Here is a 72,089-nt window from a genome sequence, read left to right on the forward strand (position 1 = left end):
ATAATAAAGCTACAAAGACGGTGAAAAATCTATGTTATAAGTGCTGTTTCGGTATAAGCGGTGACGACCTGATGGAGTGAAAACTCGGTTGAGAGCACGGATAATTTAGAATCAGCTATTTTATTTTACCAAACATGTGCTGTGCGGTGTAGATGAAGGCGTGACGCTTGGAATTTTGTTCCCAGCTTAAATCTTTGATTCGTGGGTGACAGGACACCATCGCCTTTTCGACGTTTCCAGAAAAGCAAGTAGATGCTAGGGCAGATTTCTCATCTCAGTTTTTAGGCTGTCTTATATACCATAAGCGAGCACCCGTTTTGAAGAAGATTCCGGCAGATGTCATGAAACAACGACGGGAAAAAAGCAATATTGCCTCGGCCGCAGTCACGTAATAATTTTGAGAATTCTCAAACGAGGCAGCATGCACACAAGGCCAGGGTGGGCTTTTCAAACAGGTCACGCGGCCGTAAAAATTAATCATAGCCACGCCACTCCCCCCCCCCCCCCTCTGCGCCCCTCCTGAAAAAAAAAAAAAAAAAAAACCTTACATGAGTGCCGCAGCTTTTTTATTTGGACATCTCCCTCACATCCGAAGTAGCAGAAACATGGTATTGGGCAATGCATATTAATGCCCATACCTGAAATATATAGCTGCGCTAAACTGCTCACGTTTTTCCCACCGTACAATATTTTGTTTAGTGTTTTTAAATTCAGTACATTTTTTTACTTCTAGATTCTCGAGGCTCTCCCGCCTTTAATATAAATTGGCCTCTGAACGAACAATGTTTTGTCCAATCCCGTATGGAGATGGCTGGGGAAGCAGCCAGACAGGAAACGACCGGCGGGCTGCGTGGCGTACCTGGTCGGTCCGGATGCACGGAGAAGCGCAGGTAAATGCAGGTTGCGTAAAGCGGCGTCCACTGGTTGTGTAACGGCCCTGGACCGCCCGCCGGGCGTCTCCACCTTCTCCTTTCCGCACCAGAAGAAGGCGCATATTGTGTTTGCGTTGCGCAACAAAACCCTCCGGCGCCGGGAGAATTCCGACTTGTGCGCGCTGCATGTTGCACAAGCACGGCCATTTTCATCTATCATTAAGCTGCGGTGGTTGCTTTTTGCGCGGAATTATATGACACTTCCCGCGGCTCCATATTCCCTTTCCCTCCCTGGGTTTAATTTTCCTGCGAGGCTCTCTTGCTTCTCCGTGTGGAGAGTGCGTAGACCCACGTCGTCTCACGTGCCGAAGCAGGCTACTGTGTCGGTCCTGGGCGAATGCTCAGGACCGACACAATACGTGCCACAAACGTGCCACACATACAGGGAATTGTTTGTTTCCGACGGGGTACCCATTGCACGTGATCAGCAGACCACGCGTCATAAGGAACGTTGAAACGCCGCGTGGATATAGTTGGATGCGGGAGGCTGCGACCAGCTAGGTGCACGTAAATCAGCCGGAAACGGTGAAGACAAGCGTGGGCGCAGAACGCGTCCTTGGAGGGTGCCACACATTGGGTATGTTCATTAGGGCGTTAGAAGCGAACAGTAACTTGACAGTTCGACGGCGCCGCGGGCACAATTCGGAAGGGCGCAGCGGTCACGAGCCATGTGCCGAGAACATTCGCCTAGTTCAGGTCAAGAGAGGCAACGAACTTTCGTCTAATTTATTCCTACTTTAGGTCAGTTATGATGATAGAGATGGATGTGCTTCCGCGATTTTTCACTTCACTCCATCACTTGCAACCGCGCACACGCGCAGCACACACACGCGCGCACACGCACACACGTGCCTGCACACACGTACGCACAAACACGCACACACAACGAGCGCGCGCACGCACGATCACTCACTCACTCACTCACTCACTCACTCACTCACTCACTCACTCACTCACTCACTCACTCACTCACTCACTCACTCACTCACTCACTCACTCACTCACTCACTCACTCCTTAAAAATAGACTGCATAATCCTAGTCCTTTCAGGCTGACTTGTAGTGAACGACCCAAACGTCACAAAAACGGCATTATAGTTTTCTCTTCCGTCTCAAAAGTAGTGAGCGATCGAACTAGTAAGCCATGTGATTAAGGTGGCACAAATCAGTGGCTTTATGAAAAAAGTATGACTGGTATCACAGGACGCCAATAACCTCATCGTGCTCAGTGCTTGTCCTCACTGCAAAATAACACGGTCAGGAGCATTAGTGAAGAATTTGCTTTAGGAGAATGGACATGACTGCAAAGACGAAGCAAAAAGTATCATTTGTCTCGTGACACAGCGCGAACATGCGCGTTTGTCCGTGCGTCGTGTTTGAGCTGTTTTACGAGGTGAACTCACACCAACTCGCTCAGTTCGCTACGTTCCTCAAATATCATTGGCCTAACCCACGACCGACGCTGTGTTGCAGCCTGACGTTTTTGCATTGGGCTCCGGCCCCGCAGTGCCGTGTTATCACAGTAAGCAGAAACACTCAAAGTGTCTTCGACTCCAGCGGGCAAAAGTTAGAAACAGGCGTTGACACGGAGCAAGCTGTCTCAGTCGGCGGATTGCGAACCGTAATCGGCGCCTACAGCTGTAATACCCCTGAACGTTGAGGAAGCGATACTTCTACGAATCTCGTAGCGTAGGGGAAACGGGGAGTATAGCAGAGACGGGAGAAGGAGGAGTGGGGTGGCGACGCAGCCTGGCGCCATTGCAATATCCGAACCATGGCTCCTTACAGACGGGGTCGCTTAACACGCGCAGCAGATGGGTTAAGAGGCACTTCCGCTAATCCCCGGCCTCGTTAATCCACACCGCTGAGATTAGCGAGCGCGGGACGCTGCCTGGTCCGGACAGGTTGGCGCGGATTTGGACTGCGAGTTTAGCCCTGGTCGACCGATTCCGGAGCAGCTTGGTGACCAACCCCTGTTCTGGACATCAAATGCAGCCCGCCGCCTCCTTTCGAGTCGATGGGGGACGCTAGCTGTAAGAGCGCATGGCTGCGAGTGCGGTTGCATTAGCCCAGCGAAATGAAGTAACTGTTTGCGCTTCCCGTAGCAGATAAGAAAGCACTGCGTGCGGCTCAGAAGCTTGTGGTGTTTGGCGCGTCGGGCATACCACTGTTTTGTGTTCGCATTTGAACGGTCATTTTACAGGGACGTTGCTGTGACGCTATTTCGTGGGCTGATGCAAGGCTACCTCCACATCTTCCGGCGCATACGCGCACACGCCCGCACCCGCACAAACGCGCACGGACACGCACACGCACGCATGCACACGCATAAAACTCACACATATATATACACACGCACGCGAACACGCACGCATGCACACGCATACACTCTGACACACACACATATATACATACACGCACGCGCACACACGCACGCACACACTTACTCTCTCTCACACACACATATATATATATATATATACGCGCATGCGCTCATCCGCACGCACGCACGCGCACACACACACGCACACACACACACACACACACACACACACACACGCACACACACACGCAGACAGGCTCTCTCACACACACACACACGCACGCACACACACGCAAACGCGCTTGAATGCACGGTTGCACGCACGAACACACACGCACACACACACACACACACACACGCACGCAAACACGCTTGCACGCGCGCTTGCACGCACACTTGCACGCACGCTTGCACGAACGCTTGTACAGATATACCCTCACACGGCCTTCACAGAAAAAGAAAAATGCAGAAATTCTTGATTGATTGATTGTGGGGTTTAACGCGCCGACAAAAATGCAGAAATGCAGAAATTCTAATTTTTTTCTCTGTACCGAAGTAAAATTTGTTTCGAATCCATAGGCAACTGCAGTGTGTATTCAGTAAAACGTTTTCGCATCGCACAAATGGGGGGTTGTGCCCAATGCATATTGAAAATTAATTTTTTACACACAATCGCGCTGCACAGTGCAGAAACTTCGTCACAAACAAGCTCGAAGAAATATTTAAGCAATATATAAAGGTGTAGTTAAGTGACAGTGCGAATATGTAATGCGCCGTCCTACGCTGCGCCCTGAAGCCAAACGCTCACGCTAACCGCATCAGGGACACACAAATACACCCGTATTTTAAAGGGAAACGTTCGCAGGAACGAGTGAACGCATGAAGCAATGAATGAGCAGCGGAAATACGGGGCGCGGAAGTTGAGAAGACGGAGAGAAATAACATCCGGGCGGTAAGGGTCGTTTCTGCGGTTCCCCACTTGCCGACGTACAGAAGCCCGCTAACCAAGCAGCGATAACGCGAAGGAACGGAAGCCATATCAAGTAGTGTGCTCCAGTTACCGTTTCTCTCTTCCGACTCTATGCAAAGCACCGCTGAAGGAAAGTAGTTTTTACTTTTGCCAGTGCTGCCGCGCCTTTTTGGTCCATTGATACCTCATCTCAGTCTTCGCTTCTGAGCAAGACCTCGTTGCTGAAATCACGAGTGTTCTAGAACAGACATAGTCCCACATAAATATATGCCTCGAGTGAGCTATTACCTGTGATGAGCGTTTGTGCGGCATTTTTGGCATTTTAGTGCATAATAGCTAGGCTGCGTCTAATCTCACTGCAGTCGTGACAATAACCTCCCGGAAATTCTCTAGGCACTTTCCATAAAAGCAGGCTGGCCAAACATATCCTAACCTAACTTAACCTAACTTAACATGGCCGAAGCTAACCTAACCTAACCTAACCTAACCTAACCTAACCTAACCAAACCAAACGTATCATAACCTACCCAAATCCAGCCGAACTGCAACAAACGTAATTTAATTCAGCCCAACAATACAGAACACAATCTGTATGAGAGCGAATACAATCAATTCTAGAAGTCCTGTGCGTCGATCTCTTGATATAGTAGTAACCATAATGAAAAGAAGCATTAACAAAGTCACTATGAGCGAAAACTTCGAAAATTTTGAGAATTCAAAAACTTATTCCTTGCGGGATTCGATCCCGAGCCCTCTCGTTTCAAAGTAAGTGCTATACCACAGCTACACTGGGTAGAGTGTAGATGGGTGGGGTGGAGTTTGGAACGTCCAGCACACATCGTGCACTTAGCACGGACAAGCACCGCCATCCCGCGGAGCCCGACGTAACTAGTGACGGCGCACTCGCATGGTTGCCTGCATGCGTGCCTCGCCAGTGAATACAGCCTATACTACCCGGGGCCAGGAGAGTACCCAGGAGGAGAGGAAGGTGGTGAAGTGCTTTGAGGGCTCCAGCTTCCCCAAACAAGTGGACACTAAATTTTCAGGTGGCTGGTTTAGGAAAAAAAAAACGCTGTGCACTCCTGTTTCGATATTTCGACGACAGTGTGCGAGTGCGGGTGGCGCAGGGGAGAGCAGTAGCGAAGGAAAACTCGCCCTTGGATATACATATGCAACGGCGAGTTTGTCGCCGGACCCCCGCCATCAAGCCCGCCACTACTTCTCTCTACTTCTTTCTACTCTCTACTCTAGTTGCTCTACTTCTGAGCTCCAATCATAGGGCTCCAGGGCAACAACGGAAGGGTCCCTCTTTTTCCGCCGCAACATTTCGCATTGCACCCCTGACCGTGCACAAAGGCGCCTAAATTCGTCAGGCACAAGAAATCTCCCTCCTCTGAGATCTCATTTCCCGCCACATTGTGACCCTAACCTGCACAAGCTACTGCAGGTGTGTGGCGCCTATCCTGACGCGAAGCATACCCACTGAACGTGCCCTCACGCCAGGCGATCACCCACTATAGTCTACATCACCACCGTTTACCACCGCACATTCCACACACCTTGGAGGGCTGGGCCGCTCCTCCACCGATTCTTTGCAATAATTCTCTGGTATTGCCTTGCCTACCCTGTACATCGCCCACGTGCGGGACCCCAATCCCGCGGGAAACTTGTTTAGGCGCGTTCTTGGACCACCAGAACACCGCCTTCTGTGATCCGGACATGGGTCGCTTCAAATGAAGTTATCTCTCTCCCTGAACTACCTCTTGTAAGGACAGAAATGGCTGCTTGTCCTTACTTGCCACTTGAGCTCACTTTCTGTGACTATTTACATGCTGACACGTAGTGTGCTCCCACATCTGTGCTCAAGACTTGCCACCGTTTCCGGCTGCAGTACTACTGGCACGGAATGTAAAATTTCGCGCGGGAGTTCGTCCTCTCTTGTGCCCACTGGCGGCGCTGAAAGATGCGAATTAATAAGTGCGTTGTCCCGACGTTCTGGCCGTGTTGGTATGCACCTGTAGGGAACACTTCCGCTTACGGTTGCTGGTAACAGCTGGGTTTCCATGTCCGCATTCACTATGGCGAAACCGCTTCGTTACCAGCCGGCATGGCACGTGAAGTCGCTTTGTCTCTCCTATTCGTTTGGTTCTCCGCCATGGTGGTGCTCCTCTAGAATAGCGTAACATCAGAGGCAGTGTTTTTCCCTCGGGAATCATTGAAGCTCTCCTCGCTTTATGCAGGCGTTATTCACAGAGCCTCTACAGTTACCGCTCACAGGAAGTTGCCTCTCCGAGTACTTCAACGTGGCCTCGGCGATATGCTGGCCACGTATGTATATTCGGACCGTACAAATTGGGACCATGCCCTCCCATTCAAAGCGCATGCGTATAACATTGTTGAACGAACCACTACTGGCTTCCCGAACCCGGGGTTGAGCCGGGCGGAGGCAGTGCTGCTAAGTCAGCTTCAAACCGAGTCCCTACCCACCCCGGCTCTGATACACCGAATGTATCCGGAGGCATACCCGACTAACAAGTGCCAGCTCTGCTGCAGGGAGACTGTAGACCAGAAGCACATCTTATGGAACTGTGTAACGAACCCAATGGAAGCGACGTCAAGAACCACCCCGCCACGTCAAGAACCACCCCGCCACGTCTTGTAGAAGCTGCAAGGAGCTACACCTATCAACACTGGGCCGTCCAGCAGGTCCTGCGGGCGCTCGCAAGGCATGAGAATGGCGAGTCGGCGACGACGAGCTCACGTCTCGGATGAGTAGCCACCAGGACGACACCGAGGCCCGTGTCGCGGCGAGTAAAAATGTCGTTCAATCCAATACAATCCAATACAAGTTTATTCAATACAATCCAATCCCGCCTTCTTTCTACAGTGGGGTTCAGAACTGTCATGCCACCTCGACACTATAATTTCGTATAGGCTTGCCGGGTAAGTGTACGCGCTGGTTGGCGGGGCAATATACCTCTTACGCCGAGGAGTGCCGACGTTGCCTGCATGTTCACTTTGAGAAATCAGTTGCAACAAAAGCGCCATCTCGATGACTGTGAAGCCTTTGCTGAATTTTCCTAGGCTTCCTCTTTCTTTGTGCTTCACGTCTCACCAACTATTTCCGCCATTGCAGCGAGCTTCTTTTGAAGAGGTACCACGTCTTATAACGCTTACTGGAACGTACTTCTCATGTCGACTATGTCGTCCTTCTCCTTCTAATCATGTCGACTATGTTCAAATCGACAGGACGACGACAACGAGGCGGTTACTCTGGCAACCACCATCAAAGATAATGTTACCCTCGCAATGTATTTGAGCGGAGAGGAAAGAACTGGAAGTGGAGCAGATTACCTTCTGTCGATTGCCCTCGCCGCCATTTAACAGCGGAGGCGTTGTTACTGGCCGGAAGCTCGCCATTGCAAAAAGAAAAATACCAAGAAAATTCCGAAAGTTGTGAGCACGTGCCTCGCGGCGACCGCTTGTCTCCTGCTCGCGCAGTGGCTTTAGAAAAAAAAAACTCCAGCGCTGTTGTCAAGTGCTACCGCGCATGAAAAAAACTCCAGCGGTAATGCCAGATGTGAAGAGACACCCTGCTGGGGAGATGTCACCGCGGCCGTAGCATTCTCTAGAAGCCATTATGGATATTTGGAGACATGGCTACGAGTGTGTCAGTCCTTCCCGAGACGACTTACAGATCCCGCCAACGCTGCCTTGAGTCGATGACGAAGGGCTGGTGGAGGTCTACGATGCTGAGGATGACTTTTCATCCACCTCTCGCCAAGAAGAAGACGACTTCCTCTTTGAGGCATCTGACGACGATACAGGCGCCAACTTCAAACTGTGTATTCATGAAAACCACGCTTACTTATGCACAGGCCAATAGTACACATTCAAGATTACTGCAGGAATTAAGATTTGCTGACGGCACACAGATAAAATAGTAACAGCATTTGACATGTCGGCACACGCGCGCACTACTGATACTACAGACATATAACCATGATGACTTAACCATGATAAAGATGACGACATAACCCCCCCCCCTTTTATTCTTTCCAATGAGCATAAACCAACTAGCTCAACAAGTTTTGTTAAGGTAGGAGTTGATCTGTAGTCGCCGGAAGGTAGTAGCTTCATCACGAGAGAGGTGCGGGTGGGGGAATGGGTATTTGCGACGCTTGTTCCTGTCTCGGGCGAGTATTTCGGCGTATGTTTGCAGTAGGGTGGGCCCAAATGTTGCTTCAGGTGGGGTTAGTAGCCCTCGTGGGAAATGACCCGGTGTGAATGAGCGTGGGAAGCGGCGTATGCCGCCTCGTTACCCCCGAAGGATTCGTGACCTGGAGTCCAAATTATTTGCAGTTCTGGGAGGTGTTTCGCTTGTTGTGGAATTGTCAAGGCGCGTTGTGATATGCGTCCTTTTAGGTAGTTCCTGCAAACGGCTTGGCAGTCAGTAATAATGCTTATAAATTATGCTTAAAATAATGGGTAAAAAAGAAGTCTATAAAAAGGAAAAAAAAACGGGTTGCCTCGCAACCGAATGCTCGAAAAGTGTGGTGGAAGCCCATAGGTAGATTTTAGCTGGTTTTCCATATGCATGTCAGTAACTAGATGAACGGTAGTAATTCAGTATGATATCTCACTATAAAGACGAAATATTGGGCAGATTAGCCTATAAATATTAGATTGGCGACATGAAATATTCCCGGCTTACATAGGTCCAAAGAAACGGGAGAGTCATAGATTAAACAAATAGAAAACACGCCTGAAGAAACACAGGAGCAATCTGGAATAAAAAAATTAATCTGGGTGCAATAGGGCTTACTTACGAGTTTCAAAGGTTGCAGGAAGGTAAATAAAATACTAAGCAGCGCCACGCTGTTCCGCGGGCCGCCTGGAATCATCCCTACCCCAGCAGCGAAGCTCTTCGCGGTTCACCGCCCTATACAAAGGCCCGCGCGGGATTCTGAAAACGAGTCCCGACCACATATATAGCCCGGCCACTCCAGGCAATGCCTCTCAAATTTCCAGTCGTCTCGACCCCACCCCCGGCTTCTCTTTTCATTCGGGCGTATGTTTTACTTCCTCAATCTTCCGCGCTCCCGGGTACGATGCGCGTATACGTTGCGCTCCCGCCCGCCTTTTTGTGTATTGTTAGAATTTTATCTTTTGGCCTTTTGTGAAAAAAAAATTCTAACTCGCTACGGGAGATAGAGGCACGTTTGTTTTACTGCCGGTAACGCTCCTCGTAGCTGCAGAAAAAACAATAAAAAAACAAAAAAAAACACGGGGAGAGCGTTATTGAAATAAACATGCGAAGAAGAGAAACTGTAGATGTTTCGTGCAGAGATGCTCTAGTTTCGGGTTTGACGAAAGGAACTTTTGACGGAGGAGCAGACCATGAGACGCGCGTCTGCTATTTCAAAACTGATCAAGTAGCCTTTTTTAGGCTGTACTTTCATCCATACAACGGAAGTGGGTGTAATTCGACTGTTTTCTGCGTTTTCAAAAATAAGGGCTACAGTGGTGTCCGACACTTGTCGCTGCATGTGCGTGTGCGTGTTCGTGTTCGTGTGATGGTGCATGTGCGCACGTGCGGGAGTGTGCGTGTGTGTGCGTGCGTATGTGTGTGAATGTGTGGTGTGTTTGCATGCGTGTTTGTGTGCGTGCGTGTGTGCGTGTCCGTGTGTGTGGTGTGTATGTGTGTTTGTATGTGTGTTTATGTGCGTATGTGTGTGTGGTGTGTTTGCATGCGTGTTTGTGTGCGTGCGTGCATGCGTGCGTGTGTGTGCATGTGTGCGGTGTTTTTGTATGCGTGTTTCTATGTGTGTTTGTATGTGTGCGCGTGCGTGTGCGTGGGCGCACGTGCGTGGGTGTGCGTGCGTCTGTGCGCTTGTGTTTGTGTATGTGCATGCGTGCGTGTGCGTGTGTGTATGCGTAAAATGAAGGAGGCATAAATAAATAATACATTTTCTTTATTCCCCCAAGAGAGCCAAATACCTTCCTTCACCCTTTGTATTTACGCATTTTGGGTTTCCTTTCGATCGTCATTCAACGAGTCCTTCATTGCGACTTATAGTTAAACGAGCGCCAAAGATCAATATTGACCGCTGTTACCAGGAAGCACGAGGGAATTGTGTGCATGATGTTTCAAGAGCAGCTTATCTCCTTAATACTGACTCCTTCACGTTTACTCCCAGTGACAACAATCCTAGAGAGCATAGGTCCTAGCCTTATGTTATCGCTTCTGGTTCTTGTGCTGCGCAGCCTAATTGCTCAGCAACATGCAAAAGCCTACCAGCTTCACTAGGCAATCTTTTAAATCTCACCAAAAATTGTTTCAAATGAAGTAACAAAGAAAGGTGGGCGAGTTGGTAAGGGTTCATGGTGAAATGAAACGCGAAGAATCAGGAGGAACAAATACAACTGGACGGAGCGCTACTATCAACTAAACTTCTTTAGAAAATTGTGGTTGATTCCTCTGTCATAGGATTCGCTAAAACACGAAAGTGAAATGTGCAGCGAAATCTGAAGCTGAGCATGATTTGCGGGTTGGCGGCTGTGTTGTGGGTGGGCTTGGTGAGCTTGGTGGCGTCATTTCCGGGACGCACATGACGTCAGTGAAATCTTGGTGTAACCCCGGCATAAAACACGTGCGTGTTAAAATATAAAACCAGAAAACGAACAACCCCAAGTATACGTACTCTTTGGTTCTAAAGGTTGTTTCTCCACAAGAAGACCCTGTGTGCAGGGGTGCACCCTTTACAGGCCACTTGCTAAGTTGCCTAGTCGTCACTTCATTCAAATGTTTGTGCATCCGCGAATAAAACACTTTTGTGTTTAAACACGAAAATATATCCACGATGAAAAGAGATAACGCATAAAATAACATTCTGCATAACTTGGGCCAGTCACAAGCAACCCTTCCTTTAAGCAACATCCAGATAGTCAACTTTAATGTTAGACAGATTTTTTTTCAAATGACCTAGGCTCAGTGGTGATTCACGCGACAAGGGCACATATTAGATACGGCATCCTTATCGCTTAAGAGCAACCATCCTAATATAGCCAGAACCAAGTCTTCGACAGCCTCAGACAGCCGACCTCTCGAACTGCACTCAAAATTAGTAAGAAAAAAAAGCTAAGAAAATCACTAAGGGCCCCAAATCGCCAACAAGCTTCCAGAAGAGCCAAGACTCGGGACAAAATTAGGCTCAGACTGCAAAGTACAACAAAAGCGCGTCCGGCGCGCTCGGCGGACGCGATATATCCGAACCAGACGCCAGCCTGGCTATCACGCCTCGTCGACCACACGAATGGGAAATGGGGAGGAGACCGCTACGGCCAACGCCCCCTAGGCAAAAAGGCCTCGATATGGGGTCATCATTCACTTGGCCGCTCTATCTACGCGGGTAGCTAAGTTAAAAACACTTATAAAACAACACTACGGCGGGGACAGAGAAGCCCAGGTAAATTATTTCATCGACAGGTGTGAGGCGCCTGGAACCACTTCCTGGCCAATTCCCCTTCTCTCGGTGGTGTTGCTTCGGCCATGACAAGAGGGAAGGAATGAGCCAGTGGCGAAGGCCGAGGCAATAGAAACAAGTTCACGGATGCGCGTTCCAAATAATCTGGTTAGGCCAAGCCCCTAATTACGGTCATTTCGGACAGGGGCCACGCACGGGATGGGGGCGTTCGTGGCGCTTGAGTGTGTGCACCATTTATCCGACGCGCGGATGGACATTTATATTCGTAACGTATGGAGAGCCAGAAAATAGAGAGGAAAAACGAGTTTTCTAGTCCGTTGCGGCTACTTACCACACGCACCCACGATAGAAGCGTTCAACTGGAATGCAGTCATTTTTTATAGTGGAATATGACGTAGCAGAACTTTGTCCGTACGTACGTACCACTTTACAACTCATCGTCACGACCCGCTCCTCGCGGTAACAAAAAGCGGGTCCTTCTCGGGTGAGCGCTAACGATGATGATGGAGATAACAATCCCCTTGATGACGGAAGGGGGTCGTCGCAATTTCGGGATCGGGAGATCTCTGCACTCATGACAGAGTGCGGAGAATAAGCAGGCGCATAGTATACTGGAACTAACGGAAAATCCATTGATGGGTCTTTAAGATAGAGTGAGCATCTCATCCTTTTCGATCCCGAACCGGAGGCTCGCCCGATGCCGACGACTTTAGAACCCCACCCGACGGCGTTCTCGCGTGTTCCTCGCACACTATGCCAGCCTTGCCTTGCTCGCTTTAGCAGCAGCGTTGCATGGCTGTCGCTCCATTTTTTTGTAGCGAAAGCTGCACTACGCTAGCTCGGGAGCTCTTCGCGGAATGGCCAGTTATGACCTTGAGAGTTAAAGGTCAAACCACACCCGCTTGCACAAGCACCCAGCAAGGAGCAGCGACTCGATGGCGGGGTGGGATAGGTGGCTGGGCAGAGAGAGTCTCATTCTTGGATTAAACCAACGCGAAGACAAAGGAAGTGGAACGCAAGGACAGTCGGTGGTTTGAAAACCAAAGTTTAATATTAAGAAGGGTGAATATAAACACTCACCCAAAACAACAAAAAAAAGGGTCCATCTCCCCGCGAGGGGGACTCGAGTAAATGCGTCGCATAGGGGGTGGGTGTATTGCGTTAACGTTTAGTGTTTGGGGAGTTGGTGGTAGTGAATGCGTTGTATCAGCAGCTTCTTGACGTAGTTTGAATGAGTCAAGGATATAAGGCGCGTTCGTAGCCTTTCATTCTGTGTCGGTTTTGTGGCGCAGTGGGAAAAGCACCATGTACCTCGGGTTCCGCCCACAGGTAGTGAATGCGTTGTATCAGCAGCTTCTTGACGTAGTTTGAATGAGTCAAGGATATAAGGCGCGTTCGTAGCCTTTGAATCTGTGTCGGTTTTGTGGCGCAGTGGGTAGAGCACCATGTACCTTGCGTTCCGCCCGCAGGGTCGTGGGATCGAAACCAGGCGCCGGTAAGTATTATTTTTTTATATAGTGTAGGGGGAGAAGTGCGGACCTGTTGTTGAGAACGAGGAGGGTAGCGTAATGCGGGAGAGGAGGAGTGGGGGAGATGGCGCACCTGGAACGGCTGTTGCGGACGCCGAGGCACGCCAACGCCGACAGCGCCGGGTGACATCGTGAGTTAAAGAAATGCTCTGCATTTAAAAACACCGCGCATGTGCAAAACAAGTTTACAAAAGCCACGGTGAGAAGACAACTAGATATACACTGGCTACCTTCAAGCCCCACGCAGATATGCAATCTCTTTGGGATGAACGCTTGCTTGGCTGACATACTTGTCACTCTTCCTGCTATGTGGAACGATTCCATAATATCGCGCGGTGTTTGTTCACGGTGCCTAAATAAAATGTGAGTGGCAGGAAAATTAGGTTTACATCCGCGGCGTTTAGTGCAATGTGAAGAAAGATAGAATGATGGTGGGCCCTTTAATCACAATTTAGACTTTCTCAAACACACGTTGATATAACTTCTGTTCCACTTCCTTTGTCTTTGTTTATGTTCGCGCTGGTTTCCTCCAAGGGTATGTTTTTTGAATTAGCCCAGCTTGCAACCCGTCTTGCGAGAGGTAGGCGAGGAGGAAACAGAGACGTGCGTGGGGCCTGTGTCGCCACCTGGCGGAGCGCCCGGCGCGGAGCAGCGGCATGATGGCGGGGAGAGATATTTGCATTATTAGATATCTAACAATCTATTATATCTGTTTTTTTTGTTTATATCTGTTTGAGATAGGTGGTGAGGCAGTGGAAGTGGTGAGCGAATATATCTACTTAGGCCAAGTTGTGACCCCGGATCCCAACCACGAGTCAGAGATAATCAGAAGGATAAGAATTGGGTGGAGTGCATACGGCAGACATTCTCGGATAATGAATGGCAGCCATTGTCCCTGAAGAAGAAAGTGTATGACAGCTGCATCTTACCGGTACTCACCTACAGGGCAGAAACTTGGAGGCTCACTAAGAGGGTTCAACTTAAATTGAGAACGACTCAGCGAGCAATGGAGCGGAAGATGATAGGTGTAACATTAAGGGACAAGAAGAGAGCGGAGTGGGTCAGGGAACAAACGCCTGTTAAGGACATATTAGTAGAAATTAAGAAGAAGAAATGGACGTAGGCAGGGCATGTAATTCGAAGGCAAGATAACCGTTGGTCATTAAGGGCAACAGACTGGATCCCTAGAGAAGGCAAGCGTGGCAGGGGGAGGCAGAAAGTTAGATGGGGAGATGATATCAAGAAGTTTGTCGGGATAAATTGGCCGCAGTTCGCACAGGACCGGGGTAATTGGAGAAAAATGTGAGAGGCCTTTGCCCTGCAGTGGGCGTAGATAGGCTGGTGATGATGATGATGATGAATCTATTATATTTGGATATTATATTAAGGGAGATATAGGCAAGGATGGAACGGAGACGTGCGCGGAATCCGTGCCGCCACCTGGCGGAGGAATGCGAGGATGCCGCCGCCGCAGCTACAAGCGCACGCCACAAAGAAAGGCCAGGAGGCCACATGTGGCGCACAGCTGTGTGCGATGGAGGAAGACGAACATCCAGCTGTGTTCTCTCGGGCCGCGGCGAAGCTTAAAAAACGCCGTGAACCGAAAAACGATGACTAGTAAGCAGTGAATTCACAGCAGACATGTCTGTATATCATTGCGAAAACACACCTTGACCACACCTCGACAATGGGCCTAGCCAGGGCAGTGAAACTTTCGTTATCAACTAGGATTAACCAAAGCTGAACCACCGCAATTCTTTGTTTGTTGGTCCATTGCAGTATGGGTATTTTGTATCGGTATTTCGGTACCGGTTTTGGCGAACAGGCATATGTGTAGCAACCACGCTTGCGTTTACGAAGGCTTTAAGGGGGACGCACTTGTTAGCATTCTATGAGACTCCCCATTCCCACGTGTTTGAAAACCATCGCTCACGAATACGAAAAGTTTTACAAATACATACGAATGTTTAGAACGGCCTAGTTTGCTTATTTTAGCAATACGTGACTTCTTTACTGAAAAAAATACAAAAACCTCGCACTCGCTAGATAGCTAGAGCCATCTAGCGAGTGCGAGGTTTTTGTATTTTTTTAGCTAGATAGCTAGAGCCATCTAGCGAGAAGTAGATAAACCAAAATGCGTTTATTGCTTATTCGTTGCTTCATTGTAGAAGTGGTGTATTTCGAGACAAAGAAAACAGACAAATAGGAACAATTCTATGTATTTTTAAACCTTTTCGAATTAGTCCACGATGCTTTTTAAGCCCGTGGGTTATGGATTAGTAAGTGTCATAGGAATGTTCTCCGATGAGTTTCCCTGAATCGACCAAAATTTAGTCGAAATCTCCAAGGGCTAGGACCAACTTTTCTTCAACTTCAAAGTTTCTCAGAAAGCTGTGCAGCTATTTTTTCTAGCCGTACAGCTGTATTTAGGTGGATGTCAAACTTTCCTTCGTATTTACGAAGGCGTTCACTGGCTTAAAGTTATGTGTAATTATCGGCGAGCTTGCGGAAACCGCCGTGGTAAGCGGTAAGGCCTGGTTTATAAAATCAGTCAGTATTCATTTGCAGAGCTGTGAGAGCTTGTGAAATACTGAAGCAAAGCTGCGTGAGACTGGCGACACCTCTCGGTTCCCAACCAGTAGAGGCCACGTAGAGCATTAACGAGAGTAGGGCATCCCACGTCATTCGCATTTTTAGTTACTCACACCTGTGCTAAGTTACTAGTTACTAAGTAGATATATACTCAGACCTGTGTTATCGTGTTTGTACAAATAGATCGTGTGTATGTAAAATTTTTATTGGTGTCAACAAATTTTGTATTGTTACAATGTAAGTGTTTGGTTCAACTGCAGCGTCAATATTAATTGCTGTGTTCCAGGATACATCATTGTCCAGTGTCGCCTACATATCTTGTAATGGCCTCTGGGGCCCCGTCAAGCTGCGTAACGCAGCTTTTAGCCCTGGGAGCCCTTCCAGTTTGTTTCTGGAATAAAGATTTTTTGATTGATTTGATTGACTGAGTACTCCGGGGAGGTGACGCCCATTCATCACCCTTTTGGGGACGTGCGGGGACTGAGTAAAAATTGCATTCACACTTTTTTTGATTTCTGCGTCCAAACTGAGCGAGACGATCTCTTTCCAAGTGGATCTCGGAGGGGATCTTGATTCAGGTTCAGCGTGCGCCTTCACAGGGCGAGTCGTTTCATCGCTGGGAAGTCGTGCATCCATTCGCGAATGAACTCGCGATCTAAACGGCTGACCAACTCCCGCAGCGGGTTCAAGTGAATGGGGCCTGTTTTGAGGGATATTTTTGAGAAAGGTCAGGGATACCGCAAAGTGGAAGCCACTGTCAGAGGAATGTCTCCCAGCGTGATACATATCTAATAGCGCCCGAGGGTTATGTTCCGGAAATAAGGCCCCATTTCAAAATGCGCGCCACGTAACTAGCATCAATCCTCCTGACTCCGCATGGCGCATCGAGATGAAAGCAAATTTTCCCTGCCCGCTCTCCCGTTACTTCTCCTTACAACATTCTTTTTAAACTGCTGTGGAGTTTCCGCAGCTTCTTTAAAATTCTGGTAGCGTGTTTTTTCGTCATTTCTAAAAATAGAATACAAATACGGTATTCTAGCTCTTGGAACGACTGCTGCAAATAACCAACATTAACAACTTTAGCGGCCTCGCTAAAAACATGAAAGAGAGAGATAAAATTCAGCCGTCCATTACCAGCACAATCCCCTCTGCAAGGAATTCGGTGTTGCAAGCCTGAAAGCGACGTGCAGGTCAAGTCAGAAGGCGACCTGCACAATGCGCTCCGGCAGGCCGTGAGCGTTACCCGCCGCGGTGGCTCAGAAGCTAAGGCGTGCTACTAAGACCAAGGACGCAGGTTCTGTTCCGGCCACGCTGGCTGTTTTCCTGATGGAGCGAAAAGCAAAATCGCCCGTGCGCCGAGGTTTTTGAGCACGTTAAATATCCTTGGGCGGTCACAATTAATCCGGAGCCCTCTACTACGGCGCACCTTATAGCCCACTTGTAGCTTCGGAACTTTCAATCAATCAATCAATCAATCAATCAATCAATCAATCAATCAATCAATCAATCAATCAATCAATCAATCAATCAATCAATCAATCAATCAATCAATCAATCAATCAATCAATCAATCAATCAATCAATCAATCAGGCTATCGAAGCAGTCCAAAATTACGCAGCCTTGTTCTTCTTTGGGAGCAACCCAAAATGAAAGGAAATCAGACAGCTGTCAACTTCATTGGCGAAGGCGTTGGACCGTTTGAGATCTGACATCTCCTGGATAAACTTAACAATGATGATGTTGGTTTCAGGCATAACTATCTGTGGCGGAATCTGCTTTCAGATTTCAAGGGCATTCTAAAGCGTCGCGTCGCAGCGACATACGCTCTACCCCTGGTATTCTGAATACTTCCTCCACTTGAGCCTATAGAGGAGGATAGCCTTGAAATCGATTTCCCTATGCATAAACATTGCGGAATCCTCCCCTCACCCGAGTGGAGGGACAAACGGAGTTGAGGAGGCACTCAGAATACGGCCCTGCGAGGTGCGTCGTACGATGGGGAGCTAAAGGTTGATCTGGACTGCATTCGGAATTTTAAGTGAAGTGTAATCGCATATACGTTGTTTCTCGCTTCTTCTAAAAGAACAGCAGCCACGTCCGGAAGTCAATCCCCCAGTGTCGTGCTGTGTATCGCAACGCCTTAGCCACCAAGCTACTGAGGCGGAACTTATCCAAAGTTATATCTCAGTCGCTATACAAAGATTTAAAATGACGCGCGCAAAAAAAGAATCAAGTTATTTATTTTATACGTACCAACGCTTCTTTCGTTAAAAGTGCAAAATATCGCTCTTCCTATCTTTTCGATGGCAGTTTTACCATCGATGGACTATTACAAAGATCTGGCCTTGAGGAACTGTATCACTTTCTTATTCGTTACCACGTACATATTGGAGCAACAGAAACAGTGCGCTGACTCCCCGCGAAACAAAAATTTCCGCCATTTGGTGCAACCCGCAAAAAAAAATGCAGATTCGAACACGGCGAATTTCCGGATCCCGGCCGGTCGGGGAGTGGCGAGTTTGAAGGCGAACTTAGTCCGCTTAAAAATACACCCTGAAGGACATTCTGAACAAAGCTGGGTGAAAAAGCTACGAATCCAAAAGTGTGCTCCACACGACGAGGCTTCGCCCAACTTCTCGCAGTTGACCCACGGGTGAGGAGAAGGGAGAGAGGGATATCGCTTGCTCGCGTTGGAACGGACGCGAAAAGCATCCCAAAGATTGCAAAGAGGATTTGCGCGGGGGCCATCTGTAAAGCAGTCACAGATCGGCGGCGCTAATAAAAACCGCGGCGCTCAAACGGCGCCAATAAAGATGTCGATGTCGGCGATACGACCCGGATTTGAGGGCGAAAGATAGACGGGAAACAAACAGAGAGAGAGAGAGTTGGCGGGAAACTCGGTCCGTTGAGGGATTCCGGTTAAACGTGCGGCCAGCAGGGACCTTCCCGATTGCGGAAGTTCGAGAGACAGGCGAGGTGGAACGCCTGCACAGTGGGGGACTGTACCGCCTAGGAAACCTGTCGTTCCTTGTGCCCTAATATACGCGCAAAGTTGGGGGGGAAAACGGGTACTGTCCGGCCTCGACCCGCACGGTACTGAACTCCCTTTCTTCCGCGTTGTCTTACATCTCCGCCCTTCGCTCGCGTTAAAAAAAAAACGAAAGAAGTTACGAACAGCGCCGCATCTGCAGGCGGCCTTTGTGGGCACTGCAAAGAAAGTCAGGCTGAACCAAGTTTCTCCCAGACTTTAGTTCTTCAGAAAGGACGTACGTTAGTGAACGTTGAAAAAAAAAAAAGCGCACAGCAAGTGTATACAGCGTTCGGGGGGTGCGTGAGGGCAGTGCTGTGCACTGCCGGGAAGCTATTAAACGCTCCGTGATCACTGGGCGGGAAAACCCAGCTGCTACGAAGAGAGGGGGAGACATAGCGCATGTACCGTTTTAAAACAGTAATGGAGATTACTGGATAGCTATGAAGGCTCTGTGAAGCTTTTCATTCGAACGAAATAACCTATTTTGCAAATTTCGCGTGATCACAACGGTAAGAGTATTTCTTTCTTTATTTCTTTGCTGTAATCGATCGCCACAACCTCCCCAACTGCCCTGCGCACCCACATATTCAGGAATATTTAGTCGGAGCTGTTTAGTACTGTTCTGTGTGAAGGAATGATGGGTTTTGAAATGTTTACGTCATGCGCTCTTGTTAATAGGAATTTCTCTGGCCCGTACGCCTGCACTTTTAGATGCGGCGCATCTCTTGCTCTGGGGCATGTCCCTCCTGCGTCGTCGGCGTCCGTCCGCACGCCACCTGCGCATACGCGACTCTCCTCCGTTCGTCTCTCCCACAGCTGTGCGCAACACTCTCACTCCGGCGCATTAGCATAACGACAGCTGGCGCGCTTGGTTGGCGCGCGCTTCGCTGCGTTAACGCTGCGTTAACAGCTGCTCCGGTGCGCATGTGCGCGCATGCGCGACTCTCTCTCGCGGTCTCCTCTCCTTCAAGCGCTGTGAATATAAAGCGGGTATCGCTCCACGGCGGTTCAGTCAGCGCTCGCTCTCGTTCTTCTCGAACATCGACGATGAAACCAAGATTCGACCACTGCTGCGGCAACCGCTCACTGTGCACTTTACTGACCATAAAGTCATCATTCTTAAATGTAATAAAGAGCTGGGTGGTGGTCGCTGAAACACGTGTACTCTCTCATTTCGCGTATGCATGCGCCGCATCACACCAGGGTTCCCTCACGGGGAGATGGGGGCAATTTTTTTGTATGCTTAGGTGAGCAGACAATAAAAAATGGATCCGGAGAAAGAGAGTCATAAAAATGCAGAGCAGAGGCAATAGAGTATTGCCTACCGTGAGTAAGTTGGTAGCTTTAATAGGCGTGGGTCTGACAGTAGTAGGTAGGGTAATCTAGAATTGGGGTCAGACTGTAAAAGAAACCAGCGAAATCGCGATAACATCATAACAGGCGCAAAAAGACAAGACTTTAAATATAAACCCGCCTTATAACTTTAGCTTGAAAACTATGATCGCAAACTAACATTGATTGACTGCTGTGACCTCTCAGAAAAAGATCCCACAATGAATCGCCATTCAGAAGAAATTCAAGTAGACAAATTCTGCGCCTGCTGCATTTTCCTGCTTCCACTTCGCGTCATGACGTGACACCGGACATTACACGACGTTTCGCGCAGCCGCAGAAAGCCGGAGGAAACGAATACACGAACCACCGAACCAATACAACGGCAACGACTGATCCGTACGTGACGATAACGCCAGAGCCCAAGCCGCCTTGCGGCAGCGACCTCACACGGGGCAGCCGTGAAGCGGCCGTTCATGTCACGTCGGTCGGAGGATTGGTGAAATGTCGCGCCGCGGCGCAACCCCCGCCCCCCTCCTCGGCCACTCGGTTGCTCGCACCGTTTCCTTCCTCGTTTCAATTTCCGGTTCCGGTCTCCGGGAGCCTTCCCTCTCCCGCGACACTTCGTTTTCTCTCCGCGAAAGGAGAAAAAAAAAAAAAAAAACGTATTGGAAAGTGAAGAACAAACTGAAGGGAAGGCAGACGGGGGAATGAAGATGAATTGTAAATGCACCACGCACTCACGCGAACAATAAAATTAAGTGAAAGCAGCCTTAAGAAGAATGAAATCGGGGAGTCAGTGAGGAGGGGAGGGCGGGAGTTGGCTGGGGGCAACTACGTCGAAAGTCAGATTTCCTTATCCGACGAAGGGTGCTTGTTTTACGACATCGATTTTTTTTTTTTTCTGGTGCACTCGTCTTACAAAACGGGGATTCGAACGGGCATTCGCGTTACGGGAGTTGAAGTCTCACAACCCCTACCAGCTTGTCCTTTTTCCCAACATCCGTGACAACGCGGTGTCAGCTCTTAGCGTCTTTTTCTCCTTTCTTTGTTGCGCTTATTTTGGTATTTTGAACGAGATACGTTTTGTAGAATGTTATGAGAAGTGCGAAGACGCTTTCTTTGCCTCCCTGATGGCGTTTGATGTCGGTACGTATAACCCTACAGGAAAGCCGACTTTACACAATTAGTTTCACAAAACGTTGATGATGATGATTTTAATCTGAGCACTTCAAGTGCCAAAAAAAAAAGAAAAATGCTTCCTGGGGTCGGAATTGAACCTAGGTTTGTCGTGTTATGAATCCGATGTCTATCCGATTGCGTCATTCCGCCACGATTGATGCAGTATCACGTTTTAATCAAATTTCTCTTAAGAAGGGGCTTTAATTTTTTGGGCTTTATTCCGGGCTGTCGCTTATACGGAACACGATGAGTAGAGGTTGAGAAGTATAAAAGATCGTGAGCCATTCCACTCTGTGAATGAAAATGAACCGCGAAGATTTATAACACCCGGCATGTGAGGTGAAACGACTACTTTGGTGAAAGGTATGAGAAATTTTTATTTCTTTTTAGGGCTGACGGGTCTGGTGTAACTGCCCCCTTCCCCACTTCCCGTGAGTCGCTTTCCTGGCGCCGCGGGGGTGGTTCGCGGACGACAGCGTCATTTGGAGCAAGATAAATCCCAGGGGTCACCCGGAAAAATGCAATCAGCAGCAGCAGCAGCTTCCTGGAAACTCGGCCACAGAAAGCTCCGCATTAATGCTCGCCTTGACTGTACTGACGCAAAACGTTTTCGCCAGTCAGCACGCCATTAAAATCAAAATATCAGCTCCACCCATCATCCTGAGCAGGTATGCACCGTTCTCGTAGCAAGTCTGAATCATTCTCATTATCATCTGCGAAACGTCATAGTGTAATCGTCACAGAGCAATCGCAAAGAAGGCAATGACTGGCTACCATCGTGAGCGCGTGCTTTTAGGTTGACCATCTGTCGGACTGCAGGGGAGCCTGCAAGACACACGTTCACCTAATCAAAAGCAGCGTGCAATTGCCTTTTAAACAGCTGCTGCGAACGCCAATAATACCATTTCGGTAGCACAACACGTGCACGCATGTGTGGGAAGGGGGTGCTGGCTGTAACCGACCAGAACGCAAAAAATGTGGCAGTATCGCCTGCGAGGGCGGCTCGTTCGCTTGGCACGGCGCCCCGCGCAGGAAACCCCCTTCCTGGCTGACGACAGCCGGCGGTCGCGTCGCGTCGCCCGGGCTGCGCGCCAAACTTGGCGGGCTTCCCTGACATTCCCCTTGCGCGGGGCGGTGAGAAAGCCTTGCAGTTGCATCCGGGGCCGAACTGGACGGGCTTCTGCTTCCAAGGTCTCCCCTCTCCTTCTTCCTTCAGCTTGACGTTGCCGCCGGATGTAGGCGAAGGGTACGCGTTCGACAAACGGAGAACTACGCCCTCATTCGGCCGAGGTGTCGTTCAAAGGCACCCCCGTTCTATTTCCCCTCCCCGTCAACGTTGCCAGCATTCTCGTTCGGGCTCGTTTTATTCTTTTCTTCATTATCAAACGACCGGGTGGTAAGGAGCACATGGGTTTGGTTTCGCCGTTTTTTTACGGATATATAAGGCTGTGGTCGTTCTGGAAATTAGGTGCACCTGGATGCCGCTTTTATAGCGCTTTTGGAGAACTTATATACGAACAACCTTTTTAGGTCATTCTGATGAATGCTTGTACGCCAGTTAGCTTCTATTGCAGCTGCTTCATTATTCAGTGTAATAGCAACGCGTCTCTTCGTATATGTGTAAACAGTTTTGTGCTCCAGAATAAGTCAGGAGCACTGTCTTTATTTTTGCTTTTTTAAAGAACAGATATCTCCGCATGTTTGTGCACCCAGCAAACGTATCCATCTCTTTTTGCTGCGACTAATCATTGGAATGTATTACGGTCACTCAGAAGTAAGCACTGCTAGAGAAGGACATCACTTAACTCTTGGCGATGCTGAAAAGTGGTCAAAAGTTGCGTATCATAGAACTGCCGTAGAACTGACAACGATTCCCTGCCCCGTCAGCTTGAAAGAATGGTCCCTTAGTTTGTGGAGCCTTATCTGACTTCTCGTTTTTAGGATTACGCTGTCAGCCGAGCTTCAGAAAACGTGCCGACCATTCTTAATGCGTAGCTTAATAAACCTAGCGCAAGCTCCGCCTCAAGTTCCACAGTCGAGCCTGCATAAACCAGAATTGTGGCGCAAATGCAAGGTGAACACTGGTAAGTTGAGCACGCAGTGAAAGACCCCTTGTCGAAACGAAATAAAACACTACTGACAGTAACCGTTCGCTGAGGCATGCTGGCGTCTCCTTTCAGAGTAGAGAGCATTTCAAACTCAAGTCCGCATTCAAACCCTTGCTCTTCATGGCATTGTGCCGTTGCATCATTCAAACAATACGTTTACATTTTTTACTTCCTTTGAAACGTTTGTAGTTATTTTGGTCACACAAAAAAGTTGATTCGGTTGCAGGAACACAAATCAAACATATTCAGAGTTGTGTCGTTTAACTCACTTGCGCTTCATTCGCGTCTCAGCAATTTTACTGTTTCGACTGTAATTCATTTTTTCTGTCTACATTTCACTTCCAAAGAGACCTCCAGGCCGCTCTGGTACCAAACATGACAAACAGCCCGCCTATTACTGAAGCAGCGCGTAAAATCACACCTCAATTATCATGCGGAACACGAACACCCCCTCACCGCGATTCGTACTCTGTTCAGTGTTGCCGGCGTTCGGACGCTCGACAACCAGCGGGAAACAGAAAGCACAGTTGCTTCTGACCTAGTGCGTACGTTTCTTGGCGTAAAACTGATGTTTCGGCTTTCCTACAGCCGTGCTCAGTCGTCTGCAACATCAGCTCACAGCCCCTCTGCAGCTTGCTATCGTTGGTTCGGTAGAGAATTTGGTCTTGGACCATGAAATCAAGAAACTAGCTAAAGTTAACGCCTGTTTCTTGAAGTCTCGCAGGAAAGGTTTAAATGGCTGAACTCTTTTTCTCAAATGCGACCCACTCGTGCATTTCGTTAGCCTGCAGCGTAGAGTAATGATAATTTCTTGGTGCCTTTAGCATAGTCGGCCCTGTCCTCGCCTTCTTCGAAGCTCAGTGTGTTGAATATATCGACGAACTCTTTCCCTGGAACAATAAGAGGAGCGCCGCCTTCGACGACGCAGTTTGATGCTTGTCGTTTGGCTGTGATGCAAACAGAAAAAGCTTGAAATCTCTGCTTAAATGCTCGCCAGTTCTCGCGGCTTGTCCCGTCGCGCTTAGCGGGCCGGGTGCGAATCCATGGCGTCGTCTTGGCTACGCTGCCCATTGAAGTTCAAAACCGTGCTTGGATCCACACCCCCTTGTAGCGCCATGTATCGTGGCGTGCGCATTACCAAACATGCTTCACCGGTACAGTGAAGTACTGAACCCTATTCATTGACCATGGGGACATATACAGTGCTTGGAAGAGGGTATGTCTCTATGCTTGGCCGTTTGAGCAGTATAATCTTGAACCTGTGGCGCTTCGCACAGCCCGATACACGATACAATCAATGACGTCATTGCACACACCAAAATCGAAACATTCTGTGCACTTCAGATACGTTCAGTTGAGTAGATGAGAACGAAACTAGTGACACGAATGTTAGTGGTTAGTGTTAGTGGTAAATGTTAGTTGTAAATGTTTCGGTGGCCGCGTCCCTGCCACGCTACAGGGGCAGTGAAAAAAAGCTCCGGTGAAACGCCAACTTTTTCATTCGTTTTGATGGTTAGTTAGTTTACCCATTTACGCTTGCGTTACGGTCGGCATGATCATCACGCTGACGTGGAAATCTTTGGAATGAACGAAACTTGTATTTTCTTTTCGTGGTCAGCGGGAAGCGACGCACTTTTCTTTCGAAGAACAGCGGAGTTCAATTACCGCGCCTGACTGGCGTGGGAAACAAAATGTGGGGCCGGATTCGGGATCTCGCCTCTTATTCTCGGCGAAAGGACACGCGCAAGCGTCAAGACGTACAACACTGCTTGTACAACCACCAGTACCCCTTCCATCATTAAAAAATTATCAGCTCTTCTGCTCTGTGAGAAAGATAGATCAGCGAAGCTATGGTGCGTTTTACCTCTATCGACGTATCTAAGCGCACGACGAAACACGTTTGTTTGTAATTTGTAATTGAGAGTACTTTTAGCTGAGGGGAACTTGAAAGAACTGGTTTTATTCTAGCCGAAAAACGTGGGGCTGTCCGTTTCGCTCCTGTATACACGCCAATGTGTTGACACAAGGCGGGAATTCCGCAAGATTTACAACATTAGTGTGAACCCCGTTATTACGAAAACCAGATGAAACTCGGCGTACTGTTAGAGTTGTCTCAGCGGCTAATTGCCACTTAATTTGTTTCGGGATATTTTTTGATAAAAAAAGAGCCACAGCTGCTTTATCTAACCGTACTTTTTCCGCAACGGCCATGTACTGAAAGCAGACGGCAAGTCTGTAACATTTGGAACTTCATGGTGAACTAATTAATTATGTCAATTAAAGGAAACTCGCTGTAATGATGCGGTCGCCCTGACAGCCAAACTCACTATATATAATTTTTCAAGATATATCTACGTAATACTCAGAGCTACACAGCATTCGCGACAACCTGGAGACAAAAATATTGCCTTGTCGACGCGACGCGTAGGCTGACGGACATCGGCCACCGCTGGAGGGTAGCCTTACACAGCTTCGCTGTAAAGAAGGAGAAACGGTAGTGGAACCTCCCGCGTTCTCTGACCCACGTTTACTGGCGCTAAATTTACGCGCTATGCAGTCACTCTGCTTGTGTAGTACTCGTATCGATTGGCGAAGATGGCGCGAGGAGCGTTCCGTGGCAATTTTATAGCACCACGGGGGAAAACCGAGAACGCGTACGTCTCAATATTGGTCGACAGAGCAGGCGCCAACTCCGAAGATGGCCAGACGACACGCTGCAAGACGCGAGGCCTGCTTTCTGAGTTTATGGATGCAATTCAAAGGCAGAGTTGAGGTAATCTCGCCAGTCATGGGGCGAATTAGGGCGACCAGGGGCAGCTTGGAACTAACTCATCGCCCGGCGTGTCCGAATATCGGGCCAGAACCAATTGGCACGCGCCGAGGCGCGTCCCCCGGGGCGCCTTTGGCTGTAAACATTTACGACTCATTCGTCCCTCGAATGGCAGGCGAGCTGACAGCTGGCGCCCGAGTTTTAATCTGCTGCGCAACACTGACAGCTTATAGAGTGGTAAAGATAAAGATCTCCAATTCGCGGGTGGAAGTTTGATCTACGCCAGCAATACCGCCCTCTTGCTCGGGCAGACGGGATGACACTAAACGCACGCGACGTGCTAATAATATAACCGGCGGGCTCGTTTGACAACTGTAAACTAAGCGGGAGGCACCCCGAAGGCCTTTACTCGTCGCGTGATGTCGCAATGTGCGCTATAGAGTTCTTAGTGTTAGTGCAGCAGCGGCTATAATGGAAGTGCGAGTGATAAATTGTGCAAGATTAGGGGACTGTGCAGCCAAGCTCGCCGTACTGCCCGGTAGTGGATGTGCCGCTCATGATAAGGCGTCGTGAAGCACGTGCGTATAATCCCGCGCGGACAAATGTTTGCTGCGAGCCAGGCAAACATCTCATTCTACGATACAGAGCGTGCATGTGGCTTGGCGTGCACTCTATTAATAACACTGTATCGATGATTAAGGCAGCGAAAGCCGGACGGTTGCGTAGTGAAGCAAAAGTCGATGACTTTGGAATGCGACAGCTAGGTCCCGCGACTACTTCAGATTTCATGCGCATACGTCTTGTATCAGCTGTAACCTACCGCACATTCTATATTCCAGTATTGAATATTACTTATCTTCATTAGCATCGTGTATCGGCCGCTTTATTTTACATTCAGAAACCTTTACTGATTTCAGACAACCAACTTAGGAGAAACCTTCAAGGTGGAGAAAAAAATTGACGTCGTTCTAAAATTAAGCACATAGGTTTCTTAAAAATTCGCAGCTTAATAAAAATTAGTTTCGGTCGGTCGTGGAAACATAAATACCCGCCTACCGAGGGCCGTCGCTCTACCAACTCAGTGAACCACAAAATAGCCATTTGTAGAGCCAAGGCAAATTAATCTACAACTCAAAGTGTGGGATAAGTCTTCGAGAGCCATTTTACGAGAAACCACCAAGTCGTATTAGGGTTTTGCGAAGGAAAAATATTCCCTTCAACCCTCCACTTAGAGACCGGTTTTGTGTGAGTGCTTCATAAACTGGGGGAGAATGTGAAGAAGTGCCTACTGCCGCCCCGTGTACATGCGACGCGGGTGCAGGGTATTGCGCCGCAGCCTATGGGATGTTCAAAGACGGTGCGAATGTGAAGGAGCGCGTACTGCCGTTACGAGCGAGCATGCGCGTCGTGGATTTAGTTTTGTCGTCTTTAAAAAAGCCAGACCGGGCAGATCGTCCAATCACGATGGAGATTGCCATAGAATGCTCCGCATTGAACATTATTTGTGCACTTTCTCTTAACTGCAAAGAAAAATGACACAGGTACAATTTCGCGGTAGGGAAAAAGTCATCGAACAATCGATTCCTTGCACGCCCACACAAAGAATTGGTCAATAATAGAGAAAAAATGCGCACTGTGTGATAGATACGCCGGATAGTTAACTTCCTTGCTCCCTGGAGGGCTTAGTCGGAAGGATAGTTTTCGCGCTTCATGCACACGGAAAGTGTCTTGGGGAGAGGCCAAACGCTCTCTTTGTACTCTTCTAGCTGATTCTAGCATATTTTTAACAACGGAGCTGTTGTAGGTGGAATCTTCTAGTCCGTCTGCTGAAGGTCATGCGTCATGCACGGTTAGGAGCAGGTTCCCAGACCCTAAGCCCGCCTCGCAGAAAGAAAACGGTTCCCAGACCCACCGATAGAGGGCGCAGTGGTCTCGCCGGGGCTGGTTTTCCTTCCTCCCGCTAGGGGAGGGAGGTGGAATGAAGCCTCCTGGCGCTGACGTTTAGTGCCCGATTCCTTTGCGCGAACCGTATACATATTGAATTTGCGCGGCGACGCTGTTTCCGTTTTTGGGTGAGCGCCGTTGGCGTTCGAACCGCCACAAGAAAGCCACAGCTTTGCTGTTTCTGCAGATTTTTCACTGAGTGGAACTGGGTTTAGTTTTTTATACTCTCACCCCCACAAGAAGTACAACCTTCACCTATGGTATTTGCACTCAAAATCACGCAGAGCAGTTCGGCCCCGTGCCCCAGCATATTATGCTATTGAAAAGTACTGAACATTTGGTTACTTCAGAAGGACCAAGCGCGTCTCCCATTTTTGTGCCCTCGCTTTGTGCCCTCGAATCTGAGTGAGCAGGATTAACTGAGATAACTCTCTGCACCTGGAGCGAGCCGCGCTCACACGACAGAAAATCCCGGGCCATCTCCACTAACATGAAAACTGAGGGGGAGCGAAGCATGGAGTGAATAAATGTATTCTCGGCGCCTTGGCGTTTTTGCCAACGGAGATGAAACCGTTGGGGGGTAGAGGTATAGAGCTTTGCTGTAAAAGTGCCTTGTCTTTGAAGCCCGGAGCTCTCTAGCGCGAGGCGTAAACGAGTGTCACCGGTGTTTTTTTAGCCCGCGTTAGGTTTTAGCGGGAGGCGTAAACGAGCTTCCTAGTGTTTTAGTACCGTAACTACATGACGACGACAATGACAGGAGACGCCAACAGCTTCAGCCACTAAGAGGCTTCGCCATTGAAAAATATCCGAAACGACAATGATGCACAGTGCCGTTTGGTATCTTGTCGGCATTGCTTGTTTGAAGACTTGGTGGCGTCGGTTTAAACAAGGCACCGACTGTGTCGAATCCTACTGACTTTGTTTCTTACCTTGTTTGGCTTTCTATTTTACGAAAACCTTCCCAATCGTGAGCAGGAGGGAATATTGCCGGATATCTGCCGACTTGTGAACTTCTTTTTGCAGACTTTGTAGACTTATTCACAAAGAGATGAACGATTAGTGCCCAAAAGACAGAAAAAGAGAAGAAATCTTCATTCATGAGCTTAAGTGCTGATGGCCGGGCACTCGCCAAATTGAGGGAATCCTTATCCCCCACACTGCGGATTGCCATCCACGCTCTTTTCTCCAAGGTTTACAGAAATCCGAGGTTCCAAAAACAAGCTACGAAATTGCGTCTCATATGCTTTTATTCGATAAGAACGACGTCTTTTTTTTTACTTGAGCCCGCACTGCTCACGTGAAGAACATAGTGCTCGTCAAGAGTTAGGCAATGTGGGACAGCTCTATTTCCAACAATCGAGCCATCGGCAATGTGGGCGAAGACGACACATTCAAATGTGTCTTCAGTGGTGGCGAGCTTTTCTGTAGAACAGCCGGCGGGGTGCCCTGCTCCTCACGGAGTGGGCTTTGACGATAACGGGGAACACGACATGCAGTCGTGCACGCAGAGAACGAGCCCCCCGCGTGGATTGGCGACACTAGGGCGACGGCGCCGTGGGCGGCGGTTCTTGTTCCCCGCTCGTCGCCGTCAACTCCGGTTCGTCCGCGCGTTGTCACTTCTGGAGAGCGGCGCTGATCCTGTTGAGGTTTCTGACGCATTGGGCGAGGCAGGCGCTGTGGGCGCTCCGGCACTTGGCGAAGCCGGACTTGCTGTTCTCGGACGTTCGGCCGCACTCGAACACCAGCGGCACGCAGCTGTCTACGTAGCAGCCTGCGCGCAACAGCGGGAACGATGTATGAGCAAGGTTTCTCTCTGCCGGCGTCCCGCACAGTCGGAAAAACTTTCCCACTGTCTGGCGGGAGTCCCGATGTTCCTGTACACTGAAGCCGTATGGCGGTGCGATCAACAGAGAAGAAGCCCATTTTCTTCTACACAAACGTGGTATGATTAATTTATATTGACCTCATTTCCTATCACGCATAATGAAATCTGGCCCTATACACCAGCCATGCTCATTGTCGTTTTGTGATTTTACTTTTGTTTTCGCTGACTTTACTTATTGTTTAAGGTCTCACCCCTCATATATGACTATTGTTTTGGCGCTCTTTGCCCCAGTTGGCCTTGCGCCATAAACATCCAACCATCATCATCATAATTGATATAGTGTGGGGTTTAACTCGCCGAAGCTACTACCGAGTTAGAAGGCGCGCCGTAGTGGTGGGCTCCGGATTAGTTTTCACCACCTGGGGATGTTTGACATGCGCAAAATCTCGACACACGGGCGTTTCCGCTTTCCGTCTCTATCTGTAAAGCAGCCATCGCGGCAGCGATCAAACTCACGTTCTTCGGCTAAACAGCACAACTCCCTAGCCACTGAGCCACCGCGACGGGTAAAAAAAGTCGTGGCATGCTATACTCTAAGTCCTCCTAGGGCGTCCTCACCACAATGCTCAATAACCAATTTCAGGGACTTTGCGCAATTTCATTCAGGGACATTGCGCAATGTAAGGGACCTTGCGCGGGGATGGCATTGCGCAATGCCATCCCCCGTTTTGCACATTGTCACTGCGCACGGGCCCTTTTTTATTCCAATCATATGTTGGGTTTCGTCATTTGCCTCATTTGCACACATGGTTACTTCAATTAGTCATTCTGGAGCGCTGTGGTGAAGACGAGCTACGGGGTAGAGTGCAGGGCGGACCATATCCGGTCGCACCAGCGCTGTTTTGGACTAAAGCCCCGGCCACGAACACGCTCGCTTCACGTCTTATTAGAGTCTCTCTCGCTCTCTTTCCCCCGCATGCTAAGCTGTTCCTACTTACCTACGCATTTCCCCTTACACGAGTATACACCGTGACAATAAACTGGTTTTCCTCAAAGAAAGCAGCCTTTTTTTCCAATCAGGTTATTGGGCAGGGCGGTAGTTATTTACGATAAAAAAAGTACGAGGCCTTCGGAGTCACACTTACTTAAGAAAAACATTTTCTTCGTTCTGACGCCTTTGGGTGTTGATATCGACACTGCGGAAAAATGTCAAAAAAGTGACTAAGCTGTGACTTTCAAGCCTCGTGAGCGAATGCAGGTTTATTGCGGGCATGCGCAACGATTCGAATGTTTTGCGGCACGCCGTGAATAGCCTGCCAAGCGCAAGTTAGTATTAACACAAAACGCAGCAGACGCAAACGTATTGGCTAACGCAAGGTACTTGAAGATTCGGCATGTTGTACCCCACGAATCCTGCGTATTTGTTAACAAAACGTATTGGTAATCTTATAAATGCTTCATTTTTTTAAATATTCCAAGGGAAATTACACACAGGTGATGGAAAGTTTGACGTTAGCTAAAGCCGTAATTTATATTTACGGACTGACTGGTTGAATATTAATTAATAACATTTGAATTGTTCATATCAATATCCGTGCCATGAAGTGTTGGTCGTCTTTCTACTAGGGGATGTATTTTTTTATTTTTTCGCAAACATAGAAAGTTTTTCCCGCTATCTTATTTGCCCGGTTTTCGCATTGTCACTCGCTGGAGTTCGCGACGGAAAATATTGTTTGAGATTCCTCGGAACTATACAAGTGACACCTTCCAACCGCGCATTAGCCATGTATGTGGTGCTACATGGCGGCCACACAAACATCTTTCAAACTGGCTGCACACCCCCAGATAGGGCGGCCGCAACTTCATTGGAAACGGCGTCAAAACAGCACACGACGAAAGGGCACGGGGAAGACACACGGTTCTTCATGAACGCTACGGTAGGTAGCTGCTACTACGCTGCCGTGCAAAACTTGGCCCTTTATTCACAAAATTTAAGAAATAAAATAAAAATAAAATGGGGACCCCCACAAAAGCCTCGACTTCGTGAACGCACCAAGGATTCGCAAGCAAGCTTTGCCTGCACGGCTTTTTGTGGCAGAAGGAGACCACTTTTTTTCGGCAAGAAACGCATTGCTGACATGACAAACAGCGCGAACACGAAGTACCCACGGGCAGGACCTTTCCAGACAACTGTCACTGGTGGCACGGCTGGTACGTGTAAACTTTGTTTAGGACAAAGCAAGTGTTCGGCATTATAGTCACAACTAAGGTACATAAACGAACATTACAGCGTTCTTTACATGATGAAGGCTGGAGGTCGGTGTGTCGGTGCAGACGAGACGTTTTCTTTCAGATATTTAACAATTGAACAACAGCGCTTAAACGGGACAAGGGATTGACAGAATGGAGCACTACCACGCTTTTTCAGGCGTTTTAAATTTATTTGGCCATCATAACAGTAGGAAAATTCTGGTGCTAATGAAATAAGGATGAATATTTAGCCCCCCGAATGTGGAAGATAACCTGTCACGCAATGCACAGAAAGTGACTAATTTGCTGCTTTCAGCTGTGTTCTAATCGATGGGTCACGCTTTCGCCGTGAGAATCGGGGCCTCCACCGTCACCTTGGTACGCCTTTCTAAATCTTAATTGAAATCTTCCGCACCTTAACTGCACCTGTGTGGCATATGTCATTGTTAAGGCCTGAGGGAATAATTTAAAGGGGCCATAGGGACAAAATACAAGTTTGTTTTATTCGAAAGATTTCGTGTTTTATAGAGCCCCTAGCGCTTGTCCGGCAGTAAATGATGCCGTATTCACTGAGAATTTGATCAATTTAGGTTAAAAGTTTGATTCTCCCGCCACATCATGCGTTTTGCCCTGCGTGATTCGGCTGCAGCGCTGCTTGCCGTCAGTCTTCCCAGATGGCGCTACCGTACTCATGCACGGGCCAGTCAGTAGTATTAACTCTATGCACGGGCCGTTGTCTGCCATAGCTTTTTTTTTTTTTTCAACGTGTTTGCACCTGGCTTGTTTTTGTTACTTTAGAAAGTAATCTTTTCGTCAAACATGAAATATTCTTGACAAACAGGCAATATTCACGACAATATTCTTGACAATATTCACGTAAGACAACGTTGCTTACGCCAATCGGCCAGTGCGTGTAAGACAGCTCGAAAGCGGCGGACTACTATGCAGGCTGCAGCTAAAACAAACAGTGCGCTCAGTACCAACAGCAGTACGCGTCGATACTTCTATGTTTTGCGTGTGATTTCTTAACATGCACTGTTTATCCCCCCGTTCTTACTGCTGTAAAAAGAATGTGGTCGAAATTTAAGCGCAAATAGCTCATTCGGCAAGCTTATAAGCTCTGCCTAATTTGCGTTTCCTTTCGCCGGCCTCCGCCAATCACAGAGCAGGCTGGTAAGACATCATAGATTATGTTGCTGGAAATGAGCTTGTGGGTGGCATGGCATTTCACTTTTTTCTTAATTATATAGCTTATTTTAGCGAAGTGTGCGTTAAAAGTGGTGTCAGTATGATACTAACGAGGCAATCTTTCGAATGAACTAAACTTGTGTTTTGTCTTTATGGCCCCTCTAAGTCGCCAGGAGGGCATTAACATACGTCATATTCTTGAGCACAAGTGAGTTTCTGTAGGAATTGGTGAGATATTTTCGTATAATTCTATGGGAATCATCGTACTCGTCCTGTCCACTTACCGGCAGCTGAGACCACCAGGGCGCACAGAGGCAGCTCTTGTTCGAAGCTCGGCTCTGTGGGAATTCCCGCCGGGGGCCCAGTGTGAAAAAGAAATGACGCGAACGAATCATGGCAGCGGTTCCTCAAGACACATAGCTCTTCCCTCTCTATAAGGAAAAGAGCACTGCTACAAAGTCCCTCTTACGAAAACATGGCCGCGTATCTGCTGTTTTCGTTGGAAATGTCGCCGAAAGACGATAGTCGACGGGCGCCCCTGCCAGGTAAATGCATCCCTTCTCTTTCCCGCTCACCTCTAATGCTTTTCCTCTCCCGTCTCGTTCCTCCCAGGATAACACGCTAGAGATTTGCTCAAGTCAATTTAAATTTACCGCGTTCGACTGCTCCAAGCCGGGTGCCTCGATGCCAGCGCTGCCGTACGGCGGAGACGCGCGTAAATTGAGGCACCGTACTACAACGTTTACAGAACGATGTTGCCCTACTCCCATAGAGTTTCATACTAATATATGCTGGAGGGAAATCTGTCGCTGCAGTCGCGGGCCCCCGTGGGGCGGCGGCATTGCCGCTAGCGACGTTCCTCGCCTACTTGGCCTAGCTAGCCATATAGCTTCTTTTTTGTCTTGAAGCCAAAAACAACAAAAACATTTTTTTTTTCTTTTTCATCGTGCATGAAGATTCTATAGAATCACCAGCATTATTCTTTTGATGGTTTAATTTTATAATAACAAAACAAATTTTATGAACCTTCTGCAGTAATATTGTTGCTTTTTTGCAGCCAGAGTCAACCTTTCAGCCTGTTCATGAGCCATGCCACGGACAAGTGGAACGAGCCTGCCCTGTAAATGACTGAATGATCGCGGAAGGCCGCTCCCCTAGACAGTGGCGCGAGATTTCCCTCTAGTGTATATTAGTATGAAACTCTAAGCCTACTCCACGAGCGTTCCAAGCGGAACGTGAGTACTATCTAGTAGAACGTTTAGTTCCTATTGCCATTTGATTTCTTAAATGCCGCCAAGAGGTAGCGCTGGCAACAGCAGGCGACGGTTTTCTGCCGTTGATGTAGTATTTCATTTGCTATCGCAAAAACCAAGCATGCATAATTTTTTAAATAAAGGAACACTGCAAATATCACTTATGTATTGAATTTCTGCCTTATATTTGCGTAATCTTCGGTTCTTGTTGAACAATTTTACAAGTGTGAACATTGACACCGAACGTAAACATTTATACATGGCTGTGAGTATATAAGACTATTGCGCAGCTTGAGTTTAACTTTGGCCTGGTGTATGAATTGAGTTACAAACCGACAGACAGACAGACCAAAATTTCTGCGTTTAAGTAGCCAAAGAAAGACTATTGTCTTTAATACAGTGAGAGACAATGAAGGGGGCCTAGTTGATACGTGACACTTGGGAAAGAAAACGACCCACGGCGCGACGTAACAAATGAACTATGCGCGGCGTCATGTCTGGTGCTTGTCTCATGACGTATATGGCGGACAGGCAGTCACACTGCCTTTTCGACATTCCCGATTTGGCGGTCCGTTTAACTATCCCGGTTTTGTTGTAGCGGGCAATTTCGTGGGAAGGTTATTAATTTTTTGCCTGTAACTGTTTTTTTTTACTTCAAACTTTGAGTTAAGGAATAATGCGTTTACATCGTGAGTGATGCAGTCCGGTCATTTCAAGGGACATGTTGCCTCGGTTGCGTTCAGAAAACATCTTATTTTGAAGGATAGGGGGTGGAAAGGACCTAACCTTTATCTGTCTCTATATTGATTGGTCTCTGTTCAGTGACTTGTGTGGGTCCGGGAACCGCTTTCTTTGTTCTTTGTAGTATTGCGTTATGTCGCTATATGCTAGTGATGACGTGTGGCTCTGATTACCCGAAATTGCCCCTCTTGTAAAAAAGAACTCTGCATGCTCCGCCAAATAATCGGAGATTGTGATTTTACCAAAAACACCCCTCCACTCCTCAACCATTCCCCTACTACCCACTCCCTCACCGAGCGAAGGGAGACCTTGCTGAGCAGCCCCACTCTGGAAGACCAAATCAAGCTGGTTACCAGGGGACAAGAGGCGAGAGAGGCATACGGGTCTCAAGAATAGGGAACCACTCCCATCGATGACGCCGGGAGAAGACGTCGTAAAACCGGGTTCAATAAAGGTTTTTCCATCGCTTGCCTCGGTTGGCTCTTGAAACCTATGTAGGATTCATCCCCGTACATGGCGCAAATCGATAACGGTACTTCAGTGACCCCCTAACCGCAACCTCCCCTATACCGCAACCTCCACTCACTCACTCACTCACTCACTCACTCACTCACTCACTCACTCACTCACTCACTCACTCACTCACTCACTCACTCACTCACTCACTCACTCACTCACTCACTCACATTATTTTCCCCACTTACAGCAGCAAAACTCTTAAGCTGCAGCACCGATGCTCCAGATTTCAATACATGCCAGGTTAGATTAGGTAAGCACATAACCTGCGTTCCGTGCTACAAATTGAAGAAATAAATAACTGTTACCATGGGCCCGCTTACCGGCTTCCTTCGCGTTGCCTCGCTTGGACCACCAAGCTGAAATGAGTAAATGAGTGGACAAAACAAATTAATTAAAAATTCGTTAGGAGAGCTTTAAAAATGCGTTAGGATCTCATTCCTCCTTTTCTCGAAGTTGAGGCGCAGCTATAGAGCCAACTTCCCGCAACACAGTGTTTCTCGCACGCCCTTCGCACGCCGTGACAACCGTGCTTTACGTTCTACTTGCTTCAGCCGTAACGTTTGCCCGCTTCGGCAGTACGACTGGCTCCTTCTGTTGTCCACCAGTATCGGAACTCCGTCGCCCTCATTCCCATTCCACTCTCTCTTGCCGCCTACCCTGCTCTGGGCTCGTGTCACTCTCCACTTTACAACACGTACAGCCTACCACATTTTTATAATATAGCGGGAGCGATGACCGATCGGTATGTCAGCGGCTTATCACACAGTTCAGCAGCGAAATAGTCGAGAGTATGCGCACGCGCATAGGGCTATCGTCTGTATGAGTGTCGTCTGCTACGCTGTTTCCTTGAGAGTGGTACACCCCCTGCTACTGCACTGAATAACTTTGTTCACGAGAAACCGTGGTTATTTGATGCGCATGCCCATATAAAATGCGCGTTTGATTTTCTTTTTCTATCACTTGCCCCGCGCAGCGCGAGGAATGTCACGGAAAAGGTATATAAAAGTAGAACAGGACCGTTTTATAGCTGGAATGGCCTTAGGCCGCTGCGCACTATAATGCGATAAATAACAAAGCTGATAAAAATAAAACTTGTGCCCTACGGTCTTATCTACCTTTGGCAGTAGCGACAAGACTTTGCAAGATAAGAAAAAAAACGTGGTGTATGTTGCCCTGGGGAGAACAGCAGAGCAGACGACACTCCCACAACAGATAGTTCTATGCGCAATCACATATTCTCGACTGTTTTATCAGTGAACACCGTGTTGCGACGTTGATATGCCGACGGTCGTCGCTCCCGATATATTATTAAAAATTTGGGAGGCTGCACAAGTTGTAGCGGTCGGGCATAGACAGGGATGGGAACGCAGCGCCGCCGCAGCCGATGCCGCGTCGGCTCGAGGTTCCGCTTGAAGTCCCTGTCCGCATGTTCACTCCCGTGCTCTGTGCTTCTGTTGCGCTGTCTTCGCGAATAATCCGCGCAAGTTGTTGACAAAATTCCCAATCTAATGCTCACGCAATAACAAAGCGCCTGCGAGTCGAAGCGTGCGTAAGTTGGTATTCTTGAACTGGAAAACAGCGCAACCGGATACACGACGGCAAGAAAGACACAAAGACGGCGCTGACTACAAAATATGGTTTGATAGATGCACAAATAAAAGGGCTGAATGCATAAAGAGGAATAATTTTTCAGAAACGTGTACAGGGTGGCTTCACGGCTCCTCCTTGAGGCCGTTGAATGTCCTGTTCACGGTAATCCGGGGTTGGTACAACCAAGCTGTCTGGTAATTTTTACACGTGTTTCGCGTACTACATCTATTAGCTGACAATGCTTTAAACTCACTGTTTCTTTTTTCGGGTTCCTTCCACGTCGATCCTGATGACAGCGCGGCCATCTCGTCTTCCAGTAGCGCTGCAATGGAACGCCAGGTTTCGCTTTGTGCGAAAGGTAAACTAATGAGGCGGGAAATAATTAATCCTGCATCCTCATAACAGTGCAAATATAACAAACAGCAAAGACGTCTCATGCGCACTTATTCATGCTCATTATCCATTTTTGTTTTACGGGAGTCAAATCGACTCGTTCGCCACGATCCCGCACTCAAGTCCTTTAAAGGAACTCCGAACTCCAGCGCATTCAAACATTCAAACTCCATAACCGATCACGATTTCTTTAAGCGACGTTGAAAACCCTGAGGCTCACGTCGGCTGCATGCCTCGAGGTTTAGTCGCCACTCACACGCATTCACAGGACTGTGCACATTCTCGGATAAACTCTCTTCTGTAACACGGTGACCTTCTGCTCCTCGTTTTTCTACATTTCCACCGTTTCTGCTCTAAAAGTAAGATCAAGTCAGGAGCAAACTGTTGTGAGATGAACGGAGGAAAGTGGGTGCATCCTCAATGCCTACCTATATGTCGAAGGTGTGAAGGTCATGCGCTAGTTTCGGACCAAAACATTGTAAAAAATAAGTCTGTAACCACCCTGCTAAAATCCCTGTAATGGGGATTGCAGTATCAATAAATAAAATAAAAAAGCTCACAGGTTTTCTTAACCCAAGAACGTTAATTTCTACAATGTTTCCTTTTTTTTTATTTTTGAGTCTTGTTATTTTTAAGGGGGGGGGGGTTCGCCTGTGTCAGGGGTTCCCACACCCTTTGCCTTCCTTTCGGCAGTTTTGCCTTGAAGACTGAAAAAAAAAGTACTTTTGCTTATTTTTCTTCTTCAAGCTTTTAAGCAGTGGGGTGATGCGAAGGGTGGGAATTCAAAGAAAACAAAAATACGATTCTATCCCGAAAAATAAAACTTGGAACTACTGCCACGGGTGACGCTGAAAGGTGAAAGATACAAACTTTTCACCCTGTGCCCAATACTTACCATCACCCCACTCTAACTCTTCAGCCACTAAGGTTTCGCGGAACATCGGCATTTATACATGCAAAATGCACCTGTCCCCTTTACATTCGGCAACTTACTTCTCTCTCTCGATGCATGACGCCGTAGTATAGACTACACGATTGGTAAGTGCTGCCTATTTTTGGTGTGCGTCTTCGTGTGCCCTTCTTACACCCTCCGCAAACACATCCCTGCTTCTCAAGTATGGTATCAAACGTCTTGACCGGAACTATTTTTCCAATGCTGCTGAATTTTACCGCCGTCCTGAACACAGCACTCTGAGCTGATTCGAGTTCTACATTTAAGAATCTTCGAGAGAAAGACTGCAAGTTTGCGCCCTATAAGCGAGCGCTGAGACAGAATGTATTGCGTGGCGGCAAGTGACACATACGAACTACTTTATATCCTTCGAACAGCGTTTGCAGCACAGGGACAGAGAAAGAAAGACGAAACAAGCGCTCACTATCAACTAACCCTTGCTAGCGCTGTTCGATGTATGCAACCCTACCAGCTAGCTCGGCTTTCTTTACTACTACTATCTATCATTAGTTAGCCCTCCACATTTACATTTCACCACGCCGGTTTTATTTTGTGTAGTTTTTCTTACCGGTTTTGTGGTCACTACAATTATCTGCCAAGAAAGAACGTGAATCACTGCATAGGTAATGAAACACTGTAATATAATACAAATAGCAACTAGCTTCGGCCCCTCAGATGGTCTTGCGTTGCGTGTACGGCCCGTTGCCTCCTTTTTCGGTAGATCAGAAAAAAAGAATCGATCTTGTCCGACTGTCATTTTACATATCCGCCGCGATGTCGATATGCTAAGATGCAGTTATTCTGTTTTCTTGTGGAGCAACTGTACATCTGCCCGCACTCTACAACTCATTACACATATTAAATACTCTGAACGTTATGCACCCTTGTCGGGGCTTAAATTATCACTCAATATCACCGATGAGTGTCTTTTAACCAAAATTGGAGTATTCCGTAGAAAACTGCGTATAAGAGGGTCGATAAAATGATTCATACAGCCTATATCGGAGCGTCCTCGAAAGTATTGCGAAGAAGAAATGCAGGATACCGTTAGCCAGGATAAACTCCAACGCCATCAAGACGACAGCCAGGCCCTGGAGGCTCCTTCGTCCGGAGGGCGACAGTTGTGGGTATCCCATGTCTGTGGCAGTGCCTTCGTTGAAACGCGGGGCAAAAAGGAAACACTTCAGCGATGTGTAGGCGAGGATTGTAGCGGCAATGTCCGTGACGATTATGATCACGATCATGGTATTGGCGCAAGGACCTCTGTATATATGTGCGTGTATATATATATATGAGCATAAAACTAGACGTTATGACAACTGCCGGAACAAAGGTGAAAAGGGAAGCTGCAAAAACAAACTTTATTTCGACGTCCTTTTCCAAGAATGAACATATTGTACATTTCATCACGGTTATCTACACTTTTTCAAAGATAGCTAGCTGAACCATAGAGTTTCATACTGATATATACTAGAGGGAAATATGGCGCTGCAATCGCACTCCGCCGTGGGTGGCGCCATTGCTGCTAGCGACGTTCCTCGCCTACTTGGCTCAGCTAGCGATATGGCTTTTTTTTCGTCTCGAAGCCAGCAAGGTAACATTTTTTTAAATGCAGAGCATTTTTTTAACTCTCGATGTCACCCGGCGTTGTCGGCGCGCCTCGGCGTACGCAACAGCCGTTCCAGGTGCGCCCTCTCCCCCACTCCTCCTCTCCCGCATCACGCTACCCTCCTCGCTCTCGACAACAGGTCCGCACCCCTCCCCCTACACTATATAAAAAAATAATACTTATCGGCGCCTGGTTTCGATCCCACGACCCTGCGGGCGGAACGCAAGGTACATGGTGCTCTACCGACTGCGCCACAAAGCCGACACAGAATGGAAGGCTACGAACGCGCCTTATATCCTTGACTCATTCAAACTACGTCAAGAAGCTGCTGGTACAACACATTCACTACCTGTGTGCGGAACGCGAGGTACATGGTGCTCTTACCACTGCGCCACAAAACCGACACAGAATGAAAGGCTACGAACGCGCCTTATATCCTTGACTCATTCAAACTACGTCAAGAAGCTGCTGATACAACGCATTCACTACCACCAACTCCCCAAACACTAAACGTTAACGCAATACACCCACCCCCTATGCGACGCATTTACTCGAGTCCCCCTCGCGGGGAGATGGGCCCTTTTTTTCTTCTACATCGTTCATAAAGCTTCTAAATAATTACTGACAAATACATCTTTCTGGAGCTTTAACTTTGTAATAATAAAACGAATTCGATTATTCTTCTGCAGTAATATTGTAGCATTTTTGCAGCCAGAGGCAACTTTTCAGCCTGTTCGTGAGCCATGCCAAGGACAAGTGGAACGTGCCTGCCCGGTACATGACGGAACGCTCGCTGAAGCGCTGCTCCCCTAGACAGTGGCGCTAGATTTCCCTCTAGTGTATATTAGTATGACACTCTATGTGCTGAACACTGAAGAAAAAAAAAGAAAGGGAGAGAAAGTAGAGAGAGAAAAGGAGAAAAGTTAAGTGAGGACGAAGAGGCCAAGGGGAAACGCCGAAGTTAAAGAAAGCTTATGTGGCCACGATGACAAGTTTAGCAGCAATCTGTCGCGGTCAAGCGCGGCCAGGTCTGATTGCGAAACTCACCGTGATTCTCGCTGTATGTTAAACCGTTCAGTTGCAACCCACTTAATAAACCTACGCGCGCGCGAAAAGAAAAGAAAGAAATGGCCACGTATCTGCTCGCGTCACTGCCTATGTCGCCAGAAGGCGATATTCTCGTGCCGCACCTGCCACGTAACTGTCCCTCTCGTCTCATCCGCCCACCTCTCCCGATGTTTGCATCCTGTCTCGGTCCACCCATCCGAGGTTTGCTGTATTCAATTTTCCCGCGTTCTCAGTGTTGGTGGGTGATTTCTTGGGACTGCTGAAACTTGGCGCTCGAGCCATGAGCCCGATACTCGGTCGAGAGCTTTTTCTCCATTTTGTTTCTTGAACAATTGTTTTCAACGCTTATTTTAATTTGATGGTACCACAATCCAGCATGTATTTTTAATTTAAAGAACACTGCAAGTTCCAGTTACGCATTTAGGTTTTTTTGTCGGTAATATGGTTACTGTTGTCTTTTTGATGAAAAATTGTGACAAATATAGAACATGTTCCTGGATTAACTAGATCGAAAACATCTTTTCTGCATAAACCTCTCGTTCGAGAATTCTAGCTTTGCCCGGGAGCTGAATCGAGGGACATATATACATACAGACAGACCAGGTGAGACAGACCAAAATTTTCGCGTTTGAGTAGCCCGACAAAGACGGTCGTTTCTAAAAAGTTCGTTTTCAAAGTGCGGCTTTACGAATTATATTCCACTACGCATACAAAGTCGGTAGCGGGAGGGAAGAACACCGATATAAACGCCACCGCCAGTTGCCCGAACAAGTGTGGCCATCTTTCGGGAAGCACACGAATTCGAGGAGAGCGCAGGTTGCCGGAACAAATTTTCGTCCGCTCTTGAGCGAGAGGCAAATTCAAAAGCAGGAAATTGGGGCGGGGGTCAAATAAAGCCTGAAACGTTGGTTCTGCAGCTTGTAGTAGTGAATTGAGGAAATTAGTAAACTAATAAAACAACTCGACATTTTTTTTAAATTTATCTCTTTGACTGTGAAGGCCAACCTTCAGGAAGTTGTCGAAAGCAACAAAGCTTACTTGCATAAAACAAGGCCGGTGTGATCTAGACTTCGGCGCAAGTCACATAACATCGCCCGCTAAAGCAAGCCTAATAGCCCGGGTGTCGCTGGGCCTGTTAGGCAATTGCCGCATTGTTACTGGCAGCGAAGAAATGGCCCTCAGCTGCATGGAAACCAGGCAGTAGGATGTGTCTATTCCGTCTCGTGCATTTTGCATCCATAGCACGTTATGTCCTTCTCACACTCTACTCTGTACACCGCCCTACCCCCAACTCCCCACCCCCAACGCCAACCAAGTACGTTTCGTGGCCGTTCATCTGAAACGTAGTACAGTTCCTGTTTTCCTTTTCCTGTTTTCCTCTGTGTTCTTTATTCCAGCTGCCTGACATAAAGAGCGTGCTTGTAGAATCCCACGAATACAATAGAGCTTCATGTCTTACTTTCCCTGGCTTGAAACACAACGGGGCAGTTTTCAAGAATGCAGGTCAAAGCTTTAGCCTGTCGGCTTCCTGTTATCACAAGGAATCTCAAATGTTTAATATTCGCTGATTCCCTTAAAGGCGTAGGGTGGGCCAATGGGAGTGTCGTGGAACCAGAGATACGGCCCACCTTCTAATCTTGAAAGACTAGCAAAGCGTTGCCATGATCGATCTTTAAATCGACCATTCTATTTGAAAATCTCACTTAGAAAACGCGGTTTATTCATTGTGAGGCTAATGATGCGGTGCTCTTTTTGTAGTGTCCGTGGCAGAAACAATCAGAACGAACGCTGAAAGATGAACAACTTTGATTATAAGGTCACGATACAAAAGTGCCGGCTCTAGCACCGAAAAAAGACACAACAAAAAGCACTGCGCCATGCGCAGGTCCTGTGCGGCAGTGTTTAGTCATTTTGAGTTGATATTATCCCAACAGCGTGTGACAGCTTGCCGAAGTGTCGTTTGGCACAAGATCTTTATGACTAGCGGTTTAATTGGGAGCTTGCTTCTTTAACCATTTCGAAGTGATTGTCTGGGTACTCTACCAGCATCCTCATCAACCGTGCTTGCGTGTTCTTACCAGATTACAAAAGCGCAATCTCAGAAACAGGCGGTTAGGGCTAGGATGGTTACGTAAGTATAGTAAAAATGCAAGTCACGCACCTTTTCTAATTAGTGTAACATATTTAGTGTAAAATATTCGGGCAAATATTACTGCTATACTTTTTTTGGGGGTTAATGTAGCATTCAGCTCCTTTTTGTTTTATGCTCTTTTCTCTTGTTTTTGTGTGCTGAGTGCCTCTTCGTTTTTTTGTCAAATGATATTCTTGTGTTCCTTACTTTTTATATATTCTTACACTATCATCACAGGAGGTAGAGCCTGCGTTTTTTACCTTGGGCCCTGTGTTTAAATTAAATCTTGCATCATGGGATCTCTTTGGAAATAAAATTCAATTCAATTCAATTAGATTCCAATCCACTAATGCTTCTGAAGTCACGGCTATAAGCTTTGATGTCAAGAAATTTTTCTAAAACAATGTGCATCAAAACGGCCAGAAGAATGTAACACCTGCCTAGTAGTGTCTTAGGTCCGTCTGCAACTAAATTGGCTGAGTAGTAGTTGTCTTGATGAGCGTGAGCAGCGCTTAGAGCTTACGGGGCTTGCCTTCGGGCTATTATATATTTAGAGCCCTTAAATCATCAAGAGACGCTGAAGTTAGGTACACTTTCATATTTGTGGACTACCGTACTTACCCGATTCTAACGCGCACTTTTTTCCCAGAAAAATAGGTCAAAAAATCGCATGCTCGTTAGAATCGGATACGAAACCAAAACTGCCGAAACGAAAATTTCGTCCCACCCATCGCCATCACCATCTCAAGATTTTAACGATTTTTCGGACGCAGAAAGCATAGGCGCCTAGGCTTTTCTATCGGCGTTCACACAAATCGTCAAATCGTTCCACTTGCGCGCTTGATAACAGCAATGGCAGCTGCGGCTCTCACGCGTTCAAAACGAGCGGTCGGCGGAAGCATGCGCCTCTCGAGAAGCTCGCGGGATGGGCGTGCGAGGCGTTGGCCACGATCCCATCGATCATGGTTGAACGTTCGTTCAGAAGTGTGGCATCGCGAACGCGCTTGACGGCACCAAGGACGAGATGTGGTGGTCAGCGGAGAGCGACGAGGAGTGAGATGAGTGAGATTACATCGAGAAAGAAATCGCCCGTTTCTCTCGCATTCGTTTTTCTTGCTCACAAAGTTTGGTGCGTGTTACAATCGGATGTGGAAATTTTTTCCGTTTTTTTTTGCCAGGAAAATCGGGTGCGCGTTAGAATCGGGTGCGCGTTAGAATCGGGTAATTACGGTAACTGTGGCTATGAGTCTTGAACCCAAAGCAGGTAGTTTGCGCTACGAAGTTACTCCATTATGACGGGCATACTTATCTTGGATACGGTAACGTACGAATTACAGCCATTGTGCTGCCGAAGCGCCAGTGAATATGGAGACCAATTTATTTTAATTACCCTAATGATGTTGAGTGTGTTCGTCCGAAGCTACGGTCAAAATGGAACCGTTATAAAATGCAAGATCATGTTTGATATTGGCTAAACAACGAGATAATGTCATGAAGAGGAACTACGCATGAAGGTATTGCCGAAGTATTAAGCGACTGCCTGTTTACGAGTTGGGAAGCTAATAAGTGCACCTGCAACTATGATTATACAGAGTATTAGCTTCCACGACAATTTTTCAGTGCTACTTGGTGATCCGAATGACGGTCATGCGTTAAATAAATTAGTAGTCGTTGAACAGGAATGCGGCGAGCGCTCCAGTCATCCAGTAGTCAGTAAAAGTAGGGGACCCAGACCTCTGCCTTGAGGAATACCAAAACAAACGGGGGTAAATTCAAACATTTGGTCTGGCGTGTCACTTACAAATAAAAATGTAACTAATGGTGACTCAAAACTTATAAGCGTGTGTCATAACAGACTCCACCTTGGTTTGGAAGGTGGCAGAGGTGTACACGTTTTGTTAAGTTCCCTTTACTCACCTAGAATGTCCGCACTCTCCTCGATTGGCAGGCCTCACGGCGTCGCCTCTGCAAGTGGCAGTCGACCTTCGTCCTTCGTGCACTTCGTGGTGGCAGCCGTCACGTATCCTAGCTCCTTGCCGCAATGCGCCCGCTTCGTAACGCCTTATATACCGCACCCGGCGCCCATTGACCATTCAAGCAAAGTCGACAGCAGGCGACTGGGTCCACCCACTTCGTCGTGCCACCTCGCTTGCAGTAAGCCTTTCTCCACTGGACAATGGCAAAAGATAGAACCACGCTCGGGAAGGCTTGTTACGCATTCTGAAAGGAGGTCTCCTAAACACAACGAGAACAGCTTTATCTTCCCTCCCCAGGGCTCAAAGCAAGGTTCTAGCCTTGCTGCCGTGGTAAGCTTACGCCGAGCTTAAGTAGGCTTAGCCGTCTTCAAGCATGCATGCGTAAGAACGACATCGCATTGTGTGGTCGCGCGGGCCAATTAGGCTATAGGCCACGACATTCGCAGGGTTGTGTGAATGCACTCACCTCTATACTGTGTGGCGATTTTTTTTGTGCCCACGGCTGTTGGAGAACAACTCCTACAGTGTTGTCAGGAAACTACTGCACGTAGGCGAGCCTACATTCATGTGGAGGCGACGCCTTTAATGGGCATTTACTAGCATGCACCAAAGAAGCTGCGCGTAGGAGGGATGCGGAGACTGTGCTCTCTAGCAAATCAGCGATGGGACGATACACCATAATGGCGCCTTCAGTTTTTTCACAAGTAAATAACTTCTGCTTTTGAAGGTTTGGGCTATCAGTATCATTCGAGGTTTTTTTTCTGGCGAGAAAAACTACTATGTTCATATATATGCCTCCCATAATAGCGAACCTGAACACGAAGGCAACCAATTTATGAACCACTAGATTGCATGGCGGGACGGCTTATGCATAGAAACAGTGCCTAGCGCATATGTGTGCTTGAATGGAAGCCGCAGGCAGATTTAAGGGACCCGTCGCGTCACTTGTGTTGTTACTATCGAAGACCGACAATAAAAGAAAAAAGTCCCGTTGGCTGGGTCGTCGTGCTGCTGAGCCCAAGGACGTGCGGTCGACCCCGGTGGAGTTGGCTGCTTTTCTGGTTGAGGCGAAGAGCGAAAAACGTCAATGTGTCGAGATCTTGCAGCACGTTAAAGATACGCAAGGGTTCAAAATTAATCCGGAGCCTTTAAGTAGGGTGCGCCTCATAACCCAGATGCGGTGAAGAAGCGACGCACCTAGCGGGGTTCACGGTCTTTAACGACGGCGCGGAGCCCAAAACAGTATCAGTGCAGCAAGTAGAAATACCGTAGGTGAACGAGTATAAATATTTATGAGTATGGCTGGACGACAGCGAAGATTACACGCACGCGCATGAGGCTTACCTTAAGACGAAAGGAAGACGGAACGCGGCTATAATGAAGCGTAGAGCTCTCTGGGGATACAGCAAATGCGAGGTGGTAAGGGGAGTCTGGAAAGGGGTCATGGTACCAGGATTAACTTTCGCAAATTTGGTTCTGTGCATGAAGCCAGACCCAAGCGGGCCTGGAGCTAAATGAGAGGGCGGTAGGCAGATTGGCCCCAGGGGCCCACAGCAAAACTACAAATGAAGCGGTACAGGGGGATATGGGCTGGTCGTCTTTCGAGGTGAGGGAGGCGCAGAGCAAGATAAAGTTTGAGGAGCGACTTCGTGATATGGAGAACGAAAAATGGGCCGTGAGGGTGTGTAATTATCTGTGTATGGGGAGCGTGGACACGCGGTGGAGACGGAGGACCAGTCAGCTGACCAAGCGGTACGGAAAGTCTGTAGGGGAAAGTGGGGTTTACACAACAGGCAAAAAGCAGGTAAAGGCAGCAGACACGACAACCCAAGCACCCGAAGCAGCTACACCGCGAGATGGTTGAAGCCTATCACATTAGCAAGAGGGGCGAAAAGTGTGTGAGCCACCCTTCCGTGGTGCTTACTGATAAAGAGGTCCAGTTCATGGATAACGACAAATGAGTCATGTTCCCGTTTGCACTTTTATCTGGTTCTGTTTGTTTTCTTTGTATGCTACTTCGACACGTGCGGCGTTGTTGGCCTTCAGTATAAATGTTTGTTTCGGGTTTTCAAGAAATTTAGTTGAGAATCAGCGCCTGTCCAGTGGTTGATCTTTCTGTCTGTCTCGTCCTTCTCGCTGTGATTAAGTATGGACACGACAAAGTGGGCACAAAGAATGCAAGAGAAAAAAAAAAAACCACAAAGGACGAAAAATGGGCCGCGAGGGTGTGTAAGTAACTGTATATCAGGAGCATGGACACGCTGTGGAGATGGAGGAAACGACAGCGCACCAAGCGGTACGGTAAGCCCTTAGGGAAATAGGGGTATACACAACACAACAGTTAATAAGCAGGTCAAGGCAACAGAGGCGATGAAGTGGGCACAGAGAATGGAAGTGAAAAAAATTCTCTCCATCTTCCCGCGAGGGGAACCCTGGGGTGATGCAAGGCATCTCACGGGGTTCAATTCGCGTCTCCGTTATGTCGGCTACCCAAATGTGGTTGAAGTGTAGCGAACCTTAAATGATGCTCAATCACACGTAGATTCGCTGGCTTCGCTGGTGCTAGCATTTTTGTTATCACATTGGCTGAAACTGGTTACGGTTGCGTCAGCCAACGCGGTAGCAGGCATGTTAGTGTCCAGTTCAACTCATCAGAGCAGCAGGTGGAGCAGCAGTCGGAGCAGTAGCAGCGAGAGCTACTGACGGAGCGACTGAGGAGGAGCGTACCGCAGATACCGCGGTTATATAGCCGTTTCGCAAGAGAGAGTTATGAGAGAGAGGCGCGCATGCGCGCTAACGCACATCTGGCATGGCGAGGAGAACGAGAGAGAGTGTAGCATACGCGCGCTAACGGTGCGCTGTAGCACAGCTGGCATGGCGAGGAGAACGCGCTAACACAGCTGGCAGGCGAGGTGAAAGGAGGAGGGTTGCGGACGCATGCACGCCGGATGGAAGGACAGGCCGAGTGTGAGAGATGCCTTGCATCTAAAAACCCTGGATACTTGTAGGACAGAAAAACTAGAATTTAGGAAGGAAAGTTTCTATGGCACGCGCGGGGTGCCTGAGAACCGGGGCATGCACGGGTATCTAAAGGCACCAGGATGAAACATGTGCATGCTGAGGCAGTGATCGCAAAACTACAGACCGTACTGTTAGGGACTGCGCAGAGGAAACGACGTTGGCGGAGGCTTTGGGATTTGGCGTGAGGGGAGCCTCAACTGCAGAGCCATAGAGGTGATGAGGAGGCGGCTGAAATGTTAGTGGAGGAAAAGTAGTGAAGGTATTGCAGAGTAATCATACGGATGAGAATTTAGAGAACCGGGAGGAGGAAAAAAAAGGGGAGAGAGTGACGGGAGTTAAAAAAAAACTGGGGTGTGGGGGACATTGGGGGAGCAAATTTATTAGGTTAGCTAGAAGAAGGGCAAGTGGAATAAACCAGGCAATTCAATTGATGACAACCGACACCCCAATTCGAAGGGAGAGCCACATATAATCATCATCGTCATCACCATCTCGATTGGAACGCCATTTGTCCGCCGCGGATAATTCGAACTCCGCGCCGCCGTAACTAGCTTGCAGTCGCTGTCGAAAGATGGCGCCGGGTTGATAAAAACTTTATGCGAACGCCGCCAGTTCAGTCCGCCACGGATAATTCGAACTGCGCGCCGCCACAACTAGCTTGCAGCGCTGTCGAAAGATGGCGCAAGGTCACTAAAACGTTTCTGCGCTACGGCGCACGAAGCTGCAGCGCAGGAATTCGAGCTCCGTGTACAAGCTGCACCCCAATCATGCACGCCTTTGGGACTCACTCGCTATTTAATGTCCTCTTGAGCTCCATACCTAGTCAGCCTGATGTACAAACAAATGTTTATGCGGATGACATTGCCTTTTTCTCTTCTTCGCAGGATATTCATTCCCTGTTTCATTCTCTTCAGTCGTATCTGAATGCTCTAGAACTATGGCTGGACACTCTGAAATTTTCGTTAAATATTAATAAGTATGCCATTCTCGTGTTTCCCATTACCAGGGGTGAGGCAGCTGCGCATATTGCGCCTTTCTGATACAATTCCATTTTCCTGCGCCAAGCTGCTCCAAAAGCACGAAAATGACGAAAATTGCGCCAAACTGCTCCAGAAGAGCCTCAACGGCACGGATTTTGATACTCATGTCAGTTTCGGCGGGGACAAAAGCCTCCCGCATACCCCGGTCACCGCTTTTATTGTCGGTCAATCGCAAACACAGAAATGGCAGAAATGAAAAGACTGAAACGAAGCAAGCGATAGCTTCTAAAACTCGATTCGCTTTCCGTCCGGGTTCGCAGAAACAGCCTTGTCGATTAGGCATCGCTGTGTCAACAAACATGGCCGCCGCCTGATCTGGCTGCTACCAACGTGCTCAGTGCGTATCGCCGATATTTTCCCTGGTTTATTTTACGCTATCAGCTGAGTTCCAGTCTATTCATTCTGTCTGTTGTGGCTCTGAACAGTGACGTTAACGCAAGGATATGGTTTGAGATTGGTGCCAGATTACGGGAAGTTGGGCGGCTCGAAAAAAAGTTCATTTAAATGTGGGGCCTACGACTTCGGCGTGGTTTGTCCTTGAGTGCGAAACGCGGTGCGCGCGTCTATAATCAGGTTCCTGAAGTGAATTTTTTGGCTTGTTGTGCTGTTGTAAAATGTTGAGGTGTTGCTGTGCTTCGATGCGTGATTGCGAGCCTCGGGGATGGAACGGTCGATACGAAAGTTGCGGGCTGTGCTGCGGCGCTGCGACCTGTTCAGGCAGCGCCCAATAGCTGCAGGACTACACGGTTGCCATAGAACGCGACTATAACACTTGATGTATGCAAAGTGAAATTTAATGCCAAACTCTAGGTGGCTAAACATTAACGCTACTCAAATGACCATAGGGTGAAGCTGCGCCCCGGGGACTGAAACGGGTAGGCTGGTTGGGCTATGCGACCGTTAGCTCGAAGCTGCTCAACTGTTGCCGTGACTACAGTCGTTCATACAACACAGCCTGGGATTACAAAAATAATAATTTTAGCATTAAAACAGAAAAAAACGCCACAATTGCGGAGCCCTTAAATTTGACAAGAGTTTAGCAGTCCGTCTGTTCCGTCGTGTACGTAGTTGCCGTGCTCACCGGGACTCGTCTGGGCACTTGGGCATTCGTAGCCGTAGGGGGATTAGTTGCCCGCGCCTCCTCGCCCTTCCGTGCGCGCAGGCGCAGACCGGTCCGGTAAACCGGGTAACAAAGTAACCAACAGAACAGACGGACTGCTAAAACAATCTAATGTTAACGGCAGATTTGTTGTCAGTGTTGCGTGCAGGCGCAACACAATATCACCAGTTAGGAAAAAGGTAGTGCAGTTAGTACTTTGTGATACTCTTAAAAACTGTTTCAGGTAAGGCTGTTTGAGTGTTCTGTGTATTCAAAACTGATTGAAATGTGCACTTGACCCTGCAAATTGCTGAAATAATGATTTTTTAAGCTCACAAGACGATGTATTAAATGTCCCTGACTGCTCCAAATCAAGATTCTTCTGCTCCAAAATCGAAATTTTGCTGCTCCGAAAACTGCTCCCAAATCTGTTTGGGCTGTCTCACCCCTGCATTACGGACCCAATATCTATTTCGTTATCCTATCGTCAACAGTCCATTCGGCAGGTTGATTCACTAAAATACCTTGGAGTTATATATGACAGTAAATTGAATTGGCGTCTCCACATTGAGCACATTGCAGTGAAAGGCTCCCGCGCTGTCGCTCTTTTGAGGGGCCTTAGCCACAAGCGATCAGGTCTGAGAGCAGATACACTCTTGATGATCTACCGCATGTATGTTCACCCACTCTTAGAATTTGGGTGCGTTTTGTTCTCTGGCTCTGCGGCCTATAAGCTCTTGCCTTTGGTGAAGCTTGAACGTCAAGCATTGCGCTGCTGCTTAGGCCTGCCCGCTTACGTCCCTATTAGAGTGTTGTACTTAGAAGCCGGAGTCCTAACGCTGAACTCCAGGTTCAAATACCTAACCGTTAATGCATTCGCAAAGTTCTTTGAGTCCCCGCTGGCCAGACCACAGGCTGTTTTCCTCCAGCATGCAAGGTCCTTTTTTGGTATATATTGGTCTCGTCTCCGGCGCCCACAGGTCATTTTTGCCAATTCGTTGCTTACTCCATTAAACACCACCCTCCTTTCAGTTCCCGCCTTGCAGATACCATCCACAGTAGTAAGGATTTCGTTTGATAATATTTTCCCTAAAAACTCTAAGCTTCTCCCGCCTAACATACTCAATAACATTCTCCTGGCTCATCAGTCCGAATACCCATCCCACGTGGTCATTGCAACTGACGCTTCGAAAAAAGACGAAAAGGTTGGGGTGGGCATTTTCTCTCCGACGTTGAACTGGTCTTTTTCATTGCGATTACCAGATTCTATCCCCATTTTTCATGCAGAATTTCTTGCTCTACTCCTTGCAATCCTGAAACTTGATCCGGCGAATTCTTCCGTGATGCTACTCACCGACTCCTTGTCCGTGTGCATGGCTCTCTCCTCAGAAACTTTACATCCTATTGCCAAAACTTTTTATTCCTGCGTCCTCACTCATGTGCGGGAGATTCGGCTCGTTTGGCTGCCCGGCCACTGTGGGTTAACCCTCAATGAAACCGCTGACATATTAGCTAAAACAGCTTTGGCTTTACCGATCGTCGAGGTTCTTCCCCCGTTTTCTTGCGTGTTGTTGGCACGCTATCGCCAATACCTGTTCAATCAAGATGCCTCCGACCATGGTCTGAACACTTCTCCTGAACTTGAACACCTCAAGTACCGCTGGGAGAGAAGTTTATGCCAAACTCGCTTGTGCGAAGTATTGATAACTTCTTTTTGTTGTGGTGTTCCACCACTTAATCGGTATTTATACAGGGCAAATCTGATAACCACCCCTCTGTGCCACTTTTGCCAAGAAATTGAATCCAAAGAACATTTCTTTCTTTTTTGCCGCCGATTTTCTAACCATCGGAGAAGGCTGCTGGAGATTCCCCTGCTACGTCTTGGACTGCCTTTAACTGTACCGGTGCTTTTGTCGTTTGGGGGGACTAGGATAGGGACGTGTGCAACGCCATCCACTCCTTCATTTCGGAGACAGCTCGTCTGCAGTGTAAAAACTTTCCGATTAGGCTGACTTTTACTATAGTTTTCCTATTCTTCTCTCTATGGTTTTTTTTTCCTCGTGTTTTCTCTCTCTCTCTCATTAACCTAGACCAAATTCTTTCTTCTGCTCCATTATTTTGCCTCGCTTGATTGATTGTAATGAAAACATAACTCTTCTTGGCCAATCCCCCTAAGTGGGTATGCGCCATTTTTCGGGCAACCACCACCACCACCACTCCAACTCACGAGTGGGGTGCGGTGGAAAGGCTGGTGGGATGGGGAGGTGAAGGCGGCTCGGAGCGCGCGTGGGGCGTCCAACCGCCAGCACCATGCCGCAGTGACGGAACCATTCCTCCCAAACCACTGCCAAATACTGTCGGAACAATATTTGGCCTTCAAGTGGACCATGCTGGAGGTCGTACAACGCAAAATGGCTGCACACGACAACGCACAGCAGCGATCTATAACATCTGCTCGTCGACAAAAGAGCCAGAAGTTCTGGGCTACACAGGCGAGCCCGTCAAAGACGTCGTAGAACATCTCACCCGACACATGGCGCAGCTGTACGACCGCTTGCCGTGTAATGCCCTTGAAGAGCGATGTACAGTCCATTCCACATAGCAGTATCACAAGCGCGACTGGCTAGTGTATCGGCTCTTGCTTGCTGGAATGAGCTCGCGCATTGCCTCGCGGATGCAATACTAGCGGGCTTGTTGAAAATCCTAGGTGATGTAGCCCGCGACACACTGGCTCCATTTTCACCGCAGTCATTGCCGGGTAGCCAGTTCCAGCTGACTGGCAGTGCGGTCGCGTGCGGTGGTCTGCAAGAAAGGTGGTAATCCCGGCAACAGACGCGATTACCGGCCCATCTCGATGGCCAGCGTAATATACCGGCTCTATATCCTTATGGTGAAGAGCTGGACGAGTGCATGGGCGGAGTGCTTCGGGGCCCTAACAGAGCTACGCCGCCTGGAAGACAATCACCACCTGGAAGACAACCTGAGCCAGACAATTTAAGTGAAACAGAGTCTCTTCGCGTGCTTCCTTGACGTCGCGAAGGCGTACGACAGCGACCGTCATGAGCCGATGCTCACCGGAATGTCGGCCCTGAGTACGCCACAACCACCGGTGGATGTATGAGAACAACACCGTTGTGGTCTGTCGACGTGGCTCTTAATCGCCGTCGGTACCTGTGCGTTGGTGTGTAAAACCGGGCTGCTCGCTCTACAGGCTGCATGTTTAGGGGCTAGAGCGAAGTCTTATGGACTAGGAACTGGGTTTCCCGTTCCAGTTCCTGTACGAGGGACTACTTCATATCTGGATGCTACCTGGACTGGCCTTTGCGGGTGATCTGGTGCTGCTGGCGGAAACCCCATCTGACATCATGCGGCTCGTCACGGTGAGTGCCACACACCACCCCCAAACCCGAGAAATCCGCGGTGCTTCAGTTGTCCGGCAGGCCAGAAGTGAACGACGTGCTCTTGCCGAAGAAGGACACTATCCCTTGGGCGACCGAATAGTGATCCGTTGGGAGGATCAGCTCTTCGTCGGATCTTCTGGGGCTCACGAAGAACACCTCAGGCAAGGCTGCCGAAGAGCCAGTGTTGTGCTACGCCGGCGCTCAATGTTGGGGTGCAATAGGTAAGTCCTCGTTCGTGAGCCGTGGAAGGAGGGTCGATATGTCCCAGCACTGACCTTCGACAACGCAGGGGTGTGGGTTTCATGCGGTGCTCGAGCATGGCTGGAACGAGGTCAGGGCGAAGTGGGACGCATGGCTCGCGGCTGCCACGGACGTGTGGCCGTTGAGGCCTTCCAGGGTGAACTGGAATAGTATCGTTCGAGGCTCGAGAGGCCAGCAGCAAGCTTGCCTTCGAGGCTTTACTTTGGTACATGGACGACCAGCGGTAGGATCGACGTGTATTCAGGTACATGGGCTTTAAGAACACCCAGACTGTGTGGACCTCCCGAGTGCACACGCTGAATCAGAAGTTTGGATTCCTCGCATAGCCGCTACAGGCATCAGGCGCCCAGAACGTGAGCCACGTGGCGCGGAAAATGTACGCGAGGTAGAAACAGGCCAGTGGTGTGCGGCGAAGCATGCGAAATCCACCCTGGAGCTATATCGCTCCTACAAGTCCATCCCAGCAGCCGAAACGCTTTACGACAACGACACAGGTAATGCACTGCTCTTTGAAGCCAGCGAAGGAGCACTCCGCACCCTCCTCTACCGGCAGCGCTTCGATCCATCTGCCGAGCCTGTGGGGAAGCCCAAGAGAGTGCGAAGCACATGATTACCGAATCTGCTGTGTTGTCACCAACCCACCTACAGGGCAGCACTCTACCACAAGCGTTGGGCCTGGAGATCCACGACACAGCCACCACATCCACTTTGGTGACGACGTCCATGTAGAGACTGCGCCAGTGGTGGGGGCGGCCCCGCAACCTGAGCTCAGAGACGAGAGCGATGCACACGGAGGCACTGACTCATAGGGCGACCCGTGATCGATGCAGAGAGAGCCTGTCCCTTCTGATGAGTAAATAGACGTCGGGCCGTTCCTGCCTACATCGCAGCACAAGGAGCGGGCTGCAGCGCCCAAACCAAAAGAAAAGGCAAAAAACCTTCCAATAATACAAGCCCCGAAAGACAAAACATGACCACAAACACACATTCCAGTAGCTCTTAAATATACATAATGGGAAAAGAAAATATCCAGTGTAATTGTAGAGGCCTCCTTAAAAATCTTATGCCAAGAAAATACTGCATTCCAATCAGCCAAGTGCGATGTGTCTTAAAGAAGCACATTTAAAATCTAAACACACAAATTTCTTGAATAGTTACTTGGTATTTAGGAAGGACAGCTAGGATGGTGGTGGTACATCTTCAGGCGGTGTGGCCATGATTGCCCGAAAATAATTGGCGTGTCACACTATCCAATTAGAGTGTCCTTGGGGCTGTTGCCATTAGAACCATAATTTTCGGTGGGCTAATAACAGTGTTCTCCGTTTCCATCCCTCATAATTTCCAGCTTTCGAAAGCCTTGTAGAGCAGCGACCGAACCTTTGATTCTTATAGTTGACCTCAATGCACACAAGTATAATATCTAACATCTTCCGGAGCATGCCTATTCAAGATAAACAAGCCTACATACTGTAACATAGGACGCATCACTTATTGAAACCTTGACTTGGCTATTGGCTCTGGAGCACTCTTTCCATCGCTTGAGTGGGATGTTGGCACTAACCCATATGGCAGGGACCACTTCCCTACCTAACTAACATAACTAGATAAATACAAGAATGACATCAAACTTTTCTTCGGCAAAACCTTGACTAACTACTTCTGCACTTCCCAACTCGTGTCACCGTCGGGGGTGAGAGTATGTTGCGGATTTAGTAAGGAAGAGAAAGAAGACAAAGACGGCTAATCACCAACTATCACCATCACGGGTAGAGGAAGAAGAGGGAAAAAAAACTTGCTTCGGCTCAGCCATGGACTCGCGTCCGCATCCTGTTGTATCAGTCATATTTTGGGGACGTCGACTGGAACTGAATAATAGTGAGAGAGAGCGAGAGGAGTGATTTGGTGTAAGAGAGGAAAGGAAAGTGCACTGGGGATATTGCCGATGATAATTCACAGAAAGTAACAAGAATGTCGTGCACCCACGCAGGGATGGGCAAATATATTGATCATGCAGCTTTATTGACTGAACGAATAAATACATCTGTTGCTGTAAGCATGCCAAGGGCGTTGACATTCGTTATGTTTCTCGCGCGCGTACGCGCACACGAACTCCCCCACATACACGCTCAAAATTTCCTGGGGGCATTTGAGTCTGCTTGCGTGATTTAATGGCGACATCCCGGCGATACTTACCTATGACTTCTTAACTGCTACATTGTATTAACTCGAAAGGGTCGTATTTCCGGACACACCAACATTTCGATGACGTCATATCACTAAAGGAAATGACGCCAGCACAACGCACACAGAAGAAACGCCAGAAAAAGTTTAATTGACGCGGAAGGTGCTGCCGTCTAGAAGTTAACCGAAGTAGTGCATCATGATGCAAAGAGGCGCCGACAGCTGGCGTTAGCTGCGTCGTAGCGACGCCGACGGGCGAATGGCGCGAACGACGACTGAGTTGATGCGAAGGGAAACGCCAGCGGGTAGCGGAACGCGTTCGCGCTTGCATGGTTCAAGCTACAAATTCTACATTTAGCGTTCCACAAGCTGAGCTCTTCGCAACGCAACTGCTGAACACGCCACGGAGCAGGACCGAAGTGGTCGAACCTTTCCTGGAGCGACCTGCTAGCAGGACGTCGCTACAGATTTTGCTGCACATTTTTTAAATGCAGAGCATTTCAGTAACTCACGATTTCACCCGCGTTGGCGTCCGTAGTCCGCGTCCACATCGCTCCCCCTACACTATATAAATACTTGCCGGCGCCAGGTTTCGATCCTACGACTCTGCGGGCGGAATGCAAGGTGCACGGTACTCTACCAACTGAGCCACAAAGCCGACACAGAACGGAAGGTTACGAACGTGCCTTATATCCTTGACTCATTCAACCGTCGGCCAAAGGTGCGCCCTCTCCCCCGCGTCCTCCTCGCCTTCTCTCCGCTCGCAACGCCCTCTCTCGCCGCGTTCGGTTCGGGCGCACAACAGGTGGGGACGTGCGCAACACCCTCTCTCGCCGCGTTAGGTTCGCGCGCAAGAACAGGTGGGGCGCTCGCATCGCGCTCTCTCGCCGCGGTCGGTTCGCGCTTAAACCACATATGTCGTTCGCGCGCGCTGCGGTCGCTAACATCTGTGGCGTGATCGTGACGTCAGCATCACGCGTTCGCGTGGTGGCGATTTCGGCGCTATAACACTCTCTCGCGAGGGGCATTGGATTGGATTCGATTGGATTGGCTTGGATTGGCTTGGATTTGGATTGGAGTGGATTAAAGTGGATTGTGTTGGATTGTGTTGCGTCATAGCCGCGCCACGTTGCGTCATAGCCGCTCCATGTTGCGTCATAGCCGCGGCAGGGGGTTCACGGCACGTTTCACCATCGACTTCATCGACAATGTCTACGCTGGAAGACAACAATTACAACAACAACAACCAATACGTAATCCATACGACTTGCAGGCGCGCCCCCCCGCAGAAATGCTCTGCATTTGATCGTGCCCCTCGCGAGGGGGATGTTTTTTATGGGTCTTCGTCTTTTAGCGCGAATTGCTTCGACAGGCTCCTTTACTGCATCATCGTGTTTGTGTTTCTTTCTTGGTCCCATATTGCTTTCATAATCATCAAATTCGCTTGCGTGTCTTCGTCTTCGGGCGTATATATAGTTTTTTTGCTGATTAGCAAACTACCCCAACATAAAAAAAGGAACTGCCCTACCATTTGGTAGATACAGAACGACATACAGTTTCTACTCGAAATTTAGGGGTGTGGGACTAGAGTGAAGGCCGCAGCTATAGCCACCCCGGTTCTGGACATAGGACTCCGCTCATAGTTCCACCCTTCTCCCTTCTTTCAGCATGATGATGATGAATTATGTCAACAAGCAGCCTGGCGCACGCCCCAGCTTCCGTAGGATTAAAATTCTGTGTACCTGTTCTACTGACACGCCACGCAGCGCGCCTTATTCTCTAACTTACCATTTCCAATTGTTTTCTAAACCTGGAACATTACTTCCTCGGTGCTCCCAGTTCCTTGCTAATCCCCCGCGTTTCCAATTCATTGTTGTCTAAACCATAGTTTCTCACTAACTCACCTAGAGTGGAATCTGGCGCTAGCGTCAACGTGATTCGACGAATGCGCTCTACGCCTCCATGAGTGCCGCCATAGTGTGTAGTTCGGCCGGAAGTTCGGCGTGGCATGGCCGGCAACGACTTTGTGGATACGCAAATTGAGTTGTTAGATGCGGCGCATCCCTTGCTCTGAGGCATGTCCCTCCTGCGTCGGCGTCCGCGGCGTCCGCATGCCACCTGCGCATGCGCGACTCTCCTCCGCTCTTCTCTCCGACAGCTGTGCGCAACACTCTCACTCCGTCTCAATATCATAAACAAAAGCTTCGTCCTCGCGCTTCGCTCGCTTCGCTCCGCTCCCGCCGCGCAAGTGAGCGCATGCGCGACTCTCCTCCGTTGTCTCCTCTCCTTCAGGCGCTGTGACTATAAAGCGGGTAGCGCGCTGCGGCGGTTCAGTCAGCGCTCGCTCTCGTTCGACTTCGCGTCACTTTGCTTGACGACTGCATGCTTGACTTTATTCTTCCGATGAAGACGTGATGGAAGCGACGGTCCCCTTTGAGCGAGTGGTGTGACACTACCAGCGTCACTCCAAACGCTGAAGTAAAATTACGCCCATCTTCCCGCGTATGAGAACACCCGCATGTGATGGAATGCATCATACGCGTTCACAACACGCTTCACCCGATTTAGAGAATCAACCCAATGGAAACGCCAATTGAACCCCCCGATGCGTCGCATCACATCAGGGTTCCCTCGCGGGAAGATGGGCGTAATTTTTGTTTAAAAAATTGCTGCCAAAAGTGCCGCTGTTAACAAATTTTGCTTTGTGTAAAATGTGGTGTTCCAGCTCTTAAATTAAGAACTGAATTTGAGGGTTAGAAAGAAAAACAAAACAAGAGTCCTGTATTATTTGGCTCACGCCACCAGATACACCGGGCGTTCCCGGATATATTTTTAAATTATTACGTTCTCCAAACTGGATGAGGTTTTCTTTGGTATCTTGTAATATTAAGGTGATAAAAATATTTATGTTGTCCTAAACTCTGTTCTTGCTTCCTCTCAGTACAGTATCGTTATCGTATGCTACACGTTTTGGCAGGCGAAGCAGATTCAACATAGAGATGCAAAAAGGATGCAATCGCGTCGTATGTATTTGCTTTGTCCAGACAGATATAAATAAACTTAGGGGCGGAGCCTATTACCGCAAGTAAGTCTTCAAGCACGCGCGAAAGCATTGATAAATTTCATGAATGCGTTAAATGGCAAATAAATACTGGCTTGTCGAGTAGCTATGTATGTTGCCTCAATGCGCTTGGCCAAGGCAGCGCATGCTTCAAGGACTAAGTAAACGCAGCGGCGGCGACCAGCGATGCAAAAATCGTAACTGAATGTGTGCAGAAAACGGATAGTGTGGGTTAGCGCAGCTTATTTTGTGGCTGTAGTGTGGGCGGCGGCGGCAAGCGCTATGATGCGGTATATAAAAGGCCGATGGGACCCTGGCTCGCTTTTTGCTGGCTAGAAGCAGCCCACAAGCGAACGGCAGCGGCGATACAGTGAACTGTAGCGACGAGCGACGACGACAGAGGACATTGGCGGCAGTGTATTAATTTTTTTTCGCTTGTCGCTGTCACCCAGTGCACTGTGCTGTTGTACATTTTGAGTTACGTTTTCGGCGTCGCTTGTCGCCGTCACTGCATGTGGTCACCCCTTCATCTTAAGAAACTCGCCGCTAACGCGGCTAATCACGCTGTTATTTAGACATATCTGTGATAGCCATTGAATGTCAGAAAGTGGCATCCCGAAAACAGAAAAGCATACCGAAAACAGAACTAGCAAGCACTTCCGAGCCGAGAAGCCTAATCCATAGCCCTTTGTACTAGCCACTTGCTGCCAATCCGATTCACACACTACCCACAATTCCCATGTCGGCGCGCGATCGCAGCGACACTTTCCGCTCTAGGTAATATTGAGAAACTCTATGGTCTAAACCTGGCGCATTAGTTTCTGGACGCTAACAGTTCCTTGCTAATCTCCACGTGGCTATGTGCCCCAAAGGAAGGAACGACACGAACAACAATTTTTGTTTTACTGCTGGCAACATTCGGGGGAAGCGCGGTGGTGACGCAACTTGGCTCCTGTCATAAAGACCCGGTTTCAAATATGAACTCAAATGTAGTTTTTTATTTACTCCTCACAGCGGCAGCCATTTTTTATAAACGGACAACGACGACGACGAACACTGTTTCCGTGGTATGTGGTACTTAGGGCTTTCACTTTAGAATGTCGCATATATGCATTGAGAGAATGTACAACGGTCAGGTGTTGCAGCACCTCACTAGGTTAAGCATTGCTTCTTTACTAAAACACCACCTTTGAGAATATCGGTCTCGCAGACGTCAGACATAGAATACAGAAAAAAAAAACGTTTGCTGTATAAAAATTAGCAGTGGCTTAGCTCGGCTATGCCAGGATATACGCAGCGTGAGTCAAGGTTCAGCAATGCAATCCAATCCAATCCAATCCGGTCCAGTCCAGTCCGGTCCAGTCCAGTCTTGTCACTGCTCCTTGCGCATGCGCAGCACGGCTGTCCAGGAGCCATGCGAAACGGCTATCAAGGGGCTCCGGCGCAGCGTCAGACGTGGCTACGGCGCAACGGAGGCGCACAGCTGGGCACTCGCCGGCGCCACTGCGTCTGCCACTGCTATGACTTCACTCCTCTGGAATGCGCAGTCCGGCGAATCTGTAGACACAATTCTCTACACACACGTACACCAATTAGATTGGATTTCCAACCAAATTCAATACACTCCAATTTAATCCAATCCAATCCAATCCAATCCAATTTAATTTAATCCAATTCAATCCGATCGAATGTTCCTCGCGCGTGCACAGCATGGCTCTTCAAGGTTCATGCGAAACTGCTCAACCTCGGCCAGCGTTGCTTACGCTACAAAACAGCTTTAACTAGACAGGAATTTTTTTTTTGTTGGTGTACGGATAAATTGTAATGCTTCACGGTTGATGAAAAGTGGCGACTGCAAATTCAATGCCAAAGTGAATCAGCCGGTCTTTAATTCCGGGTTAAGAATATTTTGCGAAAGTTCAGTTATATGTACGCATATGCTAAGAGTCCTACGCGACATAATTGAAGGTGTCTGGCTCATCGTCGGGTTTATGGAGGTAGTCCTTTTTGACTAGAATTCCTATGGATTCCTCAATTTCTGCAGCCTCGGGGACGAACCTGGGCGACAGCTCCTCTGTGACCTTAGACAGCAGTTCCTCGTGTTTCAGTGCCTTCCAAGATTTCATGATCCTCACTATGGCGGCTTGTACAGCAATCCTTCGGTCTTGCTCAATCCTGTTGTAGGCATCTTCCTCTTCGGCGTTCGACTCGTCATTTACGGGCACGTTGATGTTCACGCGCGCTTTCTCGTTGCTATAGTCCACTGCAAGGGACACCACCACTTCGGGGCCAAGCTTGGCGTTTATCTCCGGAGAGGCCTCGCTGGTAGGGCAGACAAGTAGCTTGCAATCGATCAGAGTGTCGAGAACCTTGTACAGGGTGTCCATGTCCATGCCGGTAGCTTCTTGCAGCTCCATTACGGTGAAGGAGAGCGCGAGGTTGTACTGCAGCAGAACGGCCATCTGAAGGGTGGATGCTTGCAGTGTGTAGCAGCTTGAGAAGCAGCCAGTGACCAGTGCTCCGCTGGAAACGTCGTGGAGCCACTGGAGCTTTCTGCCGTCATGCCGAGAGTAGTAAAACAAAGTGAATTGCCGGACACTGCGTTCCAACTCCGAGGGTATAGCCAATGACACTGCCTCCTGGAAAGGCCACGATCCGAAGGTGAGGACTTGTATTCCAATATCAAGATCCAGTGGTTGGCCTGTGCCCTCCATGTGATTACGAAACTCTTCGTTGATGTCCTTGCTTACAGAAACGTCCTGTAACATGCGCAGGAATGTCCTAACGTACGGGAAGCCACACGCTTGGTGAAGTTTCGAAATCATGATGGCCTCAGCATCTATACTAATCGACAAGTGCTCAACAAGCCGCTTGGCCAACCACTTGGTGTAAAATTTCTGAAATACATCTTTGTTTTCAGTGTACCTCAATACCAATATGACTCCATTGAGCTTCTCTTCTAGGTCTGATTCATCTGTGTCCTGAAAGCTGCTTTTGAGAATATTGTCACTGTACATAGCCAGCATTTCAGGAGACTTCTTGGGTGAGTTTGCAGCCGTTGTCAGAGCATTTCTGTTAGTGAACTTAGTACATGCTCTATCGAAAGAATGAGCAAACTGGGCGTCGTTGCCGAAAGCGCTGAAAACGAGGGCGCTGTACTTACGGTGCACGTGCAGCAATGTGCGCACGTACAGCATAGCGTCTTGCGCAACCTCGTCGCCTAGGCTCTCTAAAGCCAAGAGACCTTGCTTATGCACATGCTCCTCAAAAAGATCGCGTAACTTGGTGAGCCCATCTGCTGTGCGTGAAACAAGCTGAAACATACGTCCAATGTCCTCTTCCTTGTAATCGCATAGCAGTACCTCGAACTCGCCGTAGAATGAGTCAAGTTTCTTCTCAATAAGCACGTTTTCGCAGGCTTTCGTTAGAGGTTCTAACGTCGTCTCGTGCAAATACGAGGCCACCCGTCGCTTTTCGTCGCTCAACTGCTGCTCAACGATCTTCATGTACTCCGTGACCGGGTTGTGACTAAGGAACTCCACTGAGTTTTTGCTGTAGAATTGTTCGGTAGCGTCCAGGAAAGCCTTTTCGAAAGCTTCGCGATAAGTCGACAGGCCAGCTGTGGACTCTCCCTCATTTAGACCGAGCTCGACGTAGCTGGACAGGATAGCACGAACCAGCGAAGCGTCGATTGCTTTGCCATTTCTGTCGTCTTCAATGAGTGTTAAAAGAGCATTGGTCATCTCTGTGCACAGCGCAGCGAGGAAGTGGTTCCTCCAAGCAATCAAAGCCAGCTGATAGGCGTCGCGGGCATTCATTGCGCCCTCATTCAACTTCCGTTTCACCCAGGTCTGGTTGAAGTACAAAAAAATGTCATTGAGTGCCTCACTTGAAGATCTGTAGCGTTTCCACTGCTCGCTGTAGAAGGAGAGGATGTCTGTCGGCTCCAGATCAGCGCGATTTCTCAACAGAGACCCCAGGTAGTCTTCCAAGAACTTGCTCAGCCGCTCACACAAGTCCTGACCCGGAGACCAGTCCAAGCTCCCAGCGGCTTTTTTCGAGCTTGTCGTTTGAGCGTTGGTGGCGCCGTGACGGTCGCTGGTGCAGAAGCGATACACCAGAGTGTACAGGTCCGCATAGTAACCAGTGGGCATCTTTTTATCGAAGTCTCTGTACACCACGCCGATACCGTCCCTCAAGTCCGCCCATATCTGGTCGAGGTCGACTTGCTTCGACTGAAGTCTGTTCGCGTCACTCGCAGCCATTATGCTGTGCCGTCAGGTTCTACCTCATCGTCTTCTTCGTTTTTTGCGTAGCGCATACTAGCGGTGTTAACAAAGACCTGAACGCGGTTAATTAGTGTTTTGACAATTTCATAAACAGGCAAAAATGTGTGTGTTTAAATCTTGTTTCAATAAAGATGTGGCCAGAGGTCTCGTATAAAGGAAGGTAATACTGAAACCAAAGAAAATGCCATCCTATAAACCCTGAAGGGGAGCGCTGAGGAAAAAGGAAAACGAAGTTCTAAAGAAAAAACCCTCGCTCTTGCCTGTATTTAGCCATCAATATAAAACAAGGCGTTACTATTTAGGTAAGCGACATTACTGGGCACTAATGAAATGTGGGCGGCTGTTGACGCGGAAAGAATTCACAATAGGTTATTCTCAGCGCAGAAAAGCAGACTGGATATGATGATGGGTACGATGATGAGAACTGCGCATGCCCACATTGTAGATCTAGCGGGAAATTTCGTTTTTGTGTGGGGGTCGTATTTGTCCATGCACGCGCTCTTGTGTCGGAGTTAGCATGTGGGGCTGAGTGCTAACGCTTCTTATCATAGTAATTTGACGTCCCAAGTCTTTGTTGTTACTCCTGGATCCATCGAGTTGCTGTGAGGCGCAAACCAACCACGCAACCAGCCATTGAACACGCGTGCCATCTTTAGGAAGAGGACGCAGAAGGAAGCGTAATCGTCTACCTCATTCACCAAACAACATAATCATCACCATCATCATCGTCGTCGTCGTCGTTTGTGGGCGCACTCTTTTCCGTCTTTGGAACTCTCCGGCACTTGAAGGCCTGGCCTAGTTTGTTCAACTGAGGCGTGCGAAGAACGTCTTGAGGAAAGCAAGCAGCATTGGTCCTGACACTGCATGGCCGTCTGCATGGCCGTCTCTTGAACTCTTTGTTGAACCAGCATGGGAATATGGAAGCTAGACGTGCGGTAACGGGGCGGGGTAGCGTAAAAGCGGTCAAACTTTCCCATCACAGCAAGCCGGCCTAGTTGGAAACGATCCATGATTGGACTTGCGCAAAACAAACGGGGACGAGGGAGGAACGACAAGGACAAGGATGTGCGCTCGTCCTTGTCGTTCCTTCCTCGTCCCCGTTTGTTTTGCGCAAGGCCAATCACAAACTTTCCCACCTCAGCTTACTTGTAGCTCCACTGGTTGCGTCAGTTATGTCCAGCCCCACTGACGCTGAAGGAGAGAACGTGTACATAGAGCCAAGAGGCGGGAAAAATTCGGTGCCATGGTTGGATAGCCCACAAGTTTCCTCTGTGTCCCAACAATATTCGTATTCTGACTCACAAAGTTATCTTCACGTCTCTCATAACCGGAGCGCTTGGTTGCAATTCCCCTTTTTTAGGTATGTTCCAGCCCAAATAACGCCAATTTGTTATTGTTCCTTGTACTGAAAAAAATACCCCTGACACTTTTTATGCGACTTATCTTAACTTACCACGGTAATTGAAAATGGACGAGGCGACAGGGAAGTCAGACCAACCAGCAGGTAGCGGGGTAGTTGAGAACGTTTAGGTCAAATACTCGACTGAAGGCGGTCAACCGCAGAAGCTGATGATGGTGGTGGTGATGGTGATGGTGGCTGTGTCCTTTGAAACGGGCTGTCGCTGCTCAAACGCGCAACCAAGCCAAAAAAACATAACACTAAAAAATATTAAAAAGGTCACTCCTTGCGGCGCTCGGCAGAGCAGCGCCCCTGTAGTCCCTCTCACAGCCTTCGCCCTAACGCACAGTTTTGCCACCAAAACTCCAGCCGCCTCTCCGTCACTGCAATGACCTCACGCTCTATGCCGCTCCCAGTTCGGAAACCCAGGGCGGTGGGCAGCGACATCGTCTGGGCAGGGGGTGTTATATTGGGGCTTATGTTATGTGAAAGCCCTCTCAAGGCTTACACAGTGTTGGCGTTTTATTGCAACAGAGGAAAGCTGTGGTGAAGTCTATGTTGATGAAATTCTGCTTAAGGGATTAGCAAGGTCACCAGGAAGTCAGTATACGGGCCAGCAAGTCGTGTCGGGTGTGTAGTCCGGGTTGAGTCATTTGAAACTGGGGAGTTGGTCGCTGTCGACCTTGGACTTGCGGTCAGCTACCACGGATCCGGCTGAAGTACTTGGCGCCAGAGTAGTAGGTGTAGTTAGCTCAGTGCTTGTAGTAGTAGTCTGCGCCAGGTCTCCAGCACCGGGTTCCAAACTATCCTGGCTCGCTATCGCCGATGGCTGAGAGCTCGTGGTCACATTAGGCTCCAAGCAGGTGGTCACAGCCGGCTTCTGGCTTTTGGCAAGAAGCTGCTCAGGGATAGTGTTGGCAGCCGATTCCGCATCTGTGGTTGCAGGTTTCTTCGAGCTTGTGGCAGCATGTGGCTCCGGAGCTATAGTAGAGCTTGCATCAGGGCGTGTGGTCACAGCCTGAGACTTGTACTCTCCCCACGGACCATCGGGACCAACTGGAGTCTGCAACGCCAGTGCACTGAGCAACAGCTCCTGGACGAACAAGCTGCGGTCAGCCCGTTCCACTTCCAGCGCCTGCTTTTGGGAATCCGACATGCTCGCCTCGATGATCCCGTTGAGCAGGAACCGCGGGTCATCAGGAGGTGGCAGTTCGACGAATGTGGGCTTCGGAGGCGCGTCAACCGGCTCTGGAATGCGCGCCGGCGGGAGAGAGTACACCGAAGTCACGGCCGGAGGGGGGTCCCGGAGCCGAGGTCGAATATGCTCCTGATACGCCGCTTGTAATTCCTGCCGAGTAGCTTCCATTCTCATTCGTATCTCCTGGACCTCAGGTACTGCCCAAGTTACCCGAGGCAGCGTCGAAGCGCGCCGGGCCACCGCTGATGCCTGGGACTGCAGGTCAGAGAAGCTACCGGAAGACTCCGAATCAGGCGGCGACGATGGCGGGATGGTGACCCGTAACGCCGACTGCCTTTGCGGTTGCCTAACTGGGACGGGGCTTCCAACTGCGCCGAAGCGAAACTGGGAGACTCTCAGCAGGCGCCGCGAGAACGGCTCTTCATCCTGGAGGTGCCGGTTCCTTGCGTGGTCAGTGCTAAGGTGCAAGGCCAAGTCTCCCGTCATGCGATTCGGCTCTCCGCCGGGAGTCGCCGCGCACACCGGACACACCACGTGCGTCGCAGTCTCCGTGTGCTCGGAGGACACGTGCTCCCGGAGACCAGCCAGCGTGAAGCCCATGGTGGAGCACATGGGACAAGTGAATGAGTGAGGCTGGTCGGCCGGCTCCCCGGCGTAGTAGAGCTCCCAGTCCGAAGGCGTCAGGATGCACTGGACGGCGTGCTCGGTACTGTGAGCCTTACTGGTAGCCCCCTCTTCGTAGCAAGTCTCGCACAGGTCGTAGTCGTAGCATATGAGGCACTTGTAACGCTTTCCCCGGAAGTCTGACCGTGAGCACGCATCGCAGCTCACCCCTTCGTGCACAGACAACCTGGACCGAAAAGGGAAAAATCGGGCAGCCATGACGGAATCCCCCGTGTTTAGTGATCGCCGCACGACCACGAGTAGGATTTTAAGAAATATTTGCGAACGGAATCTACTATGGACGTTTTTGACTACGTAATAGCAAACTGCAGCATGCGATTGTGATTGTCTCTAAATATTTGCCGCAAAGCCTGGAATTAGGTAGGACCAATAGGCATACGAGTTGGAAGACATCTTTGCAGGGCACGCGTCTTCTACGGCTGCGGAAGGCACTAAAAACAATGAGGTCATGTGTCGGCTACTCTGCACAACGTTATCAGTTTTGTTTATCTCTGTTCTTTTAGAACTGTTTGTAAATTTTAGTTATGGTGGGAGCTGTGTCCACAGTACCAGAAAATTACTGCATAGCTTGTACCAAAAATATTTATCTATAGTAGTGATTTTCTTATATAGGAAAAGTCTGTCCTCGTGCGTTAACCCCTCCGAAAGCCGAGCCTTTTGGCGAGCGGGCGGCCCCTTCTCCCCCTTTCCCGCCTACATACGATGATTGGAGTTGATTCGAACAAGATGAGGCTTTTCTGGACAACCAAACAAGAAGCCGGTACGAACATCACGAATTTGGTTCATACAACACACGAAGTAATCTTGAATGGTTGCAACAAGAGAATGCGGCTGATTTAAAACCACAGCAGAAGGCTTTCAGCCACCACGAGAAAAATCGCATTGTTTTAAGATATAACGAAATGTTAAAAATGTAACCACGGTAACCCCCAAAGCAAGGCAATCGTCATCACCATAACAATCGTGAGGTATTTTTATCCATATATGAGGAAATCCGTCTATAGAGGGCAGTATGGCTAAATTCACGACAATGGGTACCTCCCTAAAGCTGTTCAGAATCTTAACCTAAATTGCGACTGAGGTTTTTGGATATCTGCCACTAGGTAAAGCGTTCGTAAACGTTTCCAGAATGCTCTCCTCCACAAGCACCCAGTCCTGATGACCATAAGCATGCGACCCTGAATTTAAACACGGCTTTCCCCAGTGGGTCGTCTCGTGACTTCCCCAGAAAAGAGATATGGTGAAATGCTCGCATTTACCCCAACCGAAAGAAAAAGAAAACTCCCACCTCCCCTCGCGGGAACCCCTGTGTAGATGCGACGCATAGGGGGTTCACGTTGCAGCGTTGGACAGCGGAGGAACGGCGCTGGAACGATGGAGCGGAGCGGCGCAGTCACCGCGTTTTAGAGCGCGCATAACGATGAGGGGACGCGCCGGCGCCAGTGCGTCTGCCGCGGCTATGACGCAACACAATCCACTTCAATCCAATCCAAATCCAATCCAATCCAAGCCAATCCAATCCAATCCAATGTCCTTCGCGAGAGAGACTGACTGTAGGGTTTAACGCGCCGGCGCAACGCAGGCGATGAGGCGCGCCGTAGTGGAGGGCTACGGATTAATTTTGACCACCTGGGGATCTTTAACGTGCGCCGAAATCTCGTACACACGGGCGTTTTTGCTTTTCGCCTCCATCAGAAAAACGGCCGCCGCGGCCGGTAATCGAACCCGCGACCTCGTGCTCAGCAGCGCAACGCCTTAGCCACTGAGCCACCGCGGCGGGTGCCCTTGCGAGAGAGAGTTCGCTATCGGAGAGGAGAGGGGGTGAGCGGCGGAGAGCGCAGCTGGCGCGGCGAGGAGAATGGGGGAGGGGTGGACGCCGACAACGCCGGATGGATGCAGGGACAAGGCGAGTGAATGAGATGCGTTCGCATCTAAAACGCGCAAATTCGATCAGTTATGGCGTTGTATCTTACTGTCGCTAAGGGCAGCAAATATAAATATAGCAAAGTTGTGTAAGCAACATAAGTTGGCGGCGTTTGGTCACCAAAGCACACGGAACATCTTGACTGGTAACTTCGAACCGCCGCCATGCAGCCATTAAGCTAAGCTTGGGTCGCCTTCTGAAAGGAAGCAAGATGCCAAAAACCCGCATGAATTCTGCACTTGCCTTCTGCTGGACATTGCGGGAATACGCAAGTTGAACACTTCAACTCTTGGGGCGGAGCGAAATGAAGAAAACCCGGACCGATTACAATGGATTATGACGGAATACTGGGCCACCGACTGCTTTGCTTGCTTCGGTCAGAATGCGCCGGCGTTGGGTCACGTGATTGGCTAGTGACATCGGGCTCGAAGTATGGATGCGACTCCTTGCCGGGATTTCAAAACGGTACTGTAGCAGGGTATTCGGAGAAACGCGTTGCTCCTCTTTAGATTGGTGTTTTTTCAAGAACACTGTTGCAGAGAAACCGTTCGTTTATGGTTGGTCGGGTTTTTTTTTTACTGGCCTGCGCGTGCAGAAGCGAGGTGGAAGTGAAGAGACCAAACCAGACACCGTCGTACACGTGCGTCGGAACAGGAAGAAGTGATGGTGGTGGTGACCCAAAAAATGACGCATACCCACTTAGTGGGATTGGCCAAGAAGAGTTCTTTTTGCATTGTAATCAATCGTACGATGCAAAATATTGGAGTAGAAGAAATAATTTAGTTTAAGTTCAAGATAGAGAGAGACATAGACAGAGAGAGGGAGACAAACAAGAAAAAAAAAACGGAAAAGAACAAGCCAAGAATGAACGTGGCATATGCGCTCCCGCGACGCCTCCCCATTTTTGCCCGCCGGGAGAAGACGACGGGAACATCTTAAAGACGAAATATTCTAAGGTCGCACGACGGCCGATTATAACGATTAAATATCGTCACCATCTATGCATTCTTGTGTTCCTCTGGAAATCAAGGGGTAGCATGGTAAACGCTTTTTGGCCATTTTTAATTCTCGCTGTCTCGGTATATTTTATTTTTGTCTTACCGCTGAGAAAGTTGGATCAAAACATCTTGTTGATTTCGATGGTTCCTGTTTTTTATCTTTGGTTTCTAAAATTCCCCATGACAAATGGCCTGTATTTAGGCTGCTATAGTGATTAAATATGTTAAACACGTCAGTTATGGATTTTTACGCAGATGCCGGCCGCTACGCTTTTGCTTATATGGGTTATTGCTGGGCTGCAAATGCTTTCCCATTAAACATTTGTCGCGCATCTCTTTGGCTCACCGTAGAGGTCGGCCAAAGACGACGTGTCAACAACTACGAGAGCTAGAAATTCCTTGGGCGTCGCCACTGAGGTGCTTCCCACAAAGGCGCGGCTGAGATTCGGCAAATTTGCAACGTTGAACGGAAGCTTGAAAGGCGGGTTTTCGATGCTTTTATATGTTTCAATAGACCATTTGTTGGAGAATGAGATATGTAAAACACAGGGACCTGACCCGAGAAAGACGACGACGACGGTGGTTGTTATGGTGAGGATGATGATGACGATGATGACTATAGCGGGGGTGATAGTGGTGGTGGTGATAAGGCATGGGGCCAATCGTGGCCTTGGCCACCGTTTGCCTATCCCGTTCTTGTAGCTGCGTATGCCCAAAATTGACTAATAATGCGCCTGTGGACATCAGCCAATCGTGCGCACAAGGCGCGCGCCTCATATGTAACGAAAGCAAAGCTCCGTTTGATCGTCACGCATACAGCTGGATGGGAGTCGCAGGTGTTGGATGGAAGTAACAATATAACTCCGACATTTGAAAAGTGGTGAAAAAACGAAGTTTTCTAACTACAGGCATATCTCGCTGACAAGCGTTTGCTGTAAAATAGTGGAACGCATAATTTAGACATCTTAATGACTAATCTACAAAACAATAATTTCTTCTCCCCAATGCAACATGGTCTTAAGCCGGGCTTCTCGTGCGGCACGCTGCTTATTGAATTTGGGCATGACATCGCAACTTTCATTAACGCAGGCACTCAGGTTGATTGTATATTTCCAGATTTTCGCAAAGCTTTTGATTCCGTTCTACATTCCTTGTTGCTGCGCAAGCTGTCTGTTCTCAACATGCCGATTGAACTGCTGAAGTGGCCGCATGCCTGTCTTTTCGAGAGAAAACAGTGTGTTGTGCTTGAAGGCTTGAGTTCGTCATGTGTTTCTGTGTTGTCCGGTGTCCCGCAGAGATCCGTTTTAGGCCCACTACTTTTTAAATAATAATGATCTTGTCAACTGCACTTTTAGGCGTACTAGATTGTAGGCTTATTACTGCCGCATTTATCGTGATATAACCAACTTAGCAGACGCTGAGTTGTTGCGACACGACCTTAACTCCGTTTTTTCTTGGTGCCAGTCGTTACAGATGACGCTCAAAATGACCAAATGTAATCTGGTAAGGTTCACTAACAAAACGCCCCCACCACTTGTCGAGTACTACATGGACGGAGGATGCTTGCTGGCAGCCATAGAGTTTAAATACGTCGGAATCTTTTTCTCCAGTAACCTATCCTGGAGTAATCACGTCTATAATTTGACAATAATAGCGAGCCGTGTCCTTAATTTCTTAAGACACAATTTTAGGCAAGCTCCGACTAAGGTCAAGGAGACTGTAGCAAATGTGCGCCCTATTTTGGTATATGGTTGCAGTGTCTAGGACACCTTGACAAAGACAAACGTTGATGCACTGGAAAAAATACAGGCTCACGCCAGGCTCTCAGTAAGAGGCAA

General features: G+C 48.7%; 1 protein-coding gene and 1 pseudogene across 2 annotated transcripts; both read right to left on the reverse strand.

Annotated features, from left to right (window-relative positions):
• Nucleotides 1-29,439: 29,439 nt before the first annotated feature.
• On the reverse strand, nucleotides 29,440-45,759 carry LOC144162091 (uncharacterized). 2 transcript variants are annotated; one of them, XM_077692592.1, is made up of 6 exons: nucleotides 45,637-45,759; nucleotides 39,957-40,061; nucleotides 37,820-37,888; nucleotides 36,297-36,332; nucleotides 33,748-33,801; nucleotides 29,440-29,971 (listed from the first exon to the last, which is right to left on the reverse strand). In XM_077692592.1, the coding sequence occupies exons 2-6, from the start codon at nucleotides 40,045-40,047 to the stop codon at nucleotides 29,814-29,816; spliced, it is 408 nt and encodes a 135-aa protein (XP_077548718.1). In that variant the 5' UTR covers nucleotides 40,048-40,061; nucleotides 45,637-45,759; the 3' UTR covers nucleotides 29,440-29,813. The 2 variants fall into 2 exon arrangements, with proteins under 2 accessions (XP_077548718.1, XP_077548717.1); XM_077692591.1 differs by having other exon boundaries at nucleotides 36,282-36,332.
• Nucleotides 45,760-61,708: 15,949 nt separating this feature from the next.
• LOC144161745 (cullin-1 pseudogene) lies at nucleotides 61,709-64,024 on the reverse strand (annotated as a pseudogene).
• Between the last annotated feature and the right edge of the window lie 8,065 nt (nucleotides 64,025-72,089).

This window comes from Haemaphysalis longicornis, unplaced genomic scaffold, assembly GCF_048455015.1.
Source record: "Haemaphysalis longicornis isolate Haplotype H1 unplaced genomic scaffold, Haemaphysalis longicornis Haplotype H1 scaffold_12, whole genome shotgun sequence".
NCBI lineage: Eukaryota > Metazoa > Arthropoda > Arachnida > Ixodida > Ixodidae > Haemaphysalis > Haemaphysalis longicornis.

What these genes read in the sequence shown, in the direction of transcription:
- LOC144162091 (XM_077692591.1), bottom strand. Translation starts at nt 40,047, where the DNA reads ATGGGATACCCACAACTGTCGCCCTCCGGACGAAGGAGCCTCCAGGGC. An exon ending in GGAACCCGAAAAAAGAAACA is followed by an intron (nt 36,333 to 37,819) that starts GTGAGTTTAAAG and finishes TACTCATTTCAG; the next exon opens with CTTGGTGGTCCAAGCGAGGC. An exon ending in CCTGGTGGTCTCAGCTGCCG is followed by an intron (nt 29,972 to 33,747) that starts GTAAGTGGACAG and finishes TGTTGCGCGCAG; the next exon opens with GCTGCTACGTAGACAGCTGC.